Source organism: Diplotaxodon limnothrissa, linkage group LG14 (genome assembly GCF_057381915.1).
Source record: "Diplotaxodon limnothrissa isolate DT_005_m linkage group LG14, D_limnothrissa_male_GT1.1, whole genome shotgun sequence".
NCBI lineage: Eukaryota > Metazoa > Chordata > Actinopteri > Cichliformes > Cichlidae > Diplotaxodon > Diplotaxodon limnothrissa.
The window spans coordinates 38,838,032-38,901,306 of NC_140609.1; the positions used below are offsets into that span (position 1 = coordinate 38,838,032).

A 63,275-nucleotide genomic window follows, 5' to 3' on the forward strand; every position below is an offset into this window, starting at 1 on the left:
AGTTAACTTACAATCCTGTATATCCTCCTGGTACAAAAGATTTAGCATCAATATATATGCTTAAAGTATTGAAAGGTGTCGCCCCGTTTCCCCTCCGCACACGCCCGTGTTTCAGTGCACTGATTGGGACAAATATGGAGATGCTGCGTGAATGCGTTTATTTAAAATAAACAAGTAGCTTGTGATCGGTACTACTTTAAATTAAGTGATTTTATTACTTTTTTTACTTGATCAGATTTTCATCTTTTGGAGGCAGTAAAAAAATTTGCACTTCTAACATCAAGTATAAAGATAGTTATGAATTTGAAATTGGAGGAATTCACTAAATGGAAAAACATCACAAGCAGGGGAAGAAAAAAAAACTTCCTAAGTGAAAATGTTAAAAATAGTAACACAATCATGGATCATTGAACTTTAAGAAGAACAAAGATTGTTTCATGAAACAACTATATAAAATCAGTTTCTGCGTGATCTCCTTTATCCCATGATCTGTTCTCTTACCTGTCTGAACACCTACGATAGATTGCGCACAGACATGTTAAATTGTGCTCTCAGCACCCAAAACACCAAGTTACTGGTGTTTTGGAAGAATGCAGCTCCATGCCTGTGTGCTGTGGGTTTCTTTTTCTTTTCATTTGTCTCCCTTCAGTGAGTGCTACTGGCACAGAGGATGAAGTGTACCAATATTTCCTTTAGCCCACAAAAATCTCTGTGCAGGCCGAGCATGACTCAAATGGTATCAACTCCGTATTTATATTAGAAAGCCTCACTGGCTGCTTGGCTGAACTTGGCTGGGAATCATGTAATAGCACTTCACGTGTCCTAAACTGCACGCATGACTATAATTTGTATTTTATTGTAATTCTCACCACCTAGCAGTGTGGCTCTCTGGCGTTCTGTTACTTTCATATCATCTCTCGTTAAATATTCTCTCTGCAGAGTCAGCACATGCAGAGTAATGCATTTATGAGAGCTTTATGACGTGTATACTATCATGAATGTTTTAGTCTTCAACTTTCAGAGCTTTGTATTTTTATTGGCCTCTTGGTGAGGATAATGGGAAGTTAATGTACATGTGAAATTCGGGGTTTATTTTGTAATTACAAGCTTTAATGTGATTTAAATGTTCCACCTCTGCAGTCTTTTGCATTGACTCCAGGTTCTCAGTAATTCATGAACGCTCAAACAATCCCACTGGCTAACTTATCACGGTCATTTTGAGGGTTAAGTGGACATTTCCTGTGGACTTGAAGAAAGTCACCTGGATAAGCCCAATTGTGCTGGATGATGATGTTTCCTTCAGATTGGTCAGCAAACAAAAACTGCTGCAGTAACCACAGCATGCCTTAATCACTCTGAGTGTAAAAGATGTTACTGAAGACCCATTTTAGTTTGTTTACATTTGCCTAAATGACTTTGGTAACGTTACAACAAACCAAAGATTATCACAAAGTACAAAGCTGGAGATTTGTTTCCTTTTTACAGTTAAAGAGAAAATCTGCTCTTTTGTAGCTCAAGTTTAAAAACACAGACACGCACAAGAACGAGGCATGAAGGCAGTCGCAGGTATTTTTGTAAGGAAACTTTTTATGTGTGCTTTGTGAAACTCACTTATCATTAGAGACAGAAGGCGTTGCAGTTTCCAGTACAGCAGATAAGGTTTGATATTAAAGAGTACAAAAAAGGAAAAAAAAAAAAAAAGAAACAAAATCACAATTCCAGAGTTCATTTCTTTACAACCTCGCAGGGAAAAAAAGAATGAAGAGAAACAAGCTTTTGGTCCGAGTCTTCTCTTCCCGCGTCCTTCCCGTCATCTCCCCCTCCTCTCCCACGAAGACGGGAGAAATCACTTGTCCTCCGTTTAATTTTGACAGGAAACTCAGGCGGGACCTGGTTTGATGACCACAGCTTTCCCCAGATATTGAGCGCACAATATGATTGCATAGTTCTTTTACATAACAATTTTCCTTTTTTTAAAAAGTTTTTCTTCGTTTTGCGTACAATGGAATGTTTACACAGAGACTCCCCAAACGTTCCCCTCCCTCCTTCCTTAGCAGTGATTTTTTGTACTTCTCTTCAGAAACAAGTGAGGGGAAGGAGGGGGGAGAAAGTGAGGGGGAGAGAGATAGAGGAGGGAACAGGGCTGTAGCCACCAACAGGCACGCTTATCTATTAAATACTTTCACCTTCCCCCTCACGAACCTTCATTCGGCCAATCAAACGGATCAGTGACATCCCGCGTATGTATGCCAGGTAGATGAAACTCGACTAACTTTGAGTAATACAGTATAAACTTTTATATAAATGTGAGGTTTTCGTACTTAAACAAGCACCCGATGCCTAACAGAGGAATAATTTCACAGAAGCAGATATTTGTAATTATTATGCTGTTGCTCATCATGGATTTTATACAGGAGAAGGCCTTTAGGTCAACTTTTCCATGGTTAGTTTGGCCAAAATTAAAAAGTAAAACCTGAAGAAAAGACTTCTGGAAGCTCAAACCTATCCACTGGTGAAACTGCTTTTAAATTTCTCTGTTTTCTTGTTTCATTTTCTTTATTATCTTTTTAATAATAAATGTCTACTTTGCCCTACTGAAAGGCCTGCGGTTGATTACTCTCAACGGCTGGGACTCTGTGTGTGTCATTCTTCAGACTGAAAAAATAAGTATGTACAGCGCTAAGCCCCGCCCACCCCCACCTCCCACCACCCACCTGGTCCAGAAAACGAATGAGAAAGAAAAAAAAAAAAAGAGGGGAAAAAAAGAGGGGAAAAAAAGAAACGCAGACAGGAAGAGGAAAAGAGCTGAGGTTAGACAGGTCACCTTATCCAGCAACGTGGGAATTATGGGTGAATAGGTCATTTTATCTGTGGTTGGTCAACTCCCCCGCCCCTCCATCCCACCCTTCTGACCCTTGACCCCGCAGCATAAATCTCTCCAGGATCTAATACATAAACTTGCCAGTCGCCACATCAAACCCCCCCCCCCCCACACGGCCTGGACCCCCGCCCGGCAAGAAGAAGAAAAATTATAATAAAATAAACAAAAATTAGCATAAGTATCAGATTAGCTTGTGCCCCCCCATAATCCTAACCCCCGTCCCTCCCCGTTTAAACCACATGAAGGCAGAGAGGGTGAAGCTAAGGACCCGCACTACAGAGCAACTCTGCCCCCCGTCCCACAGACGCCCCCAGATGTGCCCGTTCAAATAAACCTTTATGACAAACTGATGCTGAACATCCTTTTGTGACAGTGGGGCTGGAGGCCAAACCACGAGAACTACAGCTCAATCAGCAAGCTCTTAACGATTTCTAAACCGGCACTCGCAGGGGCACATCGTGACCACCACTCAAAATTCTTCCCAGCGCTCGACTCACGGCGTCTCCTCTACCTCCCTCTCCCTCCCCTCATCTGTCCAGCCCTCCTCCTCGTCTCGCCTCCTCTACAGGTCACTCTCTCCATACAGGGCGGTGGAGAAGGACATGTAGTCGAGGGCTCCGGGGACAGCGTCGGGCCCCGTGTAGGGTGCCATGCGGGCGATGCAGTACTCCGCCTGGTCTGGAGGGAGCTCCCGCCTCAGCTCATCAGCTGTGATGTAGTTCTGGTGGAAACAGGAGGCAAAGAGTTCACTGCTAAAGCACTAAATGACAGACGGCTTAATAGAGATGAAAAACTTATGTTATTGATCTTCTAAGACAACAGAGGATCGTATTATTGGCTGAATATCATTATTTTGTTCCAAACTCATGTTTGATGGATCATTTCAGATCACAAGTTCAAGTCTGGAGATTGAATATCTTGGGATCTTTAAACCGAGTTAGTTTGGACCTGTGCGTCCCAGTTACTCGTCCATTTTTCCTGAGGACACACACTCTCACAGCAGACTGTTAAGAGGACACTTTTCCTCAGGGCTGCACAGCCCACTTTGAGGACCACTGCTCTAAAGCACCGTGCAGGTCCAAGATACAACTGAAGTCCTATAAAACTTCTCCAAATGTCAGGCTGTGTGCGCCTGAGGAGCTGATGTCATAGAAGTCACTAAGATTTTCCAAAGCTTTAATCACTCAGTGTTTTAGGGGCCAGTGCTTAAATGAACCATAACACAGACAATCTGGGCTGCTGATGCAGCTTAAAGCCAAAGTGCTCATGCTTGTTATTATTATTATAAATCCTAATATCAACCTGTGAGGCGTCTCTAACAAAAAGGAATATTCTGCACAGATTCAACCTCAAGCTTGTGTTGACTTGTAGTTGTGAACACAAATACTCCCTCTGCTGGTGGTCAGCGTCCTGCTGCACATTTCTTTCTCCAGTATTTTTCTTGTCCAATCAAAAATGAGCACTGATGTCGTTCTGCACTCACCTTATCAGCAGCCAGGATCTTGAAGGAGGCGATGACCTGGTCCGCGGTGTCCCTGTCGGTCGTTTCCGTGGACATGAAGTCGATAAAGGCCTGGAAGGTGACGGCGCCGCTGCCGTTGGGGTCCACTATACCCATGATGCGATTAAATTCGGCTTCGCCCTGGCATCAACAAATTACAGGTTAACCCAGAAGAGACTGCGCTTTGAACTCAGGGAACAGACGCACAGTTACAGGAGCAAACTGAAGAGGCATTAGCCACAGCCAGAGGTTAGTCTGTGGTCATTTTATTTCATATTTAAGTCAGTTTTTATTCAAATGGCCAAAAAGGGACAGAAAAGTGAATAGATTTCTGTAAAATGAGGGGACAGCCTCACCGTTTGGAATTGTCTGGGAATCAGAAAGAGTACTAAAACCCCTGCAGTTTGTAAGCATGTAAAATATAGGGACTACCATTAAGTCCTAATGGGAGTCCCAATATGTGGTTGGGATGGAGGGAAAAAAAACAGACAAATGATGACACGAAGAGAAAACAGTGAAGAGTAATTTGGATGGTCTACATGAAAAATGTCAGCTTCCTTCAGTTAGTACTGATCATCAAGGATGTTAAAGTGACACATGTGACAAAAAAGGACAGGAAGTGAGAGCATCAGAGGGAGAGCACAGGGTGTCTGCAGGTATCAGGTCACATGCAAATCCACAAAATATCCAAACAGAAAATATTAGTAATAGTTAGAAATACTGAGCAATAATTTGCCTGCCTGGGTCCATTTGTTTGAATTAAGAGTTTCACTTCCTGGTTTAAATGTTATAAAAATATGAACAGGACTGATTTTGTCAGAGGCTAAACCTCCCGCAGGGGACAAAGCCCGACTTGGACGAGAATATAATGGAATAAATCAAAAAGTTCTAGCTTCCATATCCATATCCTGTCCCTCTGATTCAGGTAAAAGCAAAAACACAGAGCATCCTTAATTGCTTCTTTTGGGTGCTTCAAAGCTTGTGACTAATTAAACTGCATTAGGATATTTCTGGACCTGCAGACACCCTGAAAGAGCTTCATGCCAGCAGCAGTACCAGGCTGTTTCCTGTAGAAATGAGTAGAGCCCGGAAATCATCTGACATCATCTGTCCTGATCGCTTCTGCAGGCCGCCACAGCACAGGATAGGTCGGAGGGAGGAGGTGGTGAGTAGACAAAGACGGAGTCAGAGAGATACGAGGGACAGAGAGAAAGCAGCAGAGTGAAGGATGGACAGAAATATTGAGATCAAACAGTGAGTGAGTGAGAAAAAAGCCATAAAAAGCACAAACAGTTAACAGAAAGTCTCGCAGCAAAGTAAAAACCTGACGGGCAGACAGACAGCTGAGGGGTGGGGTCCGTTCAGAGAGTGAGCTGAAGCAGCACAAAACAACAGAGACCCCCGGTGGACAAACAGGGACCTCCATGAACCTCCATGCCGATGGACTGAACCCTGCCTGAACACAGAGCACGGCAGCAGGCTCTGAGCAGGAGCACCGACTGATCACTGACCAGTTTCACTTCATCACGCCACAGAGTATCAAAAATAGAAACCTCATTTAGTTGACCTAATTATTAATACTGTAATTGTTCAACCTGCTTATCCAATTTTATTTTATGTCGAAATAGTTTCTTTTCATTTTTGTCTATTTCAGGCTGTTTCTGGTTACTTTTTTTTATTTGCAATGCAAATTTTTATGGCTTCAAAACATCAACCATTTGTAGCCGGTGTGGAAAAAATAAAATCAATTAAGCTACAAATGTTGCTAGATGCTGAATTGTCTGACTTCTATATGTCAGTGTATAAAATCAGTAAAAGAAACATCGATTGTGATTGGCTGAATGTGGCTGTGATCTCTGCGCTCCTGCTCAGAGGCCGATGACGCCGGCTCTCCCGCCGTCCAATCCTTGAGCTCCTACCTGCTTGTCCTTCTCCACATCGTAGCCCAGACTGATCAAACAGGCCTTGAACTCCTCGGCCATCAGGGCCCCGCTGTGGTCCTGAGATCAGCCAAACACCCAATGACAGAGCACCGCATCGTGAGGATGAACCAATCGTAACACAGGGATGGTGGCGGTGGAGGACAGTGACCATGAGATCCACAGCATGCAGGGAGACGATGAAGACATGGAGGACGAAGGGACACACATTTATGGATGTTTAGACAATGTCGCCACACACACACAAACCCCCACACCCACTCAAGAGCTGTGATGTTCACAAACTGTCACTTTTTAATCTCCACCAATCACGAGCGTGAGTGAATAACAAAGACAGATGATCCCGGTCCTCTTCAGTCCAGAGCAGCTTGCATTCATGGACACAGCAATGAACTGTTGTGGTTTCACAAAAGACTTTCACTCAGAGATCCACTGTTTTAATGCAGTTGTTACCTTTTTATGCTTATTTTTTATGCATTAAATTATGATACATGTTAAGGCCTCAAAAATTTAAAAATTAATCTATATTTAAGGGAGAACAAACCTCAGTTTCAAAAACTGTGGTGTCGTCTCTGCAGCATTTTTAAATGTATATAGTTCAGAATTTAAATAATTAGCAAATCACTGCATTCAGTTTTTATTGAAAACTGACACAATGTTCCCAAATTTAGAGAAAAGTATCCATGCAAAGACTGAAATGGGGTCAGCGGGTTGCTACAAGTGCTTTCTTTGTACTGAGTGCGAAGAATAGTTCCAGTGTTGTGTCGTCAAGAAATAAACACACTGATGTGACGAACAAAAAGACTGACGGGTGAGTGACCACCGTGTCAGATAGTGGCATGAATGAGTGACACACACAGAGCGGCATGAGATGGTGAACGATGGCGGTGTCGTCCTCCTCTCTGACAGCTGAGAGCTTTCAATCATCACGTTTAACCACCGCAAAACACAAAAAAATGACATCTGGTAGGTTTAGTTTAGTTTTTTTAAATGCAGAAAACAGCGTTCCAAAGGGATGACAGACATCTGCAGGTTTGCATGTCCAGTGAGGGGAAAAAGACCAAGTGCAACCCAAAAATAACACATTTCAAACCAAATGTAGCATTTCTTAGCCGATTTAAAACAAGTAGCCTTTTGCTAACTGGATGTTTCCTCACTCTTCACCCTCCTGGTAAAAGCCAGTCACCATCCGTGCCTTTTTTTAAATTTCACCAACACCGCCTGTGCTCGCGAGTGAAACATCAGGATGAGTACTTACATGTCTGGCTCCTCTCTCACCCCCATTTAAGGTCTAAACATCCAGTCAGTCACATTATAAATAAACAGGAAAAACAGAGGCCAAATCCTCACACTGAAAACTGTTCAGGAAGTCCAATTAACCACAACTAACCCACTGCTAACGACTATACTCTACACAGACAAATACATAAGATGCTTGGTGCATCATAGCTGGTCTACACCATCATGTATTGTATATGTAATGGTAAAAATCATTAAACGCTTCATATTTATAATTTTTAGATCAACACATGAAACAAAAACAGGGTTTCTCCTCAGGTTTCACTGCCAACCTAAACGCCCAATACTCTGTAATACTGTGAGGTTTGATAACAGGGTAACAGAACAGGTGTAATAAATAACCCGTGAGCGCAGAGCTCGGGCCCTGACCTTGTCAAAGTGGTTGAAGGAGGCGCGGTACTCGTACAGCTGCTCCTGGCTGATGCCCTTGGCGTCACGCGTCAGGATCTGGTTCTCGACCTCGTTGATGGTTCTGGCGATGGTGGTGAGCAGCTGCTCCCAGCCCACCCGGAGGTGCTGCAGTGATGGGGCGGGGTTGACAGGAGAGGTTAAGAACTGAGATGCGAGAGAGGACTCGGGTTTGACAGTGTCCTCAAAGGTTAACACAAAGCATGAGCTCGTTTTGTTACAGAGCTCATGCACACATTATGTCAACACAGCTGTCCTACTTTCAAACATTTTCATTTGGGAAGTGAAAAAGACTTCATTCATTCATTGCTGAAGGTTTTGTGCGCGTTTGCGTTACCTCCATCGTGTAGGAAGTGTACTGGTTGTCGAAGATGAGCGCCTCCTGGATGTGTTGGTGGTATCCCTCCAGCTTGTTAATTTCGGGTGTGTATGATATGATGCTCTTCTGGTATTCCTTCAGGTTGGTCAGCTGGTCCTCCAGGGTGCCGTTCATTTCAATGGATATCCTGCCAATTTCCTGCCAACACAAACACACAAACACCTGAAACGCTGACACTCGAACATATTTATAAAAACAAAAAACACTTTTCTAAATAAACTTTTCCAAATGACTGTAAGATTTTTTTTTCTGTAAGGATGCTGAAGAGTTATCATTTACGGTTCCTGAACTATGAATAGACGAAGTACATTTCATTCCTCCTGCTCTCAGTAACGCAGTGTGCATGCACAGTGACGATCTAATCTAAACACAAAGCTCATGGATACAACATCTACAAACTGAAGAGCTCTTCAGGCTGTGGGTAAATCCTGCACCCTGTCTTACATTTGCTCTGTGAGTCCGTGTTTCACAAAGTGTCTGCAAAGTGACAAACTGCACACAGCTGAGCAAACGTGAAAATCTCGACATAATGCTGAGCACGTTGTGACTGTGGGGGCTGATCAGTTACCTCCATTTTGGCCTGGATGTAAGCGCCAACCGTGTTGGCCTGAGTGGCGAACGTGGCTCTCAGAGTGTCGTTGGAGTTCTGCTTGTTCAGCTCTTCCTGCAGGGCGTTGTCACGCAGTGGCACCATAGCCATCGCCTGCAAATGCACACAAAGAAGAATTAGAAACAACTGCACCCACACAAACGCACAAACATGAAGCACCAGCTGCAGAAAAACATTCAGTCACTCAGCCTGTAGAGGGCAGCTTTTTTAACACACTGGACAAAAGGTTCTTCTTCTATGTAGGGTTCACCGGGGAAAAAGCTTTTAAGAGGAAAAATCTGCGCTGCGTCATTAAAGCAGCAGACAGCATTAATAGTTTACTGCTCTGGCATGAATGAGCTACACGTTTATTGCCTTAAAACGATTAACGTCAGCCTTCGTTAAACAGCAGCTCACCTGTTCCCACTTGCTGTTGATGCTCTCAGGTGTGATGGAGGTGTACGGGTTTCCGCTGCTCAGCTTGATGCCGTTGCTCTGGGCGATCTTCTGCACCTCGGACTGGATGGACTGGATAGCCTCGCGCTCCTTGTTGGCCTCGGGCAGGGTGGACTTGAACTGCTCGTGGGCTGTGATCAGACCCTGAGAGAAGGAGGAAAGAAACACGTTTGCTGGGTTTTCCGTTTTTGTGGGATAAACGCAGCTCTGTGGCTTTAAATAGTAAACACTGGAACGTTTCTTTGGCTCAGTGCTGGACCTCCGCTGTATGTTTCATATGCTGCACTTGTTTATTCACCACTTGACTTCCCAGTTCCCAGATACCTGGATCTCCTCAATGTTGTGGACGATGAACATGTCCTGCAGGTCCTCCATAGCTCCCTCCATCCAGTTGTTGAAAGGTGCCGCTCTCTTGGCGTACTCCAGGTACAGCTCATCTATCGACTCCAGCTGCTTCTCTGTCCTCTGTCGGCAGGAAAACAGAAGACGGCCTTATTAAAATACATTTCAATACATTTTAAAATACATTTGATATTTCATTGTGTCAAATGATGATCCTGTCAAAATCCTTTTAAAGCTCAAAAGGTACTGCACAAACAGGCCGAATCGTACCTCCAGTGACTCTTTGCGTTTGTGGGTGAGGGCTCCCAGGACGTCCCACTGATCGCAGATCTTCTGACAGCGAGCGTTGACACTGGCGGCATCGTAGTAGTCCAGTTCACTGGAAAAGGAAGAAAAGAAAAAGGGGTTTTCCTTTGTCGAGCACTTCTCATGATCAGATTCACTTTCAGACGCACTTCTTTCTGTTAATCGACACCATCTGACTGTGAGGTCAGATTTTGGACGTCAAGTCTGGTTTAAAATTTTAGAGAGGGGAAAGGCATCAGGCGACTGCTCTGAGTCTGTGTCGATCAAACCAAAGTGACCTGACAGAAGCCTCAAAGCTGCTTCTTTATTCTGAAAAAATGCACAGGCGTCTCCAAAGAACACCGGAGCTGCTTCTTCACCACTTTGCTCTGTAGTTTTGTCCATTTCTGACTGAAATGTGAATTTAATGCAACTCGAGACGATGTTAAAGGAAGTTGTGAAAATAATGTGAGTGTTGGAAGAAAAAGAAGAAAGAACTGAAGTTAAAGTTGTTTGCCCCACGGGCGGTACATCTAAGAATTCAAATGAGAACAAAACGAATAATACTCCAACTGTGAAAAATGATCTGCTGGAACAGATTATTACACACCAGCAGCACAAACCATCAGTAAGTTTCAAAATTTAAACTTGTGCATATTTAGCAGCTTCATTACTCAGAATAAATGAACCCTGACGTGGAGACGAGAGCCATCAGGAGCTAGCAGCAAATGATGCTGCGTGTTTCACCTCACAGCGAGGCGCAGGTACTATGCTGACCACAAACCCACGTGAAAGGAAAGAATTATCACAAACTGTGAAGAATAGAGCTGCCCGACCTGCTTTGTGCGTTTATGCATGAAAGAAGCCACGAGGAACATTCAGGAACCGATGCTAATGAAGTCAGAGATGTTAGCGGCTCCACTCTTACTTGAGCTCCTGCGCGATGGCGGCGATCTGCTCCACTCTGTCCTGGTGGGCGGCCAGGTCGCTCTCAAAGGCCTCGTGTTTCCGGAGCAGCGCCTTGACTTCTGACAGGGTGCACGTCTCATAGTCTTTCTGGGTAAGCATGGCCTCCTTACCTGCATGCACAAAAGCCTCACTTATTCAGAGACGAGCATTCTGGCGTCGTGAAGACGTTTGCTTCACCGCGATGGAATTTACATACCGTCGGTCCAGGATTCATGGATGGCACACTTCTGGTGGAACTTGACGGCCAGATGCTCCAGTCTCTCCAGACGCCTGATCTCGCTGAGGATCCACTCCTCGTAGCCTTTCTCTGCTCCTTCCAGATTGTGCCACGCTTTGTTGATGTCCTGAGAGCAAACAGCAAGAGTTACTGTAGAGCAGAAACTCCAAACACAGTAAAACATCTCATACGTGCAGAAAAGTGTGAAAGAGGTGGTGTGAAACTGCTGTAATATTTACAAGGGAACTTAAAGCTGGATTGTTTGTTAAAAAAAACACAGAAAAGTAACTTAACACTGACTGTGTTAAACTCACTAAGCTATAACTGAATCAGTTTTTACACCAATCTTTAGAAATCCTCTGTTAGCGTGCGACAGGCTGCTTTGCGACTGATGATAATGAAGTTGTGTCGCGCAGCTTCAAGTGTGGTGTAACTTTTCCCATCGACTGTGTGCGAGTTTCATACCGACACCATGCGTCCTTCTGACGGCATGAAGGCAGGTCTGTTGCTGAGTCTCAGTTTAGTCTGCAGAGTGTTGAAGCTGATCTCCAGCTGGCATTTCTCTTGGACCTGCAGACAGGAACATCTCAGTGTCACTGGACACATTCAGCAGAGGAAAACCAACATTCATATGTGAGAGGGCACAGCGCTCTTATATGGCGATGCCACCAGGACAGATACAAAGGTTCCAGCGATTAAGAGCATAAACTCTTCAAAATGTTATCTGAAGTCAGAGCAAAGAAGCCGAAGAGCTGTTCATCTGTACGGGTTAAATGGACAAGACAACCCCTGCTGGTCACTGGAAAGAATGCAGGTTTAGAGAACCTGTGCATTTTCAGACATAAAATCAGAGCATTATAAGCTAAATGCATAGAATAAGGTCTTGGGAAAAGGGCTCGTGCTGCCACGCAGTGTGGGATTAACACACTATAATAACTGGTTCATGTGAATACACAGTATACAACTCTGCCTCAATTTAAATGCTTATAATAAAAGGCTGAAGAAGCTCTGTGCAGAGAGAGGTCAGAGTAACATGTGAGAAAATATTTGCAGAAACATTTTCCAGCAGACTCTGAGCCATTTCTCCTTGTTTCCTCTCCAGAGGGACACAATTATAACAAAAATGAACAAACACTGATGAACCTCAGTGGACCTCAGGGACACAAGCAACCACTCTGCAGAAGCTACACCATGAATGAGTTTAAAAACCCAGATTTTAAATGTCAAGAAGAATAATATTATTTTGGAAGAAAACAAATATTGAACACTGAGTAAGATTAATGAGATTAAACTTTCCACTACAAAGATTTGGGTCTGGCAGGCGATCCAGGAGTTTGTGAGCCTTTTTTCTTTGTTTAGAAATGCTGAGAACAGTTCACGCGAGGTTTTCTATACCTTGGGTGGTTTGTGCACACAGCGGTAGTCTCTGAAGTCCTCCTGTTTCACCTGCATGTCATTTACAGTCTTCTCTTGGGTTCGGTTCTCCAGCCAGGGGATGGTCCGACGGATCCACTCCAGGAGCTGGAGGCAGAGAGGACAGTGGTGAAAACAGGACAGACGAACGGGTCGTCCTCCTTTCTCCAAAGTCTGCCGTGCAAGTAAAAGATGGCATGTTTCGATACTCACATCACTGGCCAGTTTCTCGTAGTCCTCCATCATTTGCTCGTTCTCCTGGTTGACAGCCAGCACTTTGCAGATTCGATTTGCGGCTGTCTCAGCCTATTAGGAGGGAGAGTGATGAGTGGAGCTGGACATGACTGGATAAAACTCCATCAGAGTCTACTCTCTGAGCTCAAAGCTTCATAATAAAGTCACTAAACTGAGCTTCAAAATAAGTGTCTACCGCTGCTTATTAGTACCTCAGCCTGGCCTTTCATTGCAGCTGTGACAAACGCATTTTTGCTTTTCAAATCTGTGCGCACACTCCACACGCAGGCAGTGAGGGAGGAATGTCGAGCCAAGTTTAGGCACGTGTTATTTAAAATAAGGCAAAAACGCCAATGTAGGTCAAACCAGGGCTTAATATGACTGCTACAAACATGCTCCAGCTCTCGATGGTTAGTTCAATGTGCCAAAGTCATTCTGTGTGTATTTAAAACTTCATGCATCTCCCTTCAAAACCTGGGAATCAGTGCTTCTAGTTACAGTTCATGTAGCGCTGCAGTCCACGTCAGTGCGTCTGCCTAGGATATTACACTACTGTACCACTGAAATATAAAACACAGAATTTGATAAGCTGATTCAAGGTCATACCTACTGTACAACAAAACATCTGCATTTATGCTGCTCGTCCAATAAGCTTACAGGCTATGCTTTCACCAGAATATAAGACACAAGTCATATCATGTAAAACATTTAGAATAGTTTGAAAAGTGTTAATAGCTGAAAAGAAACTTGAGACATCAGCTAATGTTTCCCACAGTAATGAATCCAGACCGGTCTGGTTTCTCTAAACCACATCAGCAGCATGACCACCGGCGGTTTGCCGCTTTCCCGGAGGAAGAATCCTCGTCAATATAAAGTGTTTCATGTTCCAGCTGAGATATCCATAAATCGAAATCTGTGCATGATCTCAGTGGAAAAGAAGAAATTTAAACGTCAAAATCACCCACAGAAGCATGCATGGAAAGCAATCAGTGCAGGTGACCGCCGAGTTTAAGTCCAGCCCATAAAGTCTGGAGCATTTTGAGGGAAACAGCTGATGTCCAAAGAGCCGAGACAGAAGCACCAAAAGTTCCCATCATGCTCCTGCTCCGTTTCCTGTTCTGCAGATAATATTTGACTGAATTTGTATAAAACCATAAGTGCAGCTGAACTGTTGGATCGAGCGAGGAGAAACGCAAAGCAGCTCAAACTTCCATCTAATAAACGCTGGGCTGGAATTCCAGCATGTTGCTGTGATTTCACCTCTGATCTTTTCACACTCTAAAAACTTTAAATAACAAATGTGTTTTACCAACGATGGAAACTTTGGTGCATTTCAGGGTTTTTCTTCGCAGCGCTGAGTGTTAATGTGAGTCTGACGGGTGAGGAGCTCACCTTCTGTGCGCCAGAGAAGGCATGATAGAAGCAGGAAACATAGGTCATTATGGCCTTCTCATCCGGCCTCAGCGTACCCACGATGTCTACGCATCACCCAGCAGAACAGAGGGAGAGAGAGAGACAGAGTGAAGCCAAAGCTACCCAAAGCTACACTTTGATTGCCCCCTGCAGGATGTGAGAGAAAGCTGAGTCAGGTGGGGGCGACGTTGAGCGCCCCCTCGTTAGTGCCACAGCTTGGAGCGCCTCCTGTCACCAGGAAGTGAGGGCCACCAGAGGAGTCCTCTGGAAGGGAATCGTGGGACGCTGGAGCCACAAGTTCAAGTGTGGGACACAAACAGGCATGAACTGCTTAATCCAGTCACTCAAAGCGGTTCATTCACCATCTGATGGAGGTCACTGGGTTCACTCAGCAGGGCAATGATGTCAGCACACTGACTGACTAATTCTTCTTCATCTTCAGAGTTCTATTCTCGTACTCAACTACAGCGTCTTCATCAACTGCAGGTGGAAAAATATTCTCAAATAACCAAGTGAACAAAATGAGAACGCAGCACAGCGACTGGTGAATGAAAACGCTTCCTGTGAACTGGAGCGGGCGCGATTTGTGTGACGTTGTTGAATAAATTACGATGCTGGCAAGAGCAGTAAATGTGGACGTTTCAGAGTTTGTGTTTGGTACAAACGCAGCGGTCAGAGAGCTAACGCACATAACTCACCAGCTAAAAACAAAACCTGAACTCGTGCCCATTTCTCACACACACACACACACACACACACACACACACACACACACACACCCACCCACCTCGTGAGACTGCAGAGGAACAAACAAGTTCTGAATGAGCCAGAAAATTAATTAGAGGAAGACGAGCAAACAAGAGACGCATCGATTGGCTTCCTGTCATGGGCCCAGAGGGAGGGGGGGGGAGGAGGAAGGAGGAGGAAAAACAAGAGGGTAACGAGAGGACAGGGACGAAGATGATTTAATAAAATTTATGACAGACCCACTATGAATCTTTAACATCATATTTACTTGACTTTATCAGAGACATGCATGATTTGAAACCAAACTTTCTCCACAATAAGAGTTTTTACTTATAGATTTGTCTCGTGCACATTATGTTAAAAGTCTAAATTTCACTTTGAGCTGCAGGAATTTGATTCTGGAATTTTGAATTTAGCAGTTTATGAAAGTGTACAGAGTGAAGTGGTTTCTGGTCTTTGTGTTTGTAAAGACTGAGCTCGTGAGCCTTCCTGTAACATCTAAAGTTTATCGACTGATATCATCCGACTAGCTCCTTTGATTTTTTGCACGTATATTTTTATCTCGGTACATATCGTTCATTTCATTCTGCACATAATGCAGATTTTATTCTGTCTGTGTTATTCATCGTTATTAGTTCCTGCCTTTGTTTCAGCCCCGACTCTGCAGGATGGTACTCCAGTTTTGCCGTACTATTGTACAGACGTGCTAAAGGTAAAGCAGAAAGCGATACGCATCTAAAGCTTTTCAAATAACAGTTCGATAAGGTCACAACCTGCAGTGCCAGATGGGCCAAAAAGCCCGAGAGCTGCTCTAAAAAGGAGGAACTCCATCATTTAACGGGGCGGGTTCACTTCTTTGCATGCCATGTTCTCTGAATATTAGGAAGTGACAGTTTTTCCAAGCCAAATCTTAACAATAGCAGCCAACATGAACTGGAACTACCTTTTCTTCCTACATGTACATGAAAAAAAAAAAAATCTGCAAACAGTTATAATGAACAACAAATAGGAATGAAGTTGTGCTTCTGCATTTAGACGCTTTGTGGATGTAAAGGTTCGGTCTAACTTCCTCCCAACAGTGAAAAACTGCCAAAAGCAGTCTGATGCTAAATGTGTTTAAATTTGGTATAAGAGAAGATGTTGCATAGATCCTAATATGCTTCAACTCAGTGAATACACAGCTCAGATTAAAGCAACGTAGCTGGTGCATAACTGAATATTCTCATTTTGAGTTTGGGTTTCATTTGGCTGAGGGAACTGTTCCCTCTGGATCTGTGGAGAAAGTTTTTGGATCATGGTCAGAGTGGCAGAAGAAAATGAACCCTGATGAACCTCAGTGTGATACATGCTAAAAAGCTAACAGGGTCTCCTTTAAGAGGAAGTGAAAGCAGTGAGATTATCCTGAGGAGAGCGCCTCAGACCTGGATGCTTTTAGTGGTGGGAGAAAACAGAAACGTCCTAACGGTGATCGTATATTTCAGCATTTTGTTTGCTGGCCTTGTCCTTTTGTTTCCTGGAAGGACTTTATTTTAAAGGATGGGGACTTCCACATGTTGAATCAGAGGTTTCTGTTCATTTTGTTTTGATTTTTAGTTTTTTTTTTCAACCACAACTGTTCAAAAATGTAAAAATATCCATGGGAAAAGTTCCATCTGACAGATTTTAGCTAAAAATAAAACTAAACGCAGCTTTAGTCCACAAACTCATTTCTGTACGGCAAACATTTACCGCTTTCACCAGCATGCTAATGTTGAAATCGTTTGCGTGTTTGTGTCCCCACAAACCCAGCGTCCCAACAAACCCAGCGTCCTGGCTGTCGAGACAGAGCGTGGCCATGCTGGACAGGAAGCAGCACCTTGTTAGTAAAAGGAGGTTAAAGGTTGACGTTGGCTCAGAGGGTACCTTCTGTGCTCCAGAGAAGGCATGGTAGAAACTGGACACATAAGTCATTATGGCTTTCTCATCTGGGCGAGCAGTGTTCACAATGTCTACAAGTCGGGGGGAGACCACGGTTATGAAGACGCACACATACAGGCAAGACACAGGACAAGTGATTACACAATTACAACAAGACGCACACAAACTCATTTAACGAGCTGCTGTAGCTGCCAACAGCCTGACATGCAAACAACAAATACAACGACACACACACACACACACACGTAGACACACACAGCTCAGGTACAGTTAATACACAACTTGGATTTCTTTCTGTAGAGTTTGAAGCAAAAAGAAAAAGTGGCTTGTTATGACAAGAATGGATCCTGTGAAGGAAACGTGGATGTTCAACATGGTCACACATACAGATGAACACAGGAGGAGGAGCAACGTCGATCCTGAAGATGCCTCGCGTGTCCTGTCACCGAGAACCCGAACACGCTTTGGAGATCGGGCACATTTACATGCACACAACGCGGCGACAAACCCCGTGCAGGTCAGCGTGGAGCTACAGTCACATGTACGTGCTGCAAAGACGGACTCCCAGGAAAAGTCACGTAAACTCCTATTTGATGTTACAGACTGGTCAGAAATGACAAACTGTGTCACTGTTTTAAAAAAGAACACCTGGATAATAGTTCACTTTTGTCACACCACTTCCACATCTTACGTTATGAACAGTCACTTTGTTCTGTGCACGTGAACAAGCCCGTGATGTTTTAACACACGCAGTGACAGATCCGGCAGAGACGCACAGATCAACAGCCGACTTATTACCTTCTGCGTCCAACATCTTGGGGATGTCCAGGTGCTTCTCAGCCACCTCAAAGGCGTTGTTCAGGTTGGTTACAGGATCATCCTAAACAGCAAATCACAGACGGCAAACAAGCCAGTGAGTCGCTTCAGGCATTTGTAACACAACTTAACAACAGATATGAAAGCATTTCGATTCACCATGTTTGACCCAAAAACTGAAATATTTGAAGAGAGTGGAGGAGTGTGAAGCTGTTCACCTTTCTGAGGCTGTCGTAGTTGATGAGATCAGGTCTGTGTCTGTGGATCAGAGCGTTGAAGGCAAGACCGTCCTTCCAGCTGTTGGAGAGAAAAGACGAGTTCGGGGTGAGGGTGGAGGTGACGCTCACACATTTGCTGCATTACAAGTCGACATTATCGGCGCCGTGAACAAAAACTGTCCCGATCTGCCGCCGGGACCAAGATCCACATCTCCACTGTGACACTGAACTTAATTTATGAACTGATCTGAAACTAAATGAACTTCATTAACATTCTTTTCGAGCTGAATTTGGGTGAAAGATGGTTTGATTGATTATATCTGGACGTGTTGCATGTGATACATCATCATCAGCTGCTTCTGAATTCCTTCTCACAGTTTTTCATATTGAAACAGAGAGCAAATAATCACATTTGTCTATTTACAGCACAGTTGTGCCATGTTGCACTCTCTCCATCAGGGGGCGCCCTTTCTACACAACAGCAGCAGATTTGAGGTTTCATGTAAGCGTTGAACACCTGAGCTGAATCCAGAAAGGTTCAGGGAAGTATCTGCGTGCGCCTGTGTGTGCGCCAACTCAACTTTTATGCTGAGTTTAAGAAACTCTCAGATCAGTATTTTTCATATAAAGGAAAAAAAAAAAAAAAAAAAAAAGAACACTGGACAGCTGCTCACATACCACACTTAACCACAAACACATTTCATCAATGCCACTGGAGAGTTTCACTGTATCCGCAGGATTCCTCAACTGGATTCTCTCAAGGTTTTGTTGGTCTTTACAACACAATATTACTGTGTGTGAACTGCTTTCATCTGACAATAGAAGCCTTTAAAAACGAGTCCAACGTAAAGCCCTGTGTGTACGTTACCTAATGTGGAAGTTCTGCACATTGACATTCTTGTAGGGAGCCGTCTTCCTCTGGCACCACAAGAGTAGACCCTCTTTGGCAGAGGTCTCTGCAGAGAGAGGAGAGGAGGAGACAAGAGACGTGATCAGTCGGAGCACACGGGGGGAAATGTCTCTGCATCACATTCATTCAGCTGCTTTGACCGTTTGAGTCGATTAGCCTTGTGCAAGCAGACCAAGAAATACCCGAGGCCGTTTTCAGCGTGCTAAATATAAACGGCCACGGTGCTCATGAGCAGAATTGAAAATATGAGGATGTTTGTGTTTGCTTTAGGTTCCTCCACACACACTGACAAAATATCCGCCGCTAATATGGAGAATTACTCCAATGACTTCTAGCAGCCCACACCCACCGCAGCTAATTCAACTCAGACTCTTTTAATTAGCCTGCAGAGTCAGTTGTGCTCAGAGAGGAGAAATGAACCTCACCTCCACATTTATCAACACAAAGCTAACGCACACGTTAATGCACAAATGAGTCATCGGCTGGTTTTACTGTCAGAAAGTTCATCAGGACAGATTTGGGCTGTTGGGTTGACTCTGTGGGACTAAACTCGAATAATTAACTCATCAGTATTTAAACTATTTACTTCTAAACCTGCTCTGATAACATGTAAACAGCACATAACCAGGCAGAGTTAGAACTGTGCTGCTAGCAATATGTAGTTTAACGTGATCGGTCTTGTTTCAGGCACACCCGTTTCATCTTGGCTTTATTTCATCGTGTGTGTGTATGTGTGTGTGTGTGTGTGTGTGTGTGTGTGTGTGTGTGTGTGTGTTTCCACTTCCTACATGCATATCAAGCCCGTACATCTGTAACTGCAGCAACCTTCAGGGCTTAAAAATGAAGCCAGTGCAGAAGTGCCAGAATCTGCAGTTCCTCTAACTTTAGGTCGGCTCTGAAAGAGAGTCGATCCCCACAGACTCCCATGATGCTCGAGTCCAGCCATGAAAATAACATTTTTACAGCCTGCTACAAAAACACTTCTGTGCTCTTTAGCTCAATCTCCCCCTAAAAACAGATGCACAGCGGGTGAATTTTTAAACTGCTCGTTCTTAAAGTGTTTCTAGTGTAATAAAGCTCTGAGTCACAGGTGAATGCCAACAAAGGAGCCACTACCTTAGGCTAGGCCTCAGCCTTGCCAATGAAGTCCCTAAATTAGAGCTCTGGAACCTGATTTTGGATGTTGGTGCCTTTCTGAGAATTAAAACGATGAAATTATCTGGTAAATATAAACTGCTGCAGGTTTACTGCACTCAGGCTGCCCAAGATGTCGGTGCTCTACTTATTTGTAGGTAACTTGTAGCCTCAGTTGTCAGTTATCTGCATTTCTGGCTGCAGCCACAAGAAAGTGCAACTTTTCCAAGTGGTCTATAAAAGCCTGCTGCAGGTCTTTGTCAGTCAGCTGGCCTGAAAAACCTGGCTGGGAGCTGAACTTTAGAGAGTTTGATTTTTTTGGTTTTTATTTAAGTGATGGATAAAAAAAAACGAAGAAAGAAGAGAGCGAGGTGCGACAGTTTTCATGGATATGAATAACAGGAAGCTGCACCTTCTACAGAGATGTCCTGGATGGCGAAGCGGAGGATGATGGTCCAGATCATTCCCAGGGTCATCTTGGCGTTTCCATCCACGATTTCTATGACACACAGACACACACACACAACTTAATCACTGTGTTTCTCTGTTACACCCCAAGAACCGTAGTTCTTGTCCATCACTGCTGTTTTTACAATCCTACATCTGCTGTTCCATTTAATAATGCCAGCACACCCACTCACAACTACGCTTAATGTGTAACGGCTGCTGAGTCTCTGCTAATTCCAGGGAAAGTGTGATGCTCAAACAAAGATTTCTTTCATAAAAATCAGTGAAATCTGGGGAAAGATGACTTTTTACTGGCAAAGGCACATAATGACTGTTTAACGTGTCGTGTCGGTTAAACAGGGAGGATTAAATTGATGAGGAGGGCAGATTATGTGAGTATTGTGTGGATAATTTACATCAGAACTTCATCTAACAAATAAATTCATTGTTAATGTGAATAAATGTAAATCCTGGCAGCATCGAAACTGGAACATTCTCCAATACGGTTTTCAGAGTTTGGCCGGTGAACGATGACGGTTACGTTAATGAGCAGATTCCACTCTTTGTTCTCAGACATTCTTAGAGGTTTTATCAGTCCTGTCATGCTTTCTCACAGACACACACTCAACTTGGAATTTGTGCTTTTATTGTAGGTTCACATTCTTTGTGGTTAATTTCGTATCCACCTTCAGCTGTCAGCAGATTTAAATAGTAAATTACAATTAAAGCGATGAGGCTCCGCCTTTTCCCTTCTTACAATAAAGGTGTATTCACACCTGGACTTCAGGTTCAGGTAAATCACACTTGGCTGGTTGTGATTCATTTGGCTGCTCAGGTGCAAAACAAACAGCAGCGGTGAAACCGTTCAGAGGAGGATCAGTCCGATCCTGGTGTGAACAGGGACGCGAGGCGCACTCAGAGTTTCAGCTAATCTTGTAGCAGCAGCAGCTAGCTAGAAAATGACGTGCTTCAAGTTTAAAACCCTGGGAAACAACTTTTCAATTTGAAGAATCTGACCAGGGAAAGTGTGCACTGAGCATCCTGACAGAGGGTTTTTCCCTCTTCCATCTGCTACGTTTGCATTTTCCTCTCAGTTTCCAGCCGACGACCTTTAACGGGCTGCTGCTTTCACAGAAGGCCGGAGTGTGTTTACAGCGCGCAGTGTGCGCGCCATACTTTGTGTTCAGTGGTCACCAGTATCAGCAGCGTCATGCTACAGGAATGTCATGGTTGCTCTGATAGTAGGAGAAAGGTCAGCGTCCTGCAGCCAGCCGACCGACCGACCGACCCACCCACCCACCCACACACACACACACCTCTACGCCGCCCTCAGTCAGCAGGATGAAGATCGGTTTGACAGACATGTATCTTACCAGAGTTTCTTAGCAGAGGTTCTATCAGCAGAAGCTTAACGATGAAACGTCTCATTAGAAAAGCGTGTAAAGGAATCAGGGTGACATGTAGGAAATGAGAAGGAGTTGACACAATGCAGTGTGTGTGAAGTGACCCTGTAGTGTTATTGTGCCGACACTCACAACTTCAGCTGTGAACTGAAGCATGTTTTCAGCACTTTGTGGAATTAGCATTTGGGGGGAAAGACATGACCACTGAAGCCAGCCTTCAAGCCCCTCCCCCAGTTTAGCAGACAAAACAACTGCCAGGTGGTGTCACCAAGATGGCTGCTGAGTGGAAAGACCTGCTTCTGCGAGGACTTGGTAAAAGTGTCACTGCGCATCAAATCAATCGCATGTGAAAGTTCACAGCTGACCACGTCACCTGTTACGGAACGACTTAAATGTCTTATCAGGGAAATTATGGAGAGCCAGGAGTGACAAAATGAATTAACTAAATACACTTAAATACACCATTAAATAATTAATTAAATGCTCGTTCATTACATTTAAAACATTTAATAAATTATTTAACGGCATATTTAATTCATTTTGGCCCTCCTGGCCCTCCTTAGAAAATACAGTGTCTTTAAATAAATACAACTCAACTCTTTGGATTGAGGGAAATTTTGGAGCGCGAGTACCAACAAACCGTACCTACACCTCATAGTCTGAGCCCTGTTTGTCCGGAGCTCCCTGACACTGTTGCATACCACAGCACAGTGAGCACAGCTTTGATAGAAAATAAGGAAAAAAGGAAAATCTGCGTCTACATTAAAAGGCCTTATTAGTTTTAACGTCTTCCTGCTTTGAATCGCTTTCACTCACATTACAGCTGCAATTAGTGGCTCCCATTTAAGGACCATTAATGAGCCGAAGCTCACCACTAAGTATAAAATCACCACGAATGTTCACTTTCAGCCACGCTTTCAAACATTTAAGCGAACCGCTCCGATTAGATCTGCAGTTAGTGAGAGTTTTAACTTCACACTCGTGCCGGCAGTGACGTGAATGAAGGCTCACCCTCTGCTCCAATAGACACCAGCTTGACTCCCTTGCTGGCGATGAAGTCCAGGGCTTTGTTTACATTGTTGATCTTGTGGACCCTCATCTTGCCTCTTTCAGGTTTGGGTAACCGTTCGCCTGCAAACACACAGGAACAGAGAAAAGAGCCACTTAGCTGAGGTTGAGCATGTTTCCACGGGCAACATTCAGGGAGGTTTAAGTTACAGCAGCGACGCCGGCTTCACTTGAAACTGGAGTGAGTTTGAAAAGGAAGCCACATCTGAGCCCAAACGTCATTAGTGAATGACAGCAGTGCTAACACAAACAGCTCCACTGCTACAAACCCAAACCCACTGCTGTGTCTTTAAATGCCTGCGATTAATACTGATGTCGGAAACTGGGCGACGACACCCCGGAGATGCTGTGCATCGTCAACATCTGAAAATATTTTTCCCTCTCATTGAGACCCACAAGTTTTTCTGCGGCTTCTGTGTGACTCACTCCAGAAACACTTCATTATTGCAGACGTTTAATTAAAAACTTGTACACCCGCCCTAATTTTCTGACGACTCCGGCTCTCTGAGGTCGGACGGTGACTCACCGGAGATGACCTCGAGCAGCAGCATGAGTTTGAGCCCATCCCTGAAGTCCTCCTCGATGTTTTCGATCTGCGTGCCGGCCTTCCGCAGGTGGGAGTTGCACCACGCCGTGAACGTCTGCGCGAGAGCAAAGGAGGGAGAAAAAAAAAGACAATTGGGGTTATTTGCAGCCCGGGTCAAAATATTTGTGTAGCTTTTATAATAATAAACCACTTTGAATAGTGAATGAAAGAAAATGAAATTCAATGGGCAGGAAGGGAGGTCAGGGAGACACTTTGATAAGACAGGAAGTGCAGGGAGAAACACGACGTGAAAGTTTAACTACATGTCACACACGAAGATGTGGAGTTGGCATTTCAGTAGCAAAACACTTCATGCATAGTTACCCTACAAAGTCGTTTAAGCTAAAAAGACAGAAAACTAACCAACCCAGCCCCATCTTGGCTCTCAGTGTCTGACGCTGCTGTCATTAAAAGGTCAGCACACAATGCCAACGATCTACTTTATTATTTTTACTTGCAATCAGACGGACATCTGAGTAAATCAGCAAATCATGCACATCCACCGCTGCTTGGAAACAGTGTATTGGTTTTTCTGGTTAGCCGTCATTCTTTAAAAACACATTAGAGGTAGGCGCGCGACTGCAGATCCTGCAGCACTTTTTTTTTTTAAACAAAATTTTGTCACATCACTCTCCAAACATCTCAATTGCAGCACAACATCAGACTGTCTAACACACTTGGACGCATTCATCTGTTACATGACTCATTATGCAAGTTGGGGAAAGTGCGTAAAAATGCCAAGAGACTAAAATACATGGAGGTCGAGCATGCACACTTTCAGCAATGGTGCAAGCAGAGATTGAGGTCAGTATTTTTTGTCATTGTTCAAAACAGAAAAACTGTAATTTATGTACTTGAGAGATTAAAGAGGCAGTTTTAAGCAACACGAAAGCTCTGGAGATGAAATGTAGGTGTAGCTTTACGAGGAACTGTCCAGTAGGAGAAGTGACGGTGACAGGGAAGACCTTCCAGCAGGAAGGGTTTGACAATAAAGACATAAGGTAAAACAAAAGGAAGCACAGCAACAACCTGTATGTTAGTGTTGAATAAAGTTTAACAATAAAAATAACTGAATCTAGCTTAAAGTCAACCCATCTCCAGAACAGGCCTCACTTAACTCATACTGACTCATACCTTCTTCTGATTGGCTGACACATGCAAACAGCAGGTTTTTTAAAGTGGGTGGAGCTTCTATGCTCACAGTCAGAGTTGTGTGCCCACATGACCTACATGTTATCCCCCTTTACCAAGCAAGAGCCAAGACAGGCCATGTTTAGTGTGAGTACCCATCAGTCTAGCAGTGTTTGTATCTATGTGCAAGATCATTAAAATGGCAAGTGCTCGTTAAATGAGAAAAATTGGGAAGTTTATTTTTGTAATATGCTGAAAATGTCCCAAAGCTCAGAGAAATAACTGGTGCACATGTTTGTTTAAAAACTAAATAACCTAAACATCTAAGCATGAAGCAGTCTAATCCAAGTATGTGCATCAGCGCACTTGGAAGGCAGCACAAAATCCAGAATGTAAACTGAGACTCAGACGGGACACACAACAGACACACAACAGACAACTTTGATAACTTCCCAGCTTTAAAAAGGGACTTGTGCTCATTTCCAGTATGTCTGTTTTCAGCCTTGTGTCTACAGTAGCTTTGCATGATTCACAGCACAAACTCATTCTGATTTGTCTCAGACCATCTTGCACTCTTCCTGAAATGAGCTGTTAAGCTCCTCCCCTCTGACGAGCCAGCTTTCTTCTGATTGGCTGCCCCTCGTACAAAGAGGGTTTAAACATCAGCTCACAAGGATTACGTCAACAAATGGTGATATCAATTTTCAATCTGTGGTCATATTTAATGAGCCTCCACCAGAGTTAACAGTTTGTATTTAAAGTCTATCAGCCCACTTCACCCACCCACACTTCCTTTACTCCACGTCTCCTGAGCTGTGTGTTCATAAACATTATGACAGGGTGCTGCTCGCCGCCCTGCCCCTTTACCCGCTATCCCACTGTGGATACTGGCACAAAGCACCCATTGAGCCTCTTGGATAATGGCACCCTTCAGCCCCCCGTACACTCCCTCAGCCCGCTCCCACTGCCTCTCCCTGACCCTCCCCCAGACCGCCCGATACCAACCCCCTCCACCCGACACACACAATTACACAGAATGAGGCCGAGGACAGAGAGGAAGGAGGAGGAGGAGGAGGAGGAGATACATTTCACATAAACAAACGGACATACAAACAAGGTTGGTGGGCAGGAGGGGGAAGAGTGACAAAAGACAATGCCCTCGCTAACACACAATGCAGGAGGAAGTGGCACTGCAACGACAGGAAGTTACAGCTCGGTTTAACACAGAGCAGACAATCAGAGCGAAGATGCATTCATCACTGGACGCGGCTGTCAGCTGTCACCAAGACGCCGCACCGGAGCCACGAAGCCGGCAAACTGTCGTCATCCAAACATATCAACAGTTTACTCATTTTCTAATCTTTCTCTGCAACACAGTCCAGCTTTTGAGAGCGTATTTCACCTCGCACTCACTCAACGTTTCACAGTTTGAAAATACTTTACACAATGCGCCTTGCAAAGCCCATTTCCCATCATTCATACAGGGCTGATGTCTGGCATTCCTTACAGAGTCCAAGTGGTGCACACAACATCTACAAGCGCACACCTGTGCTTTGCAAAGTAAAAGAAAAAAAATGGAGAGTCTCCATTTTCAACCATTTCTACAAACGTATTATTCAGTCCACCTTAAACTTAACAAATGTACTTCTGGGCACCCGAGTAAGTGCAGTGCCGTGTTAGAGGCCACATTCAGGCTACGAGCTGTTCTCTCTGCTCCACTCTGTAAAGTTACTGTATAGTTGACTGAAACTAAACCAAATCCAAGTGTAGAGAAAAAAATACACTTTTAAACCAAAACTAAAAGACTTTAGAAATAACAGAAATCGAGCTGCTGTGCATGTGTCGTGTGATGGTCTGAGACGCGTTTGTACTGAAATAACTGCTCTATGTTCTCACTGCAGACAAACAGCACCTATAACAGCAGTGAAAAGGAACAAGAATGCAATACCGAACTGAGCTTGTACTAAAAAGAAACCAGGAAGCCCATAAAAGACACTATATGATCTTTCTCAGTTCTAAATTTAAAATAAGAACTAATTAAAAACACCACACACACACACACACACACGTCTGAATGGCTGATTCTGTGAGGACGTTTTACGTGAATGTGTTCTCTATTCTCAGTGCCTTAACGAAACCCGAATCTGAGCCTAAACTGAGTTCAAAACCTGAAACAGTTTTCTGAAAGAAGTTGAAAATAATAAAAAATAAGAGCTGTACAAACAGTTCAGACGTTTCTAAAGTTCATGACTGTCTAATGAGTTTCTCAAACACATCTGGGCACGCTGATGTTTCATTTGTTTTAATCGGCTTTGGTTTCCTGTTACAAATGACTTCCATCTCTAGTGAGTTGAGAAACGGTAACCCGGGACGTTTGATTCTCGTTTTTCATTGGTTAGCATGTGTGAGATGCACCTGGGCAGGTGGAGAAAAATGGCGTCTGTGTTGAAGCAAACTGAAAGGCAGTGATGGTCTTCTCCTCTATATGCACACTAAAAAAAATAAAAGAGCTCCATTGACAGTAAAGTCTATTTTGCTGATGTCATCATTCTTGTGACAGCAATCACTCTACTGGCAAAGTAGCATTCGTGGCCTTCCTCCAGGGTCAAAGGTCAGACCTCAACAAAGCATTGAAGGACTCTTCAGCCTGCTTTATCTGAATTTAAAACAGCCCTCCAGGCTGGTCCATCAGGCTGTTGCGTGTCTGTCATAGTTCAGGTCTTGTTTTGTTTTTTTATAGTGGACACACAAAGCCTGCCTCTGGCTGAGCGAGGCCATTCACTGACAGCAAGGAGTGGAGCTGCTGAGAGGATCTTACAGGCCGATGTGAACCACGCCGAGAGGACACTATGCAAGAAAAAGCAGCTACAAGAGCTTTGCCGTCCATTCACCAGCAGGCTGATGAAAGTCCACTGAACCTAACCAGACATGTATCGTCTAACTCTTGGATGACATTTAAATGAGCGTTTAAAATGCAAAATGTCAAAAGCGGCTTGCACATTTGCGTCTTTTATCCCCACAGTTGGGCGTCTTTCATGCCAGCGGAGCTGGGTGTAGTGTACTTGAAGGACTGGCTAAATTTAAAGGTAACAGAGTGCCAGCGAAGCCTGTTAAACCTGTCTGTGTTGCCACACACAGCAGATCAGATCAGAGGATTTCTGACCTGAGCCGAGGACACGGATAACCAGCTGACCGCCATGCAGGTCTGAGATGAGTAATGCTGGATCTCCGTGGTAAGACGGTTTACTTTTAAAGGCATGAGGGCTCTTATCCTCTACCATCTATTACATAACTTTAGCAGTATGTGTTGGCTTACTGCCACTCTCACCTTTACATGTTACCAGAGTAACAGAACTATGAAACTATGTAACAATATAGATTTTTCTTCGTCCCATTTATTCCGCATTTTAGCCCAGAAACAAAAATATCCGTTAGTGAGTGTTACCATCAGTCGTTTATCCTTCTACCACACCATCTTTAATGAACGGTAACTTCTTTATTCATTTAATTAAAACTGATGGGACATTGCAGACATATACTGTCATCAGCTGTAGGGATTCATCGACCCCACTGAGTCGCCACTCTATTTTTCCTGAACCAACAACTCCAGTGTCTGATTTTGGTGTGTGTGTGCGTGCAGCCGAGTCATCAGTGTAACCCTCAACAGTCTCTCATGTGCGAGGCTACAGGGTCAGAGGACAAAGCAGAAATTCATGCATGTGAGACAAGTGAAAGCATGCAAGCTGTGCACAGCGATGCTGTCCATCACCCTCGTTTACATGCACCACTCCTTGGACAGGAATGTTTTTAAGAGACCAGAATTCAATATCCATCTGCATCACCTACACACACAAAAATTCCAGTTTTGCTGCCGACTTCAACTCAACTTCAAGCGTGCACACACACACACACACACACAGCAATTATCTCCACACCCTTCTTCTAATGAACGTGCAACTTTCTGACTACATACCACACACACAGCAGTGTGTGTGTGTGTGTGTGTGTGTGTGTGTTCTCTATATCACACACCCTTTTTCTTCCCAAAACTGATGAGCTCACTATTAAAGCAACCACACACACACACACACACACACACACACACACTCTCCATCAGTCTCGTACCTGCTGGGGTCTCATGATTCATGTATTTCACATCTCACACTCTCATGATTAAGACCCCTCCTCTCGAAACACACACACAGTTTATAAATATACACGGAGAGCCTATGCAGAGGTGGTGAAACCACACACACTCCATGTCAGTTAGATTTTCTCACACCCTCCTCCTGTACCGGCAGCAGTCAGCGAGTAAAACAGGCTTCCAGCCGGGCAGGCTCGGACATGCAGTGAGGTGAGCTCAGAGGAGGAAACAGAGCTGTTTGGTGGCAGAAACGCTGAGCTGATGTGCAGTTAACCATCCGATAACACGACTGTTACGTCTAGAGCCAAGCATGCGTTGAAGTGTGAGGCTCAAACATCAACAGATGGTTCTTTGCTTTCCGTGACTTCACAGATAGTTTTACACCTTTTGTAGCAGCGGCGTTCACCTGCTGCACCGTTTCTCCTGCACAAATCTATGCCCAAAATCAAAAATCACTATTATTTAACTCACTGATTTAATACAATACAAATCAACTTTTTAAATTAAAAAGGGGCTGAATTTAAAACCTGCTAAAGCCCGGGGAGGGTTTGGACTTCTAAGCCTGCGTTTGCAACCTAAAAGTCAAATAAATAATAATTATTATTATTTTTATTATTAGAATAATTCTCGTTTTAGTATGGATGGAGGCCAAAATGGTAACTAAATGTAACTGCTCATTGCTCATTTTTGCATCAACAGCTCTGTTCATTAAAACCCTGAAAAGAGGAAATGAAAAAAAGCCAGCACGACTTGGAGAGATGAGAAAGTGACTCAACAGTACAGCGATCAGCTGTGTCAGCGTGAGAATTGCTAAAATATTGCATGCTGTTGCATCCGGTTTGCAATGATAGTTAAGGTAAAGATGCTCTTCCTTATTTTCTGAGTCATGTATAAACTGCAGCAACTGCAGATCTGAAATATGGAGCAAAGATTTAAGTAACGGGGGTGGGGGTATGTACGAGTATCCTCCTGAGCCACAAGCGCCGGCTTCAGGCTGCTCTAGATGTTTTTCTTCCAAACCGTTCAGCTCATCTCAGGCGGCGGCTGAACCGAGGGGCTGCACAAAGGCCCAGTGTGAGACAAACGGCGCTTATTTTTTAACTGCGAATCATGCAAAGTACTCCAGCAGAGTCCAAGAATAAAAATAAAGAGAAACGAGCAGAATAGGTCCACTTTAAAGGGGTTATACGTGGACCTGCTGGCAGGAGGTACGACCTCAAGGAACTTGGACGGCCCCATAGAAGTCTGGACCGGCTGTACCAGACTCTGCTGGGCCAAAACCATGCTGGCCTGGCCCTGTGAATAAAGCTCAGTAACTAGTCTGGCCTGGCCTGACACAAGGCCTCCTATTCTTAGATGCACACCAATTAAAAAAGGGCTGTGGCGTGTGACACAGCAGTGCTGCTACTGCTGCACACACTTCCTCCACTTTGTCCGTGTGACAGTTTGCTTTGTGTGTGAACTCAATGAGTAAACAATCTGAATGTACATGTTTATTCTGTCAACACATACGGACCAAAAACAACAAAGCCTTCATTTAAGAACATCAGGACAGCCGTGCTACAGTCAGAGTGGGAAACTGTGCCGTCCCACAGGAGCCACGGTCGGAGGAACCTGGGAGTGTTCCTAGTTTGAGGACTAAGACAAGTGAGAAGGAGGAACCAGCCTGAAGCTAAACGAGTGAACAGCTGTTTGCAGATCAACACTTTCCTGAGGCTGATAGAAACATTCAGACAACTGGCAGCATCTCCGACTGTGAAACAACAAACGATAAAGATCAAGTGGGATGCAGTGCCAAAGCCAGGTGTAACGCTTCTACAGGCAGAAGGAAAGCCGGCCGAGATGCTCGTAAATACGCGCGGTCATCGGACTTCTGCTAATCGTGACAGCGAAGCAGAGCAAGAACAGAAGGACGACGGAGCGGAGCCCTGCTGCAGAGGTTCCTCCGGTCTCATTATCCTCTCAAGTCTGGACAGGTGATCATTAACATGTGTGCACACACACACAAACACACACAGACTGAGGCAGCCTCCCTCGTGTGCTGACAGGTAGTCAGTAATGTAAGGACAATCTTTCACCACGGCGCACACACACCTCCCAGAGGGAGACGACAAACATGTAATTGCCGTGCGCTTCTTGGCCGGCCTAATGCCCCCTCAGATATGCCATTATGTGAGTCAACAGCTCAACGCCAACTGTTTTCAACAAGCACCATCGCTTGCGTTCAGTCAGACACACAGACTCTCTGGAGGGGCCTTAATATAGCAGCTAACAGAAACAAAGGAAAGGGAGGATTAAGGAGAGGAGGTTAGGAGGGGAGGGCAGAGGAAATGGAGAGGAGGGGGGTGCAGGCAAAGATCAAGAACGGGAGGAGGAATAAAGAGGCAATAAAAATGTGGGAAAAGATGGAAAAATGTTGCTAAAAAACAGAAGACAGACAATCTTTTATCTGATTTTGCCCACAAGAGGCTGAAACAAAACCAACTCAGAGCTTCAGATGGTGCCACTTTATCCATCCATCCCCAGATTTAAAAAAAGCAAACAAAAAATAAATTAAAAAAAACACCCTTAATTAAAAAGTAAAGTAACTTTACCATTACAGTGAGAAGCTAAATGAGGGTCACAGATGGGTGAATGTGGGATAAGAGGTTTAAAAAAAAAAAAATAAAGCAATCTGGTGGGATGAAAGCTGAAGAGGACGATCAACAGATATTTATGAGAAACAAATGAATAGAAAATTAAAGGATGCAAGAAAAGCAAATAAATGAATAAAACGTTTTATTTGAAGTTTCCCCCTCCTCTTCAGGAAGCACAAAAGTCCCGCCCGGGCCTTCGTGGACCTGAGATCTCTGCCGCCGCAGGACAGAGGCTGAGATCATCGTCATTAACCAACCGGAGCAGACTGAGGAGACTCTCCCTCCACAGGGAAATGCACACTTACAGTTTTAATCTCTTACATGGAACGAGCATGTTTCCCTGAAACAATCAGATGTGCCACGCACGCCAACAAACAATCTACTTCAAACGAATTTTGTTTTACACCAGACGACGTCTTCGATTTACAGGCCAGATTCCCCTGTAAATCTGTGCAGGAATCTGTCCACTTAAAAAACACGCTGCATTATTAATGACCACTTAGTCTGATTGGCTGGAAGTCTGGATGCGGGTTAATCTCATGGAAAAAAAACCCAATAATAAGAAAAAGTAACAATGAGGAATTATTATTGGATCCTTTTTTGAAAGGATTTTCAAAAGCTGAATTTGTTTCTGCAAAGGTGCCACACAACTCCCTTCATAACGACTCTGCAGGGTCTTTGTGTGTGACTGGCTAATGTTAGCCGTCTGGCTCAGCTCGCTTTCACTAATTCAAGTCACAGGAGCAGGTCGTCTCCTCTTGTGCTTGTGCAGTTGGTGCAATTTGGAACATTTCTGGAGTCATTTGACAATAATATGACCTGCTGTAACAGCTGTGCTACAGTTTTTTGGAACGAAATTCTATTATTTTATTAGTATTTATCAGCCAAATCGGCATTAATTTGCAGGTGTTTCACGTCTAGCTAATAAGATAACTTTCTGGCCCAAATGCAGTCAGTGGTCCAAAGAACCAACATCTGGGCGACTGAAATGCTAAGCAGAGTCCTGAGATCCACAGATTGAGTCATGCATGCTCCATCAAAAGTGTGAGTGAAAAGAGTAAGATGCTGCTCGTCTCCCTGCAAATAACATTTTACCCCCCAACAAAAGCAAACCACATGTAAATGTCACTTCTTTGCAGCTATGTAAACAATGATGAGTAACACAGCTTGTGCTTGGCTGCAATGCAAACTCAAACTACACAAGTTGCATACAGCATAACGTATAGCAGGGTGCAGTCAAGCTTCTGAGTATGCATCATCTGACATTCTGTTATGCAACAGTTTCTTTTACAGTAAAGGGACTTAACGTCACTCTGATCCAAACTACAATTCCAGTTTAAATTCCAAGATAAATGACGACATGTTCATTTATCTGCAGCAGGAAGTTTTCCAGCAGCTGGGTGGAGGCTTTCAGTGTTCTGCTGCTGTTTTATGAGAGGAAACTTTCAAGGTAAAGAGAAAGGAAAGGAGACAGGAAATAAGGAAGAAAAGGGAGGGAAGGGGACAAAGTGTCAAACGATGTGGCTATTTATTCATTTATTACGTCTCTTCCTGTCTTTGTTACTCAGAGTCCTTCCACGGGTCAGGTTGCACTCACACACAGCCTCCCCGACCTATTTTAGGATCAGTTGGGTCCCCTTACGATAACAGGGCCGCATTTTTATACACAACAGGAACAACATTAAAATATTCATGCAGTAAATAACTGTAGCTCAGGATTTTCCAGCTGGTCTCTGACTCCATGTTGTGAAAGATGTTGGTTTTATTTCTCGCTGACAGAAGGGAAAAAAAAGGAGAAGTTGATCAATCCAGAATTTTTATTTGCAGTCATTCCAACTTGAACCATCGTATCACTCGGCACACACATGGCATAATACCACACTCCCATTTTAATGGTCTCTTGCCCACTGCGTCTGCATATTTACACATTATATGAGGCAATACTGTCCAGCTGTGTGTCAATAAAGACTGCTGGTGACTTGGGCAACGAATCACACAGGCCATCGTTGCACAAAGACATGGTGACACAGCAGCGGCCTGCAAAGAGAATATGGGGCTGATGTGGTTGGCATTTACGTTTCAGGGCTTTGGCTGACGCATTAGGTCGCCATATAAAAGTTTGGGGTCTTAAAATGCTTTTGAGCCATGGAGACTTTTTCCAAACCTCCTGCGATTCTTTGAGCAACTCCTTCCTTTTTGTTCCGCCCACACTGCAGGAACTACAAACTACTCTGGAACCTGGTTTTTGGGGACTATTTCAGGTCCTACTTTAGGACCGTTACACTCTGGCACATTGGTCGAAATCGGATACTGCCAAAGACTTGATGGCCGAGTGCTAGTTTATTAACCTGACGTAACATTTAGGACCACAAATCCAGATATTAAAAAACACACTCCGTTAGCATTCATCAACATCAGCTGTGTAAGTAACAAGTAGATCTACTGAAGTCCATTAGGCCCATAAGCATCAGAGGAAACATCCCTTTGACTCCACATCAGTTTTTACATCATAGGAAAGTTAAGCTAAAGTCCACACCAACCTGTAGCTGCTTCACCTGGGCCACACAATTATCGCAATACTGTTACAGCGGGTGGAGCGAACATTCAATGTGAACCCGTCACAGCGTTGGGTTTAACCAGTCTTCTGGTTCAAACTCTGCTGTCAACATGAAACCCACAAGAAGCACCAAACCCTCAACGGTTAGCAGGCTGTCACATTAGTGATCGTACTGACAGTGTAAACGCACAATAGCAGAAGTTTAAAGCAAAAAAATTAAATATAAACGGCTTCTTAAAAAGACAGCAATTCGTTTTTTAGAGAACTTTTCTTCTTGTCTTCTAAATTTAAAACTAATAACAATCCAAAGTCTGTGCCATCACTGTGGCGCTTAAAAGGCTACGATAAAACAACTACTGGTACTTAGACGGAAACGGCTGAGTAACTTGCAGTGAAGCAATAAGCTGGTGGAGTAGTCGAGGGTAAACACCACCCAGTTTGTTAACAATAGGCATCAATGATTAACGGAAAAATGGAAAACCATTCGATTAATATCCAACTTCCATCCGGTCCAGAAAGTTACACATTATTAAGTTCCACCACGTAAGCAAGATTTTTCCAAGTTCATCCCACAAGGAGTGTCAACGGAGACGAGCTGAAGACGAGCGAGCAGAGAATCATGTTCTGTTTGTTCAAATAAACCAGTTTGTGTCACAGACTTTAATTCTTTGGTGACAGCTCATAGCAGGAGGCGGCCGCGCGGGGCGACATCTAATGAGGCTCTTCCTGGGTTTAAATGAAGGGACGAGCGGCGATGAGAGACAAAAGGCTCCCAGAGTGGGCTTTGATCTGCTCTCCAGAACAGGAGACCAACCAAACTGGATGAACCAAGCACACAAAGCACGAGTGTTTTATAGCAACTGAGCACACAAAGAAAACGAACAGATTTATTTGCACCAAATGTTGTGCGTTATTGCTTTCCAGATGTGTCTGACTTTTTTCCCCCGTTTGCAGGAGGAGATAAAATTATCCAGATAGGAGAGGGAGGAGGAAAAAAATACATTTTTGTTGTCTCAACTTTGCAGCACTCGCTCCAGCGACTCCACCCTCTTCAGCTGGCAAAACAAACCACAAGCATCTCTGCAAATTTGCTTTTTTTCATGCCTGAGACTGCAGAGTGGTGACAGGATGACGGGTAAAGGTAAGGAGCGGGCTGAGAGAGGCACGCTGAATCAAAGGCGACTGTCAGCTCTGCTGCACACGACAGATGTCAGGAATGCCTGCTATGTTCTTCCTCCCTCAAACTCCCTTTCTAACAAATCTTCACTCTCTCCCCGTCTCCTTTCACCATCATTCTGGTTCATGTCAGCTTGTTCCTGTACACACAAATCACTTGACAGTGAGAAAAGCTCTTGTAATGCATCCTTAAGAAATCTCGGTTGTGCAAGTAGCTGTTTGGCAACACAGCATCGCTCAGATTTAAATGGAGGACATAAAAGTGGGCTATTAAACATGATCACATAAACAGTTCAGTCCAAACAGAGAGTCAGTGGCCGAGATGATCACAAGGTGGAGCTGGGGCTGCGGTTTCTTTACGTTCCTGTAATTATCAAAGTGAAGGACCTCTCCAGCAAGCAAACGAATGCAAACACTCCTTCACAAATACGTTAACAGAAACTCATGAATGGAAAACAAGATCAAGGCAGACCTTACAACCTAGGCGAAAAGTAACAATTTTTTTTTTTAATGTAACATTTTGGTTTTTTTATTAATGTTTTAATGATAAAAGATTCAGGCCAGTAATCGAAACATTTTTTGGTATTCATCCATTCTTACAGAAAATTAAGACGTGAAACTAAACCATGGATTTCTTACAGATCTTCATAAAAAGGATAAACGTGGAATAAACCCAAATGTGCAAAAGATGATCATCATCTTGAAACATTGTGCTTGTTTACACCGATTTAAGAGGACCTTCAGAGCTGCCACAACAAAATAAGAGCATCTGTGCTGAATCTGGCACAGAGCAATGACCACAGTGACACACACACACACACACACACACACACACACACACACACACGAGTCAGAGGATCTCTGCAGCTGAAAGGAACAACATGGACGTGTGTGATCAGCTCACAGAAGCGCTGAGAGGAGATAAATGGCATGAGACAACAATCAGATTCACAGAGAGCGACTCAGCCTTACTTGGCATCAGTATTTCCCCCTAATTGTGTGTCTGTTTTTCTCATATCACACCATCACTTCTTTTTCTCCTCAGCCAATCAGCAGCCAGCTAATCCACTTCCTGTCTTTAGAGGCGCAGCACAGGAAACGGGGGGTGGAGGATGTCCATGCTAATTCTCCAGGAATGCAGCAGAAGAATCCAAGCGTGCAAATGTAAAACATTAACCGGAGAGCTCGTCAAATCGAGCATCTGAAGTCGCGTCCTTCTGCCCACTGACGCATCTGAAGGAGGGTGAGCTCGATGAGAAGGACGCTCGGGAAGTTGTAAAGGCCGCGATGAGTCAAAAGGAGCGGCCCGGCTCACGTAGAGAGTGAACTCACTGAGAAAGAGGCGACTGGGCTGCATTCAACAGATCTCTGGGACGCTGAATCCCAGAATCCCTTAAAGAAAGTTGACAGTGCGTGAAACCTTACAGGCTGAAAACTACAATCTCGCGTGTCCAAAAAAATCAACGCAATGATTTCCAAAAAGCAGGAGACACTCTCTGCCTCTCACTGAACACCATTCTTCACTTTTGGGAGGCCACACCTCAGGTGCACTACAATGCTGTGCAATAACGGCAGGTGTTGCAACGACTGACATCATTTTACAATCAGGGCCCTGTGCTTCGTACGTCGCTTACTACATCCAAGATCAAATGAAACATCCAAGACCAAATCATCGCGCTAACTCTGAGCTCGCTATTCCGGTTCCCCGAACACACCTGTTGTTGACGATTAGTATAGCTGGATGAAGTAATGTGAGATCACTGGGTGGCCCAACAGGGGCTACGCATCGATAGTAGAAACATTGATCGGCAACCCTTTGATTGGTCGGCGAAAATGTCGAAGGAGCGCGCTCGGTATTTTTCGGCAGCAGAGCAAGAACTCTTGAGTGAGGGATTTCAGGAGTTTCAGAGTTTAATTAAAACGCAAGGGAACACTGCAAAGGCTGCAAAAGCAAGGAGAGAGGGCTGGCAGAAAGTTGCTGACAAATTAAACTCGTAAGTAATTCAATAATAATGGAGTGGATTTATATAGCGCTTTTCAAGGCACCCAAAGCGCTTTACAATGCCACTATTCAGTCACTCTCACATTCACACACTGGTGGAGGCAGCTACGGTTGTAGCCACAGCTGCCCTGGGGCAGACTGACAGAAGCCAGGCTGCCATATTGCGCCATCGGCCCCTCTGGCCAACACCAGTAGGCGGTAGGGTAGATTTATCATATCACACCATATTATCCAATATTATATTACATTATATTATATTATAATATGTTATATTATATCCCCTTTCACATTAGAGCCACAACAGGACCCACTAGAACATGGGAACAAGTAAAAGTGAAATATAAGAATATTCTACAGAATGGTAATATTTATCACTTATATTGCTTGTCGTCTCTTGGAAAGAGACCCTGGAATAATCTGTTTGTTTGTTCATAACAGCAACCAAGAAAAGGGCAGAGCAAAAATAAAGACAGGTGGTGGTCCTGCACCCCCTCGTCAACAAGTTGGTTAAGTAAATAATACCCTCACGGGAAAATCGATATCTCTCTATGAGCACACTGTCGCGCTGAGCTAAAGGATCCTGTCTGTCCCGCAATATACGCTGAATTCTGAGGACTCTCCTTATCAATCTTGCACCTTCCGCAATGGGTTGGTCGCATATACGGACAGGACATGGCTGCGACAGACTTCCCAAATCCACCTTCGCTTTTATAGCCATGGTCTCCCATCTTGATTACACGAAGTAATCTGCAATTACTACTCTGAAATATGAATTACATCTGTAATAATCACATACATGTAATAGAATGTTAATAGTACATTTCCCTTTTTTAGGAAATGACCTGTGTGAAATCAATAAATGGATCAAGTGCTGCATTATCTTTAGTTACATTGCTGTTATTTATTTATGGTGAAACAGTGGTGGAATATCGCTGTTGCTTTCGTATGAATGACGCGGACATACCTGCGTGGCCGCGATCTAATCCTGTTTACATAAAGTAAACCTGCTCCCCAGCAGGTTTACGCTTACGGCTCTGTTGCTATGACAGCAAGTCCCGGATGGGCTTCGGGGAACCGAACGATCCAGGATCACGCAAAATCGTCAACAATCTCATCCAGCTAACTCACTTAGCGCGGTACGAAGAACAGGCCCCAGGGGCGTTAAAAGACGCCCAAGAGCTGCCACCGAATGACTCAGCCAACCTCTTTATCCTGCAGTGCATGACCTGAGGAAGTTTGACTTTATGATGTCAGGAAACATTTCAGAAGCGTGACACATCCAGCAAACACCTTGGCCAAAGTTTCTATAGTTTCCGTATCTTCAAGACTAAATACGCAGAGCTGAAAACGAGCACAATAGACTCAACGAGAGCTGCTTTCTTATCCTGTAGCAGATACGGATCCCGTTCAGGCGCCTGCTCAGACCAAGGCGGGGTTTGTGGATACACCTGAAATCTATCGTACCTCCACACGTTCAACTGGAACCTCGTGGAAAGGCGACCGAGAGGAGTTTAAACACTTTTATGCTCAAGGGAAGTGACCTTTACCCTTTCTTTCCACTAAATCTGACACCTTATGTTCCTCCTTCAAGTTTCAAGACAAATAATGACCCTTGTACAGCAACACGCTGCTCAACCTGGCTGCAGATTAGGGCTGCCACAAACGATTATTTTGATAGTCGACTAGTCACCGATTATTTTTGCGATTAGTCGACTAATCAGATCATCATCCATTAGACGTAAAACTACAGCTTATTGCACCAGCAGCATCTGCTCTTATATAACTATCATTAGCTTACAGCTTTAAGTGTTTAAGGTCTGTGCTAACTAAAAATAAAGACAAGATGATAGTTTATTAAATTTTAATGAAATTTGCAGATTGTTTCGGTGAAGTTTAATAAACTCCTTGCTATCTAAAATATAACAGGACACCGGAGTATATTCTCCAGCATCTCACACTTCTGATAATCAGCTGTCTGCTTGACGTTTATTCAGCTGTGTAAAAACTATAACTTTAATCTCAGCCAAACTGATTTACTCAGGAACAAATAAAATACTAAAAAAAAAAAGCCAAACAATAACATTTTAAGTTATCTAAGTGACTTATATATGTTTAACCTGAGTAGCGAAAGACGGCGGTGGGTTTGAAAACGATTTGCGGGAGTCCGGTGTTCTCACGGCGCTAGTGAGCCTAGCCCCCGGCTCGCTAACGAGCTAGTGGGTAACAGATGTCTCCGAAAACGTCGGAGCGCTTTTGAAAATATGTGGTGTCCTGATAAACTGAGCAGATATTTGAGGTTTACACAGCTACATTCTCGCCTGAAAATATGTTAAACGTTTATTTTGTGACCCAGAAAGAATAATAAGAGTAACATTAAAACTAACTAGCTACCGCCATTGTTGGAAACTGCGCTGGGCTGCGCTATGAATTCTGGGACACAGCTGCTTCTTCTTCTTCTTCGGGGTTTAACGGTAGCTGACATCCTTGTACATGCAATGCTGCCATCTTCTGTTTCAGTCCGTTATTACACTCTTAAATCCTGCCACTTATTCCTGCGTCTTTTGTGATCGTACAAAGTTTCAAACGACTCGTCGACTATTAAATCAGTCGTCGACGATTTTGATAGTCGACGTAATCGTGACTAGTCGACAAATCGTGGCAGCCCTACTGCAGATCAACTAAAATTATCACAAGTCAATAGAAGGGAAGGGAAAGAAGAAAGCACTCAGGCCTGTAACTGTTTAACAAAAGTTTCCTTTGACCTTGGAGTTGATTTTTTTTGTCTTGTAGCGTAAACCTGTGGGTGCTCCCCCCCGCTATTTTCCACACGTCCAGCTGTTCTGCAGGAGCTGGTTTGAGCTGCCAGAGGCGCAGCCGGTAGCCAAAGTGGTGTTCCCCTTCGTTCACCATTATAAAACCCGAGTGCTCCAATCACTGAATGAGCTGAGGTCATTATTATTACACACCCACTTTTCTCTTTGTGTGTCTGTGTGTTTTTACACAGTCCAAAATCAGGGGTTTGGCAGGCCTGACAGCAGTTGGCAGGGCGAAGCGTCAGCTGTTTGTGTCGGCCTTTTATTAAAACCGCTGGCTGAATCTTTCCAGAGCCCCTCTGACAGTTCTGCGGTTCTGTTGTTGATCAGTTCAGGCAGGAGGAAACTGAATCGGTCCACCAAACATGGCTTTGTTAGAAAGCATGCTGCACAGCCAAACTTACTCAGGTGTCAGTTTCTCCACATTTACAGTTTTGGAACATGTAAATGAGAAAATTAATCAGGCTAATACTTAAAAAATGCCTTCAAAGCAAAGAAAAAGCATTTTCTGAAAATCTATCTGCAGTTGTTACTCAGGAGGCAGAGCAGGTCATCCATTAGGCAGGCACTGAACACCACACTCCTGCTGGGGGACAATCTGAAGGCTCTTTGTTAAAGAAAGAAATATCACATTTATGTGACAGAGGCGTCTGCTGATAATGGTGGTGTGAGGTGCAGGAGAGCACACGTCTCACTCACATCGAGTCAGTGTTGATCAAATCATCAGCAAATACCAAATAATTTAACTCATTGGGGTTTTTACTAACGTGATGAGATGTTTATCGCCTCCTGGCTCTTACTGCCTGAAAGCTGAATTTCTAGGAACACATGGAAGTTATTTATTGTTTATATCTACAAGAGAAGGTGACTAATAGCCCATAATACTAGGTGTGTACCTATAAATCTGTGAGTAACTATAATGTGCCGCTCTTACAGCCGTGATAGGGAATGATGATCTGCCGGTTCATATAGCAGCGTTTACATTTGTACAACCACTCAGAGCAGCTTGGACGAGCACATAAGGAGTGTTCCCACATGCACGTGCAGCCAGGCATTGTTCTGCATGCAGTGCTCTTTATTGAAAGGTGTGCATTCACTGGTCAAAGTTTGCAACATTTGTCTGTCTGTCACACTAGCAACTATATTTTTTTGGAACTTGTCACACCTCTGACCACACATAACACCAAATTCTTCCTCATGCATCAACACTCTTCCTCCTATTAGCCGAACAAGCCCCGCCATGTAGCCAAAGACAGCAACCACAATGACTACGACCATCGTGAGTGCAAACACCTTCATTACCTGAAGGCACGAAAAGCACTCAGAAGCAAAAGTTAGGGAGTGCATGATTCGAAGCCCAGTGTTTGAATTATTGATAATATTTATTTATCCATCTTTTATCCAATTTAGGGTTGCTGGGTGGGGGCGGCTGCATGTCTGCATGTCTCAGGACTGTGAGAGGAAGTGACAGGACACAGGAAGCGCATGCAGGGAGAACAGTCCCAGGTGGATTCAAACCCAGGACCTTCTTGCTGTGCAGCAACAGTGCATATATACATGATATATACATGGAGCAATCATCAGCTGCCTTTCCAGGCAGTTCCTCGTGTCGTAGACTGACTCCAGCTCCACCGATGAATTGTAGGTCGCGACATAAACCAGCTTGTCAGTTGGAGAAACAGTCTGCAGAGCTGCTGAATGACATTCAACAATCATTGATGAGTTTAAAATCATCTTAAGAGTCTTAAAATATATATATTTAATTAGCTGTTAATGTACCTCAGCAGCTCATCCGAGTAAGTACGGGGCTGTGTGGGGAAACACTGAGTAACCAACAGCTTATTTCTCACTTGAAAAATGTTGACCAACATTGGTTGCATTAACGAGCGTGCAATCAGTTTTGTTTTTCTCTTCACACCACAGAACCTGCAGAGTGTAATTGTAACAATGACTGAAAAAAGACAACCTGAAACCAGCTGAAGCCTGTTAGAGGAAGTTATTGGTCAGAGAAGAGAAATAATATGTGTGAGAACCAAACTTCACCTTCCTGCTTTTAGAGCTCTTGGTAATGAACTTCAAACACAATTATGCCATCACAGTTATCTCACACTTCAGTTTTATTTCTTTTTTTGACACATGTGAAATGAGTAAGCTCTAAACTCTGTGACAAGACAGTTACTCAGTGCTGGGTTATTTTAATCATTAAGGCAGAAAAAAAACTACAAAGCAGTCAGCTCCCTCCATCAGCTACAATCAGACAATCGAGCAATAAAGCAGAGGTCGTGGCAGGATAACCGCCCGGGACGTTGAGCAAACGGGGAGCAGAGCGATGAGCAAAGAAGGGAAATGATGGTGTGTGTGAGGAAAGTCTGCAGACGCTTGATGTCAGAGTGTAATCTGTGCATGTGTGGTATGAGAAGCATGGCATTTCCACACCTATAAATCTTCATAGTTAGCATTTTTATGTTGCTCGTGTGCTGCTGATCTCATCCAAAGACAACTCAGTGACGGCAGCCTTCACCTAAACACACACAAACACACCTCAGACGGGCAACGAACAGAAACGCAAATATTTCTTCTAGCAACAGAAGAAAATATTAAAAGGTGAATCATGTAGCTCGACAGAGATGAAGGACGAATAAAGGAACTCGTGTGTGTGTGTGTGTGTGTGTGTGTGTGTGAGTGAGTGAGTGAGTGAGAGAGAGAGAGAGAGAGAGAGAATGTGGCCAAACAGGAGTTTGAGGCCAGCCCAGTTGCCCAGCAGCAGACAGCATTGTCACACTAAAATGCTCTTCCTGCCCCTCCTCCTGCTCACTACATGCTGTGCGCTTTTACCTTATAAGGAAACGCATTTAACTGCCTGTCACCACGACAATGGTGATGTAAGAGGGCAGCAAGGTGCACCCCCCGCCGACACTCACAGGCAAAGAATGGACCTGCATGAAGAGATTTAAAATAAATGATATCACACACAGGCGTGCACTTTCCATTTGCAGCTACCTGTGTGTGTGTGTGTGTGTGTGTGTGTGTGTGTGTGTGTGTGTGTGTACGTACGACTGCAGGAATGTGAAACATGGAGCCACAGTCCACCTTCTTGTCTCCTCCCTTTGCTTCCTAAGAAGCAACAGAAACAAACAGAAGATAACGAGCAGAAAGACGGGCGCTTAAAGCCGCGGGACGAGAACGAGTTTGGTTGGAGACGTTAAAAAGTTTGCTCCCAACATCCTACCAATGACAGCAGGCCTGGGTCAACGAGCATGGGTGGCTAAGGGAGTGCACACATGTCCTTAAATAGCCTCGACTCCCACGAACGTTCCTGAGTTTAATATTTAACTTCTTGTTCACTTTTTTTGCTCCTCTGTTAGTTTCAATAAACCTCATCATGAAGAAACACTGAGCTTAGAAAGGAGATATCTGACTAATATGGCAGCCAACGGAACAAAAGAAAAAGCTGGTTACTCGTTAACAAAACAAGGAACACACTCACACTGTCAAACCTGAGCACAATCTAAAGGAAGCGATTAAACACTGTCCTCACAAACATCTGTTAATCAAAGCTAACGTGACAGTGTGTGTGTCATTAGCACCGCTAGAAGCAGTGGCCCTTGTTTCTTGGGAGGCTGATGTTCACACAGCTGTGGGAAATGTGATGATGTGTGGCGGCTGAATGCAAACTTTAAATGTGTCGTGGGCTGTGTTAATCTATGGCATCCAGTCAATCAGTGGCCGACATCACTCTAATCAATGACAGTTCTTTGTCTTCTTTCTACAGCGGCGCAGAGTCGACGCTCTGGTGTGGTTAAATCACTAACGCCATCTCACTGACGCTGATAGAGTTCAGCTGTGTTACTGCAGCAGGCAGGAAAAAGGATGTGACAGCTACTGATAACTTAATAACTTTAGCACTAACAAAGGAAGTGACGGTACCAAAGATGCAGGAAATACTGGAGCTGAAACCAACACATGGATCATTTGCTGTAAGAGCCATTTAGTGTTTATGTGAGGTGATATATAGTAAACTGAACTCTGACCAAACTGAAACCAAACAGAACAGCTCAAAGTTATAAAAGTCAGCGTGTTATAAAAGAGACGAAGAATGGAAACGTAGATTTGGGAGGCTGTTCTATAAGAAAAACCAAAATAAAACAGGAAATTCATTTTAATAAATTCAGAAAGAGTTAAATAAAAATCAGATCTCAAAATGTTCAACATGAAATGAGTTATTTTTATGCACTGTCCCCACAGACTGTAGGAACTTCCTGATGCTGAGCTCAGAGGGTCCAAACCTGCACCCAGAGCAGCACATTGTTTGTTCCTCCGAGTTTCCGCTTGTTGATGACCCTACAAGCCACCCACACACACACCCCCACACGGTCCCGCTCAGTCACACATTCCTGAGCTCACCCTGCCCTTTATAGCTTTGTGAATCACCAGCACTGTGACTCTGACACACACACACACACACACACTAAGCTGATCCTGAAGCAAATCAGCATGTAAATGGACATTACTGTAAGGAGCCTTTGATCAGAAACACGTGCTTTAACTCGCACATTAAACAAATATGTCCGTCTGCCTTCTTTCATCTGCCTCCGAGTGATGCTGAAAACGAGTCTGTGCATCTGTTGCTTCTGGGCTCGGCTGCTGTATTATCAGGCCGCTCTAACAGCTCCCAGAAAAGCCTTCAGCTGAGCGTCAAAGGTGCTAACAGGGACTAGAAGGAGCGGCCATATTGCTTCCACAGCAATACAAAAACCCGAACGATCAGGCTCCTTCATGAGGTGACCTGAAACATCCCACAGTTCTGCTCCAAGGGTTTGATTTTGCTATAAAAATAAAACTATACACACAATTTAATTCGATCAGTCTCCACGTCAGACACAGAGGCAGCTTAAGAGACAACTGTGTGTGCAACCAGCAGTTAACTTGATAATTACCTATATTAACCGATTCATTTAAATCTAGAAACTATTGTGAGAGAAAGTTCGGCTCCTCCTTCTCTGGATTTATGTCTTTGCCCAGTTCAACATCTTGTAAACCCAAAATGGTTGCACAGTGGTGATCATGAATCCACACACACTCCTCCCACACTAACCTAAAACCTTAAGTTGATTTAATGCAGTGATCCTCATGCCCCAGATACACTCGTGAGGCTGAGCTCTTAAAAAACACACCAGCACACAGTAGACGCAGCACCCCCCTCTGAGCCCCTCAGGGTGCAGTGCTCAGTCAAGGCAGCTACCACTGTGCACAGGTCGGGTCTGTTGGGAGGGGGCTCCGAAAACTCAATGTAATCCTTTTAAAATGACTTTCATATTACAGCATCCCCCACTTGTCCTGCAGCTATGGAGCAGCCAGGATGTGCAGACAGTGAATCAGTGACAGTCTGATCCTCTCGACCACTTTCTCTGTCTGCAGACAAAAGCTGCTTGATTAGAACTGTGTACAAAATCAACACTCACTCATTCAAATTAGGATTATGTTGTATGCAAAAATCAGACGCCTCTTTTAAAACAAACTCAGTTTTTACAAAACGCATTTGAGTCAAATCTGTTAACAGTGGATTATTCTGTGGAGCCGGACACGAGCGACAACCTTCTGAGAAATGAATGATGTGCCAGAAACTGCAGTTCCTCTACTGTCCACTTGAGTCAGTCCCCACAGACTCCCGTATTAAAACTTTACAGTGAAAATAAACACATTTACAGCCTGCTACAACAACCCGGTTTGGTTTCTATGGAGACCATCTTCCTAACAACAGTCAGCTGTTTAACTAGAATTAAAACTAAAAGATTATTATGGGTGTAGTTGCTTTGACTGAGAGGTGGTGCTGATAAGGCTGCTGGACATCTGCTAGGCTTCATCTTGGCAACTTCAAAGCACTGAACTGGAGCTCCGGGCTGTGTTTGTGGTGCTGGAGCCTTTGGAAACATGCAATGAAACAAACGATACGAAACGATTTGGTGACTGAAGTTCTATGATTTAAATTTTATGCAGCACAAATGTCTGTGGATGCAGCTTTCCAGCATTAGCTGATAATCTAAATGTGATCACGTCTGGCTTTATCAACACATACGCTGCTGAAAATCACAGCACCAAAAGATAAATAATAAAAAAAACAAAATCACAGTTCAAACCGACGACTACGCCCATCTTTCAGCCTCCATGGCCAGATCCTTCAGTTACACAGACATTCAAACTGTAACATCTCTTTAGCCTGTGGGGAAAATAGTATTTAACACAGCGTTCATATCAAAGCTCCGAGCAGGATGCTCCGATGGTGCTGCACGTCCAAGCTGCCTGGGATGAAAACGCTAGAAGAGCCAGATGCTGAACTTCCTCTTGAACGTTTGCACCTCAGCTGTGTTAGCGTTTATCTGGTTTCCTCCGCTTCACTTGTAAGAACTAAGCCTTGCGTCTCTCTGTGGCTTCTCAGATTTGAACGACCTTTGACACAGATCAAAAATAATCACATCTAAATTTTTGTACTTATGGGCGGCTGCAGCTGAAATCACAATTTACTCTTAATGTTGCCATATTTCATGGATTTTTTAGGTCTGCAACACATTTATTTGTACAGTAATGAAGTCTGAGTGTGTGGGAGGCTGAAGGTGAGAAAGCTGTTTATAAGATGATGTAAGATTTTTATACTCGAGGTTTTTTTAGCCTTCGTGCCCCCTTTGGGAGTGAGATGCTGCTGGTGCAGACTAAGTGGCATCACAGCTGCTGATAAGCTAGTTTCTTTAAAACCTGTTATAAAATTCAATAAAGAAATCCTGATACATACTTTGGTCATGCAGCTTACCACGGTCGCCATATTAGCACCACAGCTCTGCTTAAGGGCTGTTGCTAAGCAACACAAGAGTACAGCATCTTATTTTTAGAAGGTTTAAAACGCATCTCAGGACCTGATGTCCAAAGAAAAACTATTCTGCTCTTTAAATATCTGCACTTCTGTCCTCCTGTCGTTTTACAAAGCAGAACATCTGGAAATTTGCACCGCTCCATGTTTGCATGGCTGCCAGACTGAAAGTAAAAATAACGCTTCAGCTTCAGAAAGGCGCTAAAATGTCAGCAGAGAAGCTGTGATACTGCAGTCGTGAGTTCAGCAGGAAATGCTGCGGCTTAAGAATCGAGCCCTCGTGTCTCCACAGCTCTCACACACACACACACACACACACACACACCAGATATAAAGCTATGCCACTATGAAGCTACTCCAGAGTATCCTGATGTGTGTTAACTGCACGTGCATGCTGCTGTGTGCTCCCACAGCACTGTGACTCAGAGGAGAGCCAACAGAGGGATCTTTGTTAACTGGGGGGGAACGGTAGCTAAAATAATCCCCTGCAGGCCAGCTTTGATTGGATCAGACAGGATAGTAAGCTCGTGGCCGATGGCGCAGAGGACTTCCCTGACCCACATTGAGACCAGCGGCGAGTGGCGAGTGGTGTGACTGTGCACTGCAGCAGCTGGATTCATATGTTAACTGACAGCTGAAAATACTTTAAGAACAAAGTGATGAGAAAAAGACGGCCCCCTGCTGATTTAGCGTCGCTCTAACTACTTAATTGCTTCTGTTTTCTGTATGTAATAATTGTAAGCGTGCATGAAGACAAGTGTGCGTTATTCACAAACGTTTAACGCTGCTAATGTGACAGCTCAGATAAAAACTGGAGGCCAATTATTCCCTGTTGTGTGCTTCCATTCAGCGTACAGTCGGCCTGATCTGCAGGCATTCCCTCCGCTCTTTGCCCGCCATCTGGTCCATTAACGCAGGGGTGACACACAGACACAGTATCTGTCTGTCTCTCTGGCCTGACTCAGAGGACTCGTCTGACTGTTTGCGTGTGCAGTGACTTTATATTTAAAAACCACACAAACCTCAGAGCCTTCCTTCCCCTTTATTCACTACTACGACTCCCGAGAAGTGAACTCGGAGCTGCAGTTCCATCGTCTTTGCTCTTTACAGCTGAGGCCTTTACATCGATAACTGCATTTTTAAGTTCAATGAACAGATTATTTCTCCATGCTTATGCTATTAAAAGGAGACTTGGACTCTAGAGTAGCTTTGCATGATTCACAGATCAAAATAATCCTCATTTAGAACTCCAGTCTGAAACGAGGCATCTTAACTCCTTGTCTTTCAAGCAGGCTTCTTTCTGATTGGCTGTCCATCATAAAAAGGTTTAAAACAGCAGGTGGGTGGGGTTTTAAGACTGCCTGAGATGACCATATAAGGATTTTCTGCAGTCTGTGACATCAGATGAAACTGACTGAAGTCTCACTATTTAATACGAGCATCGTCACCACAGAAACTGAGGAAAAAGACCATTTCTGAGCACAGGTTGGGTCATATCTGACTGAAAAAAAATAATATTTCTTTCCAAAAATCGTCTTTATTAAGTTGCAGCAGAAAAAGTAAAGAAGATTAACCGTTTCCCACTTTTCAGTTCAGGCCCTGAGGCCCAAAGCAGCAGCATGTTTGAAGCCTCGACTTCTCAGCTGCATAAACTGACAATGAACCTGCAGTAGATGTTTAACAGCCATCTGTCTTTAGCTCTCTGCATTTCGCTGCCTGCAAGTCTAAATCCAGTCTTACACTAACAGGCTGACATAATCCTTTAAAATACATGATTTCCTGCTTCCATCTTCACTTCTGCTCCTGTTCTCTGCAGAACAATCAGGAACCAATTTAAAGTCTTCATTTCAGTTAAACCCCACTGCACAGACCACTTTTGTTCATTCCATTCATCCAAAGCTTTAGCCTCAGATTCTCGGCGGGACCCTCCTCATGAACAGGCTGAAGCTACGATCAGGCCCCGGGCTGGTCTTGAAGATGCCTGAGCAAAAGCATACCCCCACACTGCCCACTGCTACAATCACATCGATGCAAAATAACACATTTAGAAGAGCCATTGGCCAAAAGGCCTAAAAATAGCAGCAATGTCTCTCCTTTTGTCTGATTCTGTTGCCTTAACGACACTGGCTAAGACAGAAGGGGAAAAAAGAGAAATAAATTCAGAGAATCACAGTGCAGAGGAAAAGTGCTGCGCGGGATTATCAGGGGAACCGAGCACCCGCGCTTTAAATGAGCACACCACAACCTGAAGGCCAGGCACAATCAGTAAATATTTAATGCGCCTTTTATGTGCCCTGAAACCAACACAGGCTCCACTGATACCCCGCTGAAAGGTTTCTGCTTCAGGTGTACAAGCAGTCCCAAATTTACCTTAAAATTCTGCGCCAAGCATAACAATGGCCTGACAGTCATTTCCATGTGCCTGTCTAATCGCTATGCATTCGCTACAATGAGAAATTAAAAACGCTATATGGATGCTTTACGTGAGTCTGGGTGGACTGGCATGGCGGTTTGTCAGAATTAGCAGCAGAAAAATGATACTGATCCCAGCAGAGTCAACTCTTTGTACATTTCTTGGAAAGCAAGACACTTCTGTGTGTGTGTGTGTGTGTGTGTGTGTGTGTGTGTGTCCCCATCCCTGCAGGGTTCTCCTCTTCACCTCTTCGCCCAGTGTCCCAGTTTGAAAGCTGTTAAATAAAACAACAGGAGCTCTCGGAGGAAATCGGAGACAAGCGCGCAGGAAACAAACACACGCATGCACAATTAGATTGAATCATGCTCTGTTTGCCTCATCGTCACTCCTCTTACTGAGTTTTTAAAGTCATAGATCGAGGCACTGGTCTCGACACCACAACAAAGACTAACCGATGTCTGCAGAGCTTCATCGGGTGATTCCCCATCAGGGTCGAGTTCGGTTCAGAGTTTCCACAAAAAAAAAAGGCAACAAATACAAGAAAACATCCATGATTCAGTTCACTCATCACTGATTAGGATGCCTCAGGTGTATTAATGACTCTGCAAAAATATGTAACTTTTTTACCATTTCATTTTTTCATGTTTGACAATCTACTCTCTACAACTAACCAGGCTAGTGCCGAGCCTTCCTTGTGCTTCTATAATGGGACTCTAACAGAGCGTGGTGCAGGTGTGCCATGTCACTAAGATCAACGTCTAGCCCACAATCTCTCAGGTAGCCGAGCAGCACTGACCGATGTTGGCGAGGACAACAAAGGTTTAAATCAAAGTAAACAAAATTTCCCAGCTGCCCATCTCATCCAGCTTAACCGTGCTTAGTTTCTTAGTTTAAATCTCTGGATGCTTTATTGTCATTCATGTCCAGGTGACAGCAGCGGTTTCTTTAAAGCCGGTCTAATTGTGTCAGAGCTCTGCAGCCGTCAGACTGTGAGGCAGTGGAAACTCCAAATCCAGCTAAACATGCTATCCAGATGTGTGTCTAAGACCCAGATGTAGCGCGAGGCTTTACCATCCCAGCTCGCGTTCTGTTACTACACTAGTACTGTGTGTGTTTGTGTGCGTTTTCTTATCTCGCTCACACACCCAGACCGGAGGGAGAATAACCTGTTTAGGTGTGGCTAAACATTCAGCTCTCCATCAGGTATTATTCTACAGAACAAAAATATTATTGGAAGACCCGTTTTCTCTTTAAGGTTATGACCTGAAAGCAGCAAAGATGATCAGCTGTGCACAGCTGCTCTAGTTCAAGTCCCCATGAAATCCATCCGAGCGTAAACAAAGGTGATTGGAGCAGTTTAAAACGTATTTGTTAGCATTCTGTCTCATTTAAAACACCCTCGTTCATATTCGTTCAACCTAAATCACAGCCAATCTGGACTATCATGTGCCTATTAATCCCTCTCCCCACCTATCTGTCAGATTTGGGTATAAGCTTGTCATCGGAGCCTGGATGTAATCTCTGAGCGGGCAACAGCAGCTGCAAACAGATGTTGCCATACGACCACACGGGCCTCCAGGAGACGACCTGAAAAATACAAATTTAACCCATTTCCATACAAACATTTCGGACAATTTCAGGAGAATCTGGCTCGCATACTCTGCATAGTTTTCCCTTCTCACATGCAGTGAACAGCAGGAAATAATCTGCTTTAAACAGTCACATTACTGTCTGTGAAGGTTCTGTGTTCTGTGAAGTCACATTACTGGAAACTCTCCACCCAGCTCAGGTGAGTGAACACGAAGGAAGGCACCCAGTCGTTGACTTTCTGTACTGGGACCTAACCTCTGCTCTGACATTTGCACTTCCACGGGCACCTCAGTCAAGAAATGTGTAGAAAAGTTCAGAGCTGCAGTGCAAGTGCGAAAACTGCTTCAGCCAACACTTATGTCTGCAAGTGCTGACACGCTGAGGTCTGATCTGCACCGAAATATCACCCATTTCACAAGAATCACACCTACTCTTTAAAAACAACCTGCTAATTTGAGTCACGGGCAGGTGAGCGACACAGATCTCACCAATAAACAGACAAATAAAAAGAAGGCTGTTTTTTAGCTGATGACGCATCTGTAGAGTCCCTGCAATGTCAGGTTTGCTGAAATAAACTAATAGGAAGAAAAAGGAGGAAGCTTTTAAAGCATATTTGTTTAGTTCTGCAATTCTTTGCACTGACAAAGCAACACCAACCGTATACACATGCATTGTTTCACACTGAAAATGGCACCTTAAAAGTGCCTCTTAAGACACATCCAACTATAGCCTCCAACGTAAGAAACAAAACCACGCGTCGGCCGCTCCGTGGCTGCAGACGGCAGTCTGAAATAGCAACAGTGAGAACAAGGTTTTGCTTCATGCTCCTCAATTTCTTTTATCAAATTTTCATCAAATTCCGACTCTCTCGCTCCCTCACCGGTGCAGGATGATGGCAGAGCTCTGAAGTGCTGTTTCCAAAAATAAAGAGGCTGCAGAGCGCTGTGCAGCCTCGCAGATACGGCAGCGTATGACTGCTTCCTGCACTCTGCAGCCATGGAGACAGGCGAGAGATGCTGGAGCAAGGGCAGGTATTGGAAGATACGTTTTCAGGGTCACCCAGCACCAACTAACTTGATCCTGCTGCTGTTTTGGTGATGCATGTTTGGTTTTTTATTATTAACTGCTGGCTTGACTGCAGATTTTGTCTGATGCCGAATCTCAATCAGGCGCATTCAGAGGTGATGCGAGCTAAGATTACTGTGGTCTTGAACACAGATGCAGTGTTTGAGGAACTTTTTCCAACACCACACTGTTCTCGGTTTGTTCCTCAGTTCATGCCCCCGGTTCCTGAACGCACCATGCAGAGCCGCTGTGCAGTGGGGGCGAGCACATCAGGAACTAGTGTTTAACTGTGCAGTGTTTACCAGCAGCCTCAAACAGACGAGCCCACAGCTATGGGGCTCTGCTGGTAATGGGGGGGGGGGGGGGAACCTCACTTTTTAACTGCTCCCAACCCCCTGCACCAAGACCCACAATATAATGACGCCCCCACCCTTCACACACACACACACCTAAACACACATCCCTTTCTTCTGCTGCTTTCCTCCAAACACCCCCCCCCCCACCGGGTCTGCATTAGAACACACACATTGAAACAGAGGAAAGGCACATCCAGTGTTACTCTGTGCAAAACTTATGACATGAGGAGTGACGACCCTAAACCAAGGATCCGCTCAACATGAACCCCATTCATCAAAAATCATCAATTAATTGTTGCAGAATTGTTATTTGTACAAAAAGAACACGACTCATTTTGGTCGTGTCCCACCGTCAAATCACCGTCATCGACTGCAGATGATGAAATTAAGTGGGTTATGTGCATCTACATCAAGTTCATCAAACTGCAGAGAAAAAGGAGGACCACCACCAGCTGTAGTCCAAGATGGTGGAGTCTGAGTTCATCCACAGGACTGGAGACTTGAGATCGATTATCTTCAACAGTTTGGTTCACTAACAAAATGCAAGTTAAAAATCTAATTAAATCCACAGCCCTAATCAAAGTACTTCCCCAAAACAAATGTTCCAACTGGGTAGTATTTAATAATTCCACCGTTTACACGCCCACAAGCTCAGTGATCTCCACCACTGAGGCTTTTCAGCTCCACTCTTTACTCAAATGAACTTTAGTCTTGCGAAATGAAACATTTAAGAGTGTTTTAACTAGACACCAACTGTCAGAAGCTAAATGAGCACAGGTCACATCGCAAGACAGTTGACATTTCTAGCACACATTTGGTTTGGGTTTCAGAAAGTCACACCCCGATCACAGCCTGAAGTTTCCATTAACTGATTCATTTAAAAAGGAAGAAAACGATAGTAGCACCCAAAGCTGAGGGGGGCTCGTCAAATACAGAACTGAAACAGCAAGGCTGAAATCTGCAGAGGTTTTGCATGTGCTCTTGATAAGTGGCTAAACAGCACCTCACAGCTATCAGATTGTAGTGTAGAGAAAACTTTACCATGATGCAAAGCATTAGATTCGATTAGATGTCAATAGAAATATTGGACCTTGAACTGCTAACAGCTTAACACAACGGAAAGTGGATAAAAGAACTTGCAGAGAACCAGTGCGTTCCCCTCAAATCCCATTGTAAAGGATGCACTTAAGGGGGTCCTAAGCTCCGAGTTAAAGACCATCAACATGCAAACTGGCAGGAAACCAAACGGAAATTCTTAGTCTCCATTGTTGCCTATTTCAATTCATCACTGGGAAATGCTATTTACTAATCCTCATAACTATGCGCAATAGCCAAGAAGCAAGCTTGTGAACAGCCACAATTAGTAAGAGATCCGAGGTTATGTCAGCCAGAAACTGAACCCGGGGATTTGTGGTCTCCACGACATTCAGACAAACTCGAGTCCCGAAACACAAAGACTGTGGGAGGCAAACGGACCGTAAAGAGATCTCTTTGTAAGACAGACACATTAGGCTCCACCGCCTCTACACACAGGCCTACAGCTGACCAACATCAATAGCAGCCCTGGGCTTCACGGGTGCTATGATCTCACAGCTGATTGGATGATGTGACGGCCAATGACTGATCTGCACTTTGAACTTGACTGCTGCTCTAGAAAGAAACTAAATGGTTCCAAAGTGCAGCCAAAATATTTTTTGGCGCCATGACTTCCGCCACATCGTAACTGCCTTCAACCCCACCCCACCGAACCCCCACCCCCTCGAGCAAGTACCCTTTGCCCCCAAGGAAAGTTCTCTTTTCCACCACACCGACCACATCTGCAATCCCCCCCCCCCCAATCCCAGGCAAAAACAGGCCACCCCGCCCCCCCTTTAGTCCAAAACCCCCTCCCACTGGCCTAACAGGCTATAACAGGCCACCAAAGGAATGTTTCCCCCTGCGTGCTCTCTCACCGCCGCCAATGGCAGAACAGAGAGGAAGACAAAGGGGGAAACGGAGAGGGGTACATTCCTCGCTGCTCGCTCTGACTGTCTGCGTGACTGACTGGTTTGTTGTTCAGGTTCACAAGCTGATTCTGGGTCACGGTCAGCTGTGGCACAGGCCTTTCCCACAGCTGACCTGGAAGCAGCTGGTAGCAAGAGAATAACTGAAAACTGCATTTCCATCACCTCCCATCGAAAAGGTCAACTGGATGTACGATTAAAACAAGAGGGCACAAATTTACAGCCTCAACTAATCCATCTGCTTCAAGCACACGGAGCACTGAAACTACACCAGGACCATCACGACGAGGCCTCACTAATCATTATTTTATTGCTACCCACCTTAAGTGCTGCTTACTTTTACAGGCCAATGACTGTTTACGCTTTAAATAAGAAATAAATAAATTAAAAAAAAGATAAAGATGCCCTTTACAAGTCCGCAGAGCTCATAATCTCTTTAAATATTATAACGCGAATGGCAGCAAACTCCAGCCTGCTCTCATTCACAGGGCGTCGAATCCTGACATTTTGTAAAACCTGCTGCTGTTTCACTGATAAGCACAGAGTGGCCTTTGGTGCCATAATGCAAACTGTCATAAAAGGAGGGCGCAAAGGTTACCCTCTCATATAGTTAGTAAGTGCAGTTTTTAACATTCAAGGTTAATGATGATGATGATAATAATAAAAGTTAACCAGGAAACTTTTAATCCCTAAACTTTCCAGGTGACGGGAAGCAAATGTGAAAGCAAACAAACATAAAAAAAAGTTGTAAACAACAACTTTCCAACGGGGACATGAACATGGACTCTTCTGATGCACCTACAGCGTGCCGTCTTTAAAAAGACCACCAACATCTCTCTGGTCCAAAAGCAACGTAGTCATTTGTGAAGACACTGACGCCAAAAGACAGTTTCTATGAGTCTCTCTGCAAAGGGAACGTGTTGCCTAGTTTAAAGATTTTGTCCATTGAATGTGTGTTAACAATGAAATTCCAACAAAAACTGAAGTTCTGTCGGGCGCTGGGGGGGGTGGAACAGCGCCGTTTTAACTAGAGACCAAAACAAGGAAGAGGTTTTGTGCCACCAGAGACAAGCAACCTCACTAACCTGTGTCATCATGTCGAGCAAGATCATCCACTGAAATCTAAAGTCGTAGATTCATAAAACAGGCAGCAAACTATTGTATCAGCTCCTTCACACGTAAAGAAATGAGCTTTTCTACATTTACTGTGAGCAAATACGAGACGTCTAACATCCAAACCAGGCTGGACCTTCTTTGTTTTGTTTTTTGTAATAGTTTCCATTCTTGGCCAAAAAATATATATATAACAAAGGATTACTCTCAAGGGACTTCCTGATTAAACAAAAGCTTTAACAAATATTGACAGCTATGAACACTGTCCATATTTATGTTTTCTGCCAATATCCCACAGCTATAATTCAATCAATTCTTCCATGTAAGAAACATAATTGCACCCAGTGTCCAAAAACTTAGACTCGAAGACTCGGACTGGCCAATAAAATCCCTTCTTCCCTGATACCACACGTACAGCTACAGTGCATCTGTGTCAGATAAGATATTCCGCTCCTGATTGGTTCACTGTGGTTTTATAGTTGGACAGCGTAACCAGCTGCCCACCTCCAACATAGTAACAGAGACAACAACACAGTACAGTCTAATTGTTTTGGTTTCGTTTTTACTGCATAAGATCATGGTTTGATTTCAGATCAGAACACTTTCTGATCCCTGACCTACTTGATGGCACAGGGATAGCTCAGTAGGTAAGAGTGGTGACCCCATGATCGGAAGGTCGGGGGTTCGAATCCACTGAACGGCTACCCTGAGGTACCGTCCCTACACACTGATCCCCGGGGGCCCAATGGCTGCCCACTGCTTCACTGAGTGAATGGGTTAAATACAGAGAGGAATTTCCCAACAGTATACATAATTATACTTTATAATAAATTGGATCTTATATACACTTGGTTTATTCTGAACTCTGAAAACCCTAAACATGAAAAACACATTTTTGGTGGTGACATCTTATAAAGCAGCTTTAATTGATCTCTACTTGAACACATGAGCTTCCTCCGATATCCGCCACACCCCAGGCCGATGGTTCCTTTTATTGTCTCCATACTGAGACAATGGTCACCATACTAGTGACCACGGCTGTTTAACAAACAGGCTTTTTAGCCAGACTCCTTCAGACATTTTCAGCTCCCTTCATTCCTTTAAATGTTGTTTTGAAGCAGGAAGGCAGGCTGGGAGGGGGGGGGTGGGGGGGGGGGGGGGAGCAGCCTGGCAGCCTTTGCATGCAGTGTGGTGCAGGATGCATTGTTCGGTCCATTTGTCCTGACAAAAATGCCACTCACAGTTTGTCCTGAGCCAAAACCGGGCCATCTGAACTTTCTTCTCCTTCTTCCAGCCACACAGTCTCCACAGAAAGCATGCGAAAGTGGGCGGCAAAAGAACAAACTATCATTGTGCCCAGCTGCCCACCTTGCCAGCAATGGAAGAAAACTCAGTGTGCGTTTTGTGTTGTTAATGTGAGCACTTGTGTGTGTGTGGCGGGGGGGGATGGCTCACTGTAAACAAATTGCACTGCAGAACACATCTGCACCGAAACACATCAACTCTGATTGTAAAGGACTGTTTGTCTAAGAAATAAAAAGCATAATTAACACAGGTATAAAATCACCCCAATGAGCCACCTGACAGGTACTGTAAAATGGAAATGATTCCCCATCTACTGCCCACAACCCTTCAGTCAGTTACAAAGTCTGCATCCATATCACAATCAGTTCAGTACAAATTGGCTGTGAGATTGAAACGGCTGTCAGTGTAGGAAAATAAGCTCCGATAACCATCAGAGTCGGTGACCACAGCTGATTTACGAGAGGAAACATTTCCCAATCACTGCTCCGAGCTCCTGACAGGAGATGAGGGAAGAAAGGAAACTCTGGCATGTAGGTTTCTTTATTTTTGTCTCTTTGCAAAGAAGAAATCTTCACCTCGGCTCTTTCACTTGAAAAACATTTATCAGCTGCTGTTGTCCTTTTTGTGTGAACTATCCCAAAGCTAGTGGTGGGGCAAGTTTCCATTAACCTCAAAGTAGTATCACTTCGATAAATAAGAACAGCCCCTCTCTGGTGATGCCAAGTACTTTACTACTTTCCTCGTTAGCTCATCCACCCACCTGGCCCTGCCTCCTCCCTGCCACGTGACACAAAAAAGTATGCGCAGCCTAACTGTCGCTGAGGAGCTGGATTTGCATGAGCAGTCTGCCACAGCGGCAATAAAAAAAGCCTTCGGTGGCGTCACTGCGTACTTTGGCGTGTTTGAACGTGCGACCGAGCAGCGAGAAAGACTTAATTGCACGTTTGTCAGGCGAGGAGCTTAGTCTGTAACAAACTGCAATTTACTGGACTTGCGTGGGCTCGGTCCAGCTACTCTGGGGTGTTGAGAAATGTACGAAACGGACAACTACAAGGACAAACGCTGCTTCTGCCAAAGAGCTGAAATGACTCTCACAGGAGTCCTGAAACAAGTTATTCTGGTGCAGCATAAAGCCAAATGTCTTCTTTTCAAGCACCTCCTGCATTCGTTTCTCTTTTCTGGATTACTGAAAAGTTTCAGTGTTTGAGTGTCCTCGTGACTCGATGAGGTAGAGCTGCTCTGTGTCCCCAAAATAAAATAAAAAAAGGCCAAACTAATAAAAACCCAGCTGATTTTCCATTCTTATATCACTCAACACTGTCAATGGGCTGCAGGCAGCAGGATGGAAAATGTTGCTTGTGACACACTGCTCCTGTTTTTGACCTTTCAGACTCCCCCCTCACACACACAGGGAGGACAAGCCATTCCCACACTCATTATAGCCATTTGTCTCGATATGCTTGCGGGAGGCATATCTACATTTTTGAGTAGTAACTGGCACAGTGAGTTTGAATGAATACACCACAGGAATTTGCCCTTGTACCCCTCCCTACCTCCATCACTCTGGCTAAATGTTTGGCAAGGGGACGCGTCCCCAATCAACCAAATACCCATCAGCCTCCACTGCAGGACCCAACCTCAGCACAGGTCTGTACTGCAGGCCTCCGCTCTGTTAATGATTGTAGGAGAGGTTTTCCTTTACAAGAAACTTTGACCCGTGCGATGTGTGGGCAAACACGCAGAGCGCGCACAGAGTCGCCTAACCTCAGGTGGAGGGAGCGTGATGTCGGCGATGACTAAAATGCTGAGCGGCCTAACAGCAATGCAGGAGTCGAGGCTCGGCATGCCGTCACACCAACAAAAAGTATGTCAGTCATCCAGCCAGTCAATGAAAGAGATACTCTTAATCATTCCTCACTTCAAATTATCTTCCATTAGACCGCCTCGCTGCTCCCTTCTGAAGATTTAGAAGGTAAAGCATTTGATGTGGGAGCGGTTTAGTGGTGTGGTAAGAGCACGGGTGCATCACAGGGCGGGGTAATTAATCGGAAAGTATAAAGTGATTAGTTTGTCTGCATTCTTCTTCCCTACAAAGACCTAATTTGGGTTATTTTACACATCAAGTGCATCCGCTGAACTTCTTCACATCTGCTAGTCTGGACGCAGCAGCAGCTGTCACCCTCAACACCTTCTCATCTGAATTATATCCAAGTTTGGGAGGGCAATCGTACATCATTATAAGACTAAGTTTAGGATTAATCATGTTACATAACCAAAATAATTGTATTTTTTCCATACTCAAGCAGCTCTAGTGTAACATCATTTATAACCACTTTGCAGAATATCAAGCAGTTCAAGAATAAAAAAGCTAGCTCAGCCATTGCTGAGGAGGAAGAAGAGAAAGATGAGTGGACAGGAAGGGGACCACGTTTCAGATTATTGAAAAGACTCAAAATGTTCTTATTGGGGTCAGAGTGTTGGTGATCTGTGAAGCTGAATAGCCAGATGCACTCACGGTGCCAACTGAGTGGTTTCATGTTATTTGGCTTCTCCACATTTTTGCTGAATAATCCTAAAGCTGGTTTAAATCTGCAGCTCAGGAAGTGGGCGTCCAGAGCTGAGAGAACCACTGTCACACCAGAGAGAAGTGCTCTGCTCGTACAGCATTACTGCTGACAGCTCAGCTTTATTTCATTTTAACACCTTAGCACTGTGGCTTGGGATTAAATAACCTCGATCATCACGGGATCTACAAATCACTATGTAATCATTTGTAACCGATCTCAGAATAGCTGCAATGACCAAAGCACTCTGAAGGATAGAAGAGAAAAAGTTAACCGCGAAAGAATTTCAGTTGCCCGCATATCACCCGAAGCATCTCTCGAAATGCTTGAGAATCCTCAACTTGAAATTCTCTGAATATCGGCCTTTAACGCCACAGTATCGGTCGGATCTTCCAACAATTTTATCGGCCTCCAACCAACCACACAAGCAGGCGTGCCAGGGAGGCGAGCCGCCTGCACGAAGCCTTCGTAAAGTCCGCTGTGCGGTTATCGTGAGGCTGAGCTGTCTGCACAATCACAGCGTGGATTTTTCTGCAACAATGTGGCGCCTTGTTTCCACTCAGAGGAGGGGGGAAAAAAATCACATCTGAAGGAGTGAAAGCTGCAGCTAATATCACACACACACACTCAGGACTTTTCATTCAGTGATTTAGAGAGGAGGAAACCAGCTTATGTGGGGGGGCTTTGCACCGAGGAGTAGAGCTCGGAGGACCCCCGGGCTGAGGAGAGAGAAGGCGAATAGCACTGGGAGTAAATGCGGGGTTTGTGAAGCTACACCGAGGCCCACACTCGGTCTCTGACCTCCCCATCGCATCCTTCCTCCACTGCCATTTTTCTTTCTGCCCGCCTCCTCCGAGCCCGGCTCCACTCGGCCCAGCTGGGCCCCGAGACTTCGGCTGCCTTACCTTCCTCTGCTGCTTCTCCCAGGCCGGGTCCAGCAGCAGATCTCGGTCCCAGTCGTTCTCCTGCTCCATGTACGTTTGCGCCCCGCCGACGGTCGACTGGTTATTGGCAGCGTGATAATCTACCATGTCAGCAAAAGAAACCTGAGTGCGCCACGGAGAAACTGTCACAGGCAAAAATGTACAAAAATAAAAAATAAAAATGGGGGGGGGGGGAGAGCAAAGACGACCCAAATCAGAGAGGCGGGACGGGGAGGGATAACCGAGCCAGGAAAGAGTCCTTCTTCTCTCGCCGCTTCCAGCCGTGAGTGTTTTTAATGAGATGAATATCCGGTGTGTGCCGCTGCTGCTGTGTGAAGAAAAGCTCTGCTTCTAAACGGTGTGGCTGCTGGGAGGAACCGGCCGCTCCTACACACCGACACCGGCAAGCACGACCCACCGAGAAGACGCACTTCCGGTGAAGCCTTTCAAAATAAATCAGATGCGCGTCACCGTTCCTCTGATTACTTTCTTTAAAATTAATTATACGTTATTACTATTTCCTGTTGCACTGATTGCAAATCAGGGGCGCCACCAATGGGGAAATAGTGGGGGCACTGGCCTCCCCACAAAATTTGTTGGCAAGACCACTCTATGTTGGTAATAATTTCAATACATTTAATAAAGAGGAAGACACCCTACAATGAGTTGAAACGTTACCTTGTTATTAATCCTGCAATTTCATTCATTTGTATTGTGTCACTTTGTATGTCCCCTCACTATTTCCTGTCCTGGGCCACCTTGATATTTTTAGTGGTGCCACCCAAAATTCTGGAGGCGTTCATGTTGCAAATCCCTGTGTTTAAAAGTACTTCATATGCTTTTTGACTGAATTAAAGAGTAATCGTTTTTCTCCGGGGGGTTGTTGTTGTTGTTTAAGTGCACTAGGTAGATTTCCTCTTTCCCTAAAAGTCTAGTTATTCTTTTTAAATTAGTCTGTTAAGTCTGTGAAGGTTCTCACTCATCCAGGTCTTGGTAATCTGTGAAGCTTAGAAGGAAGAGCGACCGGACATCTTTAAGATTCTTTTCATTTCACCTCTCATTCCAGAAGCTTCATCAGTTCTAAGACCAAATGGTGAAGAGTCCCAGCTATATAAGCCCTAGTGGGAGTTGTCTCTTAAGAGAGTCGTCGACTCACTATTGAAGTCCAGTCGCTTTTCTTTCCAAGCTCCTTAGATTATTCCAGTTAACCAAAACAGCTTTTTTCTCCTATTTTTTGTAAGAATTCACTTTTAGTGTGCACCTTGCTCTAAACTTTTTCATTTGTAAATATAAAACACAGTTAAGTTATTTTTAAAGTTTTGAGTCAATTGAAAGTAATGAATGTGTTACTTGAAGATTCTGCGATCTTGTCTGTGAAGGTTTTCAGTCATCCAGGTCATCGTAGTCAAAGGAGCTTGCAAAGAAAAACGTCTGGACTTCTTTAAGTTACTTGAAGACGTTGCACCTCTCATCCGAGAAGCTTCTTCAGTTCTAAGGGCCAAATGGTGGAGAGTCCCAGATTTAAACCCAGTGGGAGTAACCCCCCACAGAGGGACAAAAGGACCCCCGATGATCCTCTAATCGCCTGAGCCAAGGTGTGAAACTGAGTGTGGGTCCCAATCAGCCAGAGTTTCGGGTGAGTTCATTGTGAAACCTGGCCCCACCTTATCATGCGAATTCCTGAGATCAGATGGCCCAGGATGTGATCTTGTAAATTTTGGAGATTTTCTTTGCTGAAAACTGTCAGGCCACTTTGGGACTTAAGGGTGCTAAAATGTATTTGCTGTGTTTAAAATGACTTAAAAACCTTCCAAGATTAGCTCAAGCTATTAAGATAATGTGAAGAAACAACTGCTATGACTTTATTTCATAAACATCTTTGTTTTGTGTTTTTGATATTAAAGGAAGTTGGTATAAGCTAGGCTACACATTAGTGTAATACAAATTGATACCACTAGGGGTGCAGAAAGTCAGCGTGACCTTTATTTAAGCAGGTAAGTCAAGTTTTGTTGTTAACAGACACTAAATCAGCACAGAAGCCAGAAATGTTTATATTTCAAATTAAGTTTCATTTGGCTTCACATTTATGCTGTAAAAAGCTCTCGATTTTGTTTTCCAAACAGGTTTAACTTCAATTTTTGAAGTGGTATATGTCAATAAAACCCCAAACCCTGTGAACTGTGTGTAACTGAGAAAACACATATAAATAGGGAATCTTACCAAAAACAGAAAAAAAAGTCTCACCTACTTTCCACTGGTAGTGAAGTATTACAGTAGTACAATCCCGTTAATGCAGGTAGAAAAACCCTCCAGTGTTCATTCAAACTTTTACAGCTAGAGATTAATTTAAATGGAATCTAAATAAAGTCCAAAAGCCAGCGTGATCTTTCTTTCTATAGCTATTTTATTTTATTTTGAAAGTACCATCGCCGGTTTCCCGCTATGAATCTGCAGAGACCTGACACACTTGTCCTCCAATAGGCCAAGACAACTTTCATGAATATTCAATACAGCATTTGAACGTGAGCTGCTGAAACAATGAAGCTTTATAAATTTGAAATATCCGAAGTATTTACAAGCGAAAGCAAAAAAAAAAAAAACAGATCCTCGCCATGATGGGATCTGTGACTGACGGTCCTTTATCACGACTGCTTCGCCCACATTTCGGATTCACAATATAAATTTAGACACTTTAAATTATTGGGTTTTGGGTGGGGTTTTTTTGTTTTGTTTGTTTGTTTGTTTGTTTTTTAAGAGCAGGAATAAGTGTGTGATTGTATTTGGATCACACAATCAAAATCAACAGGGTCACCACAGTCAGGACATTGCATTTTATTTGATTTTATTTAGAAGCCAAACTCATGCTCATGATACAGAATCCATCATTTCACAATCATACTGGGGGCTATGGGCACCCCTGGGGGTCCAGGGCTGTCACAGGTTCCCCTCAGGTGACTCCTACTGACTTTTACAACTGTAATTCAAATAAGTAATATTGTCCTGGCAATATATCACTGGGATCACAACCAAGCTCGGTGTAATGATACTGT

The 63,275-nt window shown here is 44.1% G+C and overlaps 1 protein-coding gene across 2 annotated transcripts; it reads right to left on the reverse strand.

The window, feature by feature from the left end:
* Nucleotides 1-3,139: 3,139 nt before the first annotated feature.
* Nucleotides 3,140-60,578, reverse strand: LOC146619468 (alpha-actinin-4-like). 2 transcript variants are annotated; one of them, XM_085371273.1, is made up of 22 exons: nt 60,208-60,578; nt 23,513-23,627; nt 22,930-23,049; nt 20,481-20,567; nt 18,893-18,980; nt 18,025-18,103; nt 17,789-17,870; nt 14,306-14,391; nt 12,893-12,985; nt 12,662-12,787; nt 11,732-11,836; nt 11,246-11,393; nt 11,009-11,159; nt 10,066-10,174; nt 9,778-9,918; nt 9,415-9,597; nt 8,977-9,111; nt 8,367-8,546; nt 7,991-8,137; nt 6,302-6,382; nt 4,365-4,523; nt 3,140-3,602 (listed from the first exon to the last, which is right to left on the reverse strand). In XM_085371273.1, exons 1-22 carry the CDS (start codon nt 60,331-60,333, stop codon nt 3,444-3,446), a joined length of 2,700 nt encoding a protein of 899 aa, XP_085227399.1. In that variant the 5' UTR covers nt 60,334-60,578; the 3' UTR covers nt 3,140-3,443. The 2 variants fall into 2 exon arrangements, with proteins under 2 accessions (XP_085227399.1, XP_085227398.1); XM_085371272.1 differs by lacking the exon at nt 14,306-14,391 and adding an exon at nt 16,976-17,061.
* Between the last annotated feature and the right edge of the window lie 2,697 nt (nt 60,579-63,275).

Excerpts from the sequence above, each read along its gene's own strand:
- LOC146619468 (XM_085371273.1), bottom strand. The coding sequence starts at position 60,333 with ATGGTAGATTATCACGCTGCCAATAACCAGTCGACCGTCGGCGGGGCG. Across the intron at positions 23,628-60,207 it reads GGGAGAAGCAGCAGAGGAAG|ACGTTCACGGCGTGGTGCAA; the intron begins GTAAGGCAGCCG and ends GCTCTCGCGCAG. Across the intron at positions 12,986-14,305 it reads CCTTCTCTGGCGCACAGAAG|GCTGAGACAGCCGCAAATCG; the intron begins GTGAGCTCCTCA and ends CCCTCCTAATAG.